The 72089-nt window shown below is 45.2% G+C and overlaps 1 long non-coding RNA gene across 1 annotated transcript; it reads right to left on the bottom strand.

Annotated features, from left to right (window-relative positions):
- Positions 1–22290: 22290 nt before the first annotated feature.
- LOC310698922 lies at positions 22291–63945 on the bottom strand. Its single transcript, XR_014521824.1, has 3 exons — positions 63874–63945; positions 28181–28288; positions 22291–22410 (listed from the first exon to the last, which is right to left on the bottom strand). It is a non-coding gene; the product is annotated as an uncharacterized lncRNA (long non-coding RNA).
- Between the last annotated feature and the right edge of the window lie 8144 nt (positions 63946–72089).

The raw sequence follows: 72089 nt of genomic DNA, 5'->3' as shown, positions 1-72089 counted from the left end.
AATTGTATTTTATAGGTCATTTCCACCCTACTTTAAAAGTATCCCCAAAATCAGCACACATAAAAGCAATAAATAAATATACACATTTGCAGGGTAATACAACTTCTCTATAAAATAACCTAATGGTGAATCAGATGGAAAAGCAGCAGGCTAAATGGGTCAGTGAAGGCCAGCTCATCCACACACCTCGTTCAGTGCTTAAACTCCAGTACTAGAGCATCCTCAGCGGATGGCTGACAACTTCAGGCAGGCAAAGACTTCTAGCCAGGGAGAGATCACTGCTCCTTCAGCTAATTGCCTCCACCTACAAATTACTCTTACCACAAAGTTTCTTGGCTGAAACATTCATCCAAAATTGACTCTCTTATAACTTAAACACAAAAGATCTAGTCGTGTTCTCTGACGCACCAAAGGACATGTATTTGCCCTCTTCTGTCTGACAGCCCTTCAGTTATTTGAAGACTACTGCCACATCCACATCCAAGTCTTTTGTTCTCTAAGCTAAACATAACCAGTTCAGTTTAGATCTCTTTATGGATGTCCCCTCTCAGCAGCTTGTGAACTTTAAACTGATGGAAAGGTCTTCCAGAATTGGAAAGTCTTATCTAGTGACAAAAGGGGGTAAAATTTACCTTAGGAGTGAATGTAGCTGCCAGGAACATTTTGTTCCATGACAGGGGTCCATGTTGAATGGGACTGAGAGACCCAAATAATCCCAGGAGCTGCAACTATTTGGCTAAACACAAGTATTTGGTTGCTTATTCTTACTTTATACCCATTTTTTGCTGTATAAAGTGAGGGGAGAGAGAGAGAGATGATTCAGAATGTCTTACAATCACACTTTCTATGGCTGCCTTCAAAACACCAGACTAGACTACCAGCATTGACCCCCTGGATGGGGCTACCCTTCTTTACTTTACAGAATCACAAGTTTAATTGCAGTAGAAGAAGATTAGAGCAGTGCTCCTGCACCTGCTCTGGCTTTGACCTATAAAGCACCCAATGCAATCCTATGCTTACTTCAGTGATACTAACTTCCAAGTAAATATACACCAGGCATCCTTACCTCTCAGACACCCATTCAGCCTGTGTAGCATAGTGGCTAAAGACTGAACCATGGAATCAGGAAGTCCATGGATCAAACCTTACCTCTGCCAGGAATTCCCACAATGGCCTTAAGCAAGCTGCTCTGTCTGACCCTCAGTCCTTCCCATCTGCAACATGGGAGGTAATAATACTGACTTGCACTGCAGGATTGTTGTAAAGGTTACAGTCAGGTAATATAGGTGAGCTTAATGCTTTGGGCAGCTGGACACACTATTCTAGTGCTAAGTATTATTATTCTCCTTTGTGTCCAGGTGAGAGCACCTGGGCACCAAATCAAGGCACAAACAGGCATCCTTTACTTTATGCCTCTGGAGCAAGCTTCTGTTGGAGCATTTTATTTCTATGAAAATGTGTTTTCTTTATCTAGGCTGGATTTCAAGTAGGTGTGGAGCAATACAGATGTATTGTAGGATTACCACCCCCTTTTAACAACGGGGAATATCAGATTCTGATTTTAATGTTGCTCCTCCATGCTGATACATTGAGATGGTGTTAGAAGACTATGGAAATCCATGGAGGATAAGTCTACCAATGGCTACTAACCATGGTGGCTATGTGCTGTCTCCAGTGTTGGAGGCAATCTGCCTCAGATGGCGCTTGCAGACATTACCATTAAGGCACCAGGTTGGCCACTGTGAGAACAGGTTGCTGGACTAAATGAGCCTTTGGCCTGACCCAGCAGCTAGCTGACTTTTTGCTTCCAAATTTCCAAACACATCGTATTCAGATGATGATGATTATCCTCCATTTGTTACAGTGGGTTGTATAACTCTTCCATGACTTGAGATCACTGCTTTTTATCCTTAATGCTGCCACCACACCCTCCCTTTCACGCATAGAGTTCATAGTGGCATTTGCTACAAGCCAGAAGTTGGCAGCAAGTGCTAAACCCATGAAATCCCTTGGGCTGCCACAGGATTTAAACCTAGTATGGATTATTCGTAAAGATAACATTTAGTTAGGAGTGCGCTCCTCCAGCTGAAACCACGTCCAGTCTTCAGGACGTTGTACGTATGCAGAATCCCTGTCGTCGCTGGACTCTGCTGAGGGCTATTGAAACAGGCAAGTGATATCTCAGGACCCTAACATCGGCTGGGAGCGAGTTCCGAGTTTCTCGAGAGTTCTAGTGGTAGTACGAATGGGCTCCCTTCGCGCACGCGGGTCATCAAGCGGTGAATGGGATCGTGTGAACCAGCCCTAAGCCAGTGCTTTCCTTGAAGCGGGGCGGTGGAAACAGTAGCTTAGTGAAAGCAGTTCATGCTTAGCATGTAGAAGGTCTCTAGGCAGGACTGGAAAGGACCTGAAGGGCCGCTTACTTTGAAACACACAATAGCGTCTGCCTTCAACAGTAGTAGTGGTGGTGGTAGCAGCAGCAGCAGAGATCTAGCTTTCCTGGGGTCCCAGGCGCCTGGGAGCTGTCCGCGGTTACTTAGAGAAAGAAAGGCACTTTGCACATCCGCAGAGGTACCGTTTTGGTATTACTTTCCTATGTGTCCCCTGCCTTCCCCACCCAGGCTCCCCAACCCCAAATCTTGCTTCTTCTGATTCTCTGTTAGGGAAGGATCAGTAAACCGAGTCTCGAAGGCGAAAAACGCTACTGGCTTGCTTGCGCGTAGGCGGCGAGGAACTGAGGCTACTGCTTCTGAATGACCTGTACACTATATTCAAATTTGAGTTCTGCGGTTGGTTTCAGTAAGGTTTATAGCGCCGAGATGAGCGGAGGGTGTGTGTTAGATTTTTGTTTTATTTCCCCCTCTTTCTTTCTCTTCCCGTTCTTCATCTTCTGTTCCTCTTTCTTTCTTTCTTTCTTTCTTTCTTTCTTTCTTTCTTTCTTTCTTTCTTTCCACTTTTCCCTTCCCCCTTTTCTTCCTTCTCTTCCTCTTTTCTTCTTTCCATTTTATTATTCTCCCTTCCTTTTCCTCTTCCTTTCTTTTTTCCTCCCTCCTCTTTCTTTCTTTCTTTCTTTCTTTCTTTCTTTCTTTCTTTCTTTTTTTCTTCTCTGCCTCTCACCTCTGGAAGGCAAAGACTCTGTGCTTTTATCCGCGGTGTGGCTGTCAGAAATTCAACAGGTGCAGCTCTCCCTCCTCCCCGCTTCCCTGCCTCTCTCTTATACAAGCCATGTTCTCTTTCCGATTTCCCACAACCGTATTTTGCCTATGTTAACATTTTAAATTGTAAGCCGCCTTTAAAATTGTGAGCGGTATATAAATCAAGGAAGCACAAAGACCGAAGTCAGCTGGTAAAGGCTCAATATCTCGCGAGAGGGAGGAGACATGACTTCCTGGAGGCCATCTATGAATGTCCTGAGGGTTTGTACGAATTCCTTAGGAGATGCAACTTTCACGACATTCCCCCCGTCATGTTAAACCTTTGTTGAGTTTGAGTGGAGTGAGACACGCAGTGACACACTTTTTTTGGTCTCCCATACCAAATTTAATTTTGTTTATTACATGTTATATGCCACCATTCTCCTCAATGAACTCGGTGCAATGCGCATGGTTTCCCCGTACCCGTGTTGTTCCCACAAGCACCCTGTGAGGTAGGATAGGCGGAGAGGCAATGACCTGTTAAGGTCACCCTGTGAGCTTCAAGGGCTAGGTGGGGATTCAAACCCTGGTCTTTCTTTCACCCTCTCGCTCCTCCCTCCCAATTGCATCTCCAGCTCAAACACTGAGAAAGACTCCCCGCTTTCCAACCATGGAAATGCCTCTCTCTGACGCTTGTATTTAGACAGGACAGCAGCTCACACCTCTGCCACCGACTCTTTATGTGGTCCTGGGCAAATTGCATTGACTGGAGAGAAAACCGTGATTTACACGCTTTTGCCAGTTCAGGGTGCCCTGGAAAGTATAACTAGATAACAGGTGAACGCAGGGCAGTTGCGTTTCACACTTGGGGTGGAGGGACACTCTCTAAAAGACAATAGACAGCGCCCTTGGGCGTTACCTTCCTCGTTAATCTAAAGTGGGAAGTGTCAAAGTAATCGCCTCTCCCCACCCGATCGGAATCTGCTACAGAAAGATCCCGCAGGATCGATAGAGGATCCAGTTTACCCCACCCGCGGAACTGGGAACGGGGGGGGGGAGAGAAGCAGACCACCACTACCCTTGCCAGTAAATCGATTGTTCTAAACTTCTGCAGTGGGATACTCAGAAAAGAGAAATATGGAAAAGAGAAAGATCATCAAAAGTATTAGCAGTTGATTTAACAGACACGCACACACACACTGCCGCTTGGAACAGGCACGTGCAAAAACAATAGAATCATAGAATCTGAAGAGTTGGAAAGGACCCAAGGGTCATCTAGTCCAACCCCCTGCAATGCAGGAATCTCAGCAAAAGCATCCATGACAGATGACCACCCAACCTCCGCTTAAAAACCTCCAAGGAAGGAGAGTCCACCACTTCTCGTGGGAACCTATTACACCGCGGAACAGCGCTTGCTGTCAGAAAGCTTTTCCGAATGTTTAGTTGGGATCTCCTTTCTTGTAACTTGATACAAACAAACTAAAATTCTGTAACAGTGAATGAGGACTAGTAGCTTACTGTACTCTTAAGACATAATGAAATGCAAAGTCATTTTGAATTTTTATCCCTTTAATTAACATTTCTTAACTATATCCTTAGAGCAGCAGATGGTGGGGTGAAAATTAAGGGTAGCGGGTTAGGAACATTATTCCCTTATAGCTAATATTATTTTCCGGGGGGTGAGAAGTTACTTCTTGAAGCTGCATGCTCTGTCGTCTTCTTTTTAACAGCGCAGTCCTATGTATGCTAACTCAGAAGTATGAATCCCAGTGATTTAAACGGGGCTCACCACAAAGGTTAGGGGGGGCGCCATTCGATAGCCCCTTCCGGGGTCTGTGAGAAGGAGGGGCGGTGGTTGAGATTTCTCAGGAGTAAGAGAGACAGGCTCTCTGCGCATCTGGCACTGAGAAAAGAGATCACGGTCCCTTTGGGAGAAGGAGCGTTGCTCAGTGGGTGGAGCATCTGCTTTGCGTGCAGAACGTAGCGGGTTTAGTCTTTTGCCGAGATCCCTGCATTGCAGGGGGTTGGACTAGATGACGCCGGGGTCCCTTCCAACTCTAATATTCTGTGTTTCTATGATAATCCCAGATACTGCTGGAAAAGACTCCTTTCTGAAACCACAGTATTGTCGGTGTATTGACAGTACTGAGCAAGGCGGACCAATGGTCTGGCTCGCCACAAGTCCTACACTCCTCTTTAAATCAGTCCTTAACTCAAAACCATGAGGACTGGAATCCTGCTAGTCTTCATGCCACAGCTGTAGAGCAAGTGTTTTGCAAGCAAAAGGTCTCTGTTCAATCCCTGGCATCTCCAGGTTCGGCTGGAAACGATTTCCTGCCTGAAATCCTAGACAGCCGCTGCCAGTCAGTGTAGGCAGTACGGAGCTGGATGGACCAATGGTGTGACTCGGTTAGAGGGCAGCTTTCTGTGCATGAAAAGTGAAAACCCGCTTCTCACTCAGAAAACCTAATGGTTCCTTGAGGCTAGGATGGGGTTATCTCTTTCGCCTCTGTCACCCTCCCCGGCTGGGCATCGGGAAGCCACAGACCAGTTCAACCACAGTATGTTCAGGAGTTCATGGCTACGTCGCTGCTTCTAGGACCAAAGGCAGCTTGCCGCAGAGATGGCTATTGTGCGCATACCCCGCTTGTATTGCACCTTGAGCGGAAAGGCGAATTAAAAATCCAGTAGCAGCAGCAGCAACTCCTTTTAGCAATTGGGGATGATTCACACATGCAGATAAATCACTTGATTTCTCATTGCACGGTCTCTCCTTACTCTAACTGTCTCCCTGAACGATGGGCATGGAAGTATTGCATTTCTGCTGACACTGGGTGACTCGGAAATACCTGCTTCTTCAGGGTGGCGAATCTGTGACGGCTCCTTCCTACACCTCCACCCTCCACGCTCGTGTGAACTGGCCGATAACCTTGTTGGTTTGGAACGAATGTACATTTCCAGGCTCTTTCCATCCTCTAGAAGCCTTTGAAGCAAGGATTTAGGCTTAACTGAGTCGTGGATCGGACTGTAGTCTTGGGTTCTCCCCGTCTCGCTTCCCGCCTTGGCAATCTCAACTATAAAACTGGCTTGCGTGTGTGTGTGTGTGTGTGTGTGTGTGTGTGTGCTGATTTTCGTCTGATGCATTATTTGTTGTAACACCGACATGAACATGACACAATATCACTCCACTCGTGTCTGCTCGAGCGTTTTTACCTCCAAGAACTAGGCTAAGAAAGCTTTAAGGAGGTGTGTACGTCTCTATCTCCACACACGAACACGAACACACAAACACACAGAGCCTTCCTGCTTTTCGATCAGTTTCCCTTGTGAAGTACCTGCAAAATAATTTAGCAACACCGCCCCCCTCAAGGAATTCAGCAAGGTTCTGGATGTCAGAGAGGAAACATTTGAAACAACATGTTGAAGATTTCAAGAATTAAAGAGAACTCACACAGTGCTTCATCTTTACTTCCTTTATAATTTATGCAGTTTTGGCTCATCCCAATCAAAAGCCGTCGCTCACTTAAAAGGAGACGTTAATTTTCTTTATCTCTCCCCCTGCCTCCCCTTCCCACAGTCGAAAGGATCTGTCGGAATATATATTTAATTAGTTCCAAAAAGCCCTGAGATTCAGCTACGTCATTGGGGGTTTTGGGGTTTTTTTTGGGGGGGTGAAGCAATATATACTTTTAGGGATCTTAGGGCGGGATGAGCAATCATCCTAGCAATCCAGATGTTTTTAAATGGAATGATGAAAATAAAAGGAGACCAAAACTCCAATGGAACCAACATTTTGTTTTCTTTCACATTTGAAGAATGAAGGTTGCATGCAATTGCAGATGTACTCTGAGCAGACCTACTGAAATTAATGGACCTTACTAATTTAAGCCTATTAATTTCAGTAGGTGTACTCTGCATAGAAGAGCACCTATTGTAATTTTTTTTACGGGGGTGCCGGATATTTTGAGCAGAGGAAAATTGAAAATGTGTGCAATATATCTCCCAAGATCAAAAATCAGGCCTGGGCACACGTTTTTCTTTTCCTTTCTTTCCTACACCAAAACCAGCTAAATAATTCTTTAAGTCTTGTGGTTGTTATTATTGTCATTACGTGGTTACAAAGGAAATCAACTTTCCAGTTTCCCCCCGTCAAAGGAGTGGGGGGGAGACACCTCCTGCATTGATAGTAGGTTGGAATTCTAAACAGACCCCTGCACACCTAGATGTAATTAATGATGGGGGGGGGGAGGGAAAGAAAGATCCAGGAAGACCCAGTTTGGCCTTCAGCAAAAGCAAAGTTTATTTGGGAAGCAGCAGAAATTAGCGCCCATTCTATGTCACAATTTGCCTGATGGTTTCCGTTGCCTTCCAACTCCACCGCCACCCCCCAAAAGGACCCTTTCCTCAACAGTTGTGCTGGCGAACCCCAGTCATTTCCCCTCTCTGCTAAAATGACTAAGACGATCCTAAGGTTTCGTGTGCCCGGAGACTAATTGTGGCGTTTTGCATTTCATTCGCACTTCCCTGAGACAAGCAGAGGGCTGGACAGACGGACGATCCCTCGCGTCTAAAATCGAATATTAACAAGAATGCTTTCTAGTGCTGTTCAACAGCGTTTTTAAAACGTTTGTGTGCCAAACCCGTTTGAAAAATCGGACTACTTATTTCATTCTCCTTAATCAGTAGCAAATATTTCACTCTTGGTTTGGGTGTCGGGGGCTGCTCGGGTTCTTTGCTTCCTTATATTTCTCTAACTTATTTATTTCTCTTTCTCCATCCTCCTCCTCTCCCTCCACATTCGTTCTTTTTCCTTCCTTCCTTCCTTCCTTCCTTCCTTCCTTCCTTCCTTCCTTCCTTCCTTCCTTCCTTCCTTCCTTCCTTCTTCCGACTCTTTCTCTCTCTCTTCCTTCCTCCTTTCTTCCCCTGTCTCCCCTTCTCTTCCTTCCCCTTTCTTTTCCTCCCTTACTCCTCTCACGTTATATTGGAATCATCCTTCCTCCAGGCTGGAGAAGCGCTGAGCTTTCACTTCCAGATCTCCCAGGGCACCCTTGTTTGCCCCACAACCTATTGTGATTTGGGGAGCGGCTTCTCCCTGCAGTAAAAGTAGTAGGACTTCTCCAAACCCAGAACCGTCGAGGTTTGAGAGCTGGACCAAAGGGGGTCATACGGATTTCGACTGGAGTCTGTGAGGCCAACGAATGCAGGAAAGGCCCGCCCTAACGTGAGGCCACAGAGAGACCAGGTCAGCGCTAGGTGGTAAATTTGAAGGTGCCATTAAACTGAGCAGGAGGAACTTCGGGTTTTCTGGTTCTAGCTAACCAGGTCCATCTTTGCAACACAGAGAACCTTCCTCTTCTACAAAGTGGGATACACAGCGCAAAATTTGATTGGCAGATAGGCAGGTAATAATAGTTGGTTAGAGCGTTGGTTAGATAACGCCAAGGTTGCAGGTTCGATCGCCTTAAGGGACAGGTGCATATTCCTGCATTGCAGGGTTGGAGACTAGATGATCCTCGGGGTCCCGTCCAACTCTACGATCCTAAGAGATAGGATAGGCAGACAGACAGATACTTTGTGAGTACTTTGGTGCTTTCAGAATCGCATTGGCACTTCAGTCAAAGGAGCAGGTGTGTATAGGCAGGGACTACGGTGCTGTGTAGTAAATGTAAATTGTGGTGCTTCTCATATACTGTATATACATATACATACACACACACACACACACACACACGTGTGTGTGTGTGTGTGTGTGTGTGTGTGTGTGTGATGAGATGCACCACAATTTACATATTACATATTACATATATGAATGAAATAAGTCTTCTGAAACCACCTCTCCCTGGAAAGGACTCCTGTGTAATCCGAAAGCTGCCTTCCAACGTTTTCTGGTCTTTGTGTGTGTGTGTGTGTGTGTGTGTGTGTGTGTGTGTGTGTGTTTAACTTGTTGCTCTCGTCGAAGCACGGTGTATTTTGCTTCGCTGCCATGAGGGTTAGTTTCTGGGTCTCAACCTTTACTTGCCCCTCTTCTTCCCAGTGCGATTTGAATTAATATATACTGTGAGGAAAGTGCTTGAAACTTTCCTTCACCTGATACTTTAAAATAACGGGGGAGAGACGGTGATGAGTTACAAAAATGAAAAGAAACAGGGACTTCTCTAACTTACTTACTTACTCTCTCGCACGCACGCGCGCGCGCGAGCGCGCCCCCCAAAACAACCACACAAAATAACATTCCAACATAGCAGGCTATTTATTATTCGGTGAGATACATCACAAAGATCAGCATAGTTCAAAACAGCTGTCGATTAAAAATAAACAAAATGAAAGTTTAGTTCCACATTAGTATAATATTACATCACATAATCGCGCGCTGGGGGCTGAGTTGGGTCAGGATCCTGGAGAGCAAACTTCCAGGTATCGCTTCCATCCTCATACACTGACCATTTACCCTTTAATAATTATATAGGGAAATAAATTTTGTGAAATAAATAAAAAATAAAAGCCAGGGGTGGTCTTGAAAGGGTTTTTGCGGAGTGTGTGGGGGGAATTTGATTTCAAAAAACCTTTCCCCGTCGGCCTAGATTCTGTGATTCTGTGTTATAAATAGTAAGCGCGCGCGCGCGCACACACACACACACGATAGAAGGACGAAAAGGAGAGGGTTGGGGCGGCGGCGGCGGCGGGAGTTGCTTTGCACTGAGGCAGGAATAGATACAGTAGTTGGATATAGATGTATCCCACAGCGCGCGCGCGCATACACGCGCACGGTCTCCTTGCACTTTTTCATTTGCTCCTTCCCGTCTCTTTCTATTGCAGCGCTCCAGAATCCGCATCTCACACACCCTCGCTCGCCAATCTTATTTATTTCTCTCTCTCCCCCCCCCCGCCTCCCCGCCTCTCTCACACACACTAAAGTTAAAGGCGTTGTCTCTCAGCCTAGGTAAACACAGTTGTTTTAATTAAAAGGTTTTGGCGCTGGAAGGGTGTCGAAGAGAGAGACGGGGAGAGGAGGAGACGTAAGCGGTAGATGGGCTCAGCAGACACTGGATAAAAGGCGACGGCTCAGAATAAACTAATTAAAACATTGTGTTTGGGCCACATCGGAGTTCTTTTTTTGATCTTCCTTATGTTTTAAAGAAATGTCAACGCACTAGAAAGCCGTCGCAGGGAAAGAAACTCACACTCACCCTCCCCAACCCCCCCAGCTCCTTTTCCTAGAAAGCGCGGCGCTTTTCAAAGGCAACGCCGGTAGATTTTCCGAAAGATGCCCCGCTGGGATAGCTGGCGTATCTCCTCTTTGCCAAAGTAAGCTGCTGTCCATCAACGGCTTCCGCAGCCAATCCGCGTCCTCCTCTCCTCCGAGCCACCCTTCCTGCTGTGCTTTTATGGAACACGCCTCAGCATGTTTAGAGGGAGAGAGAGAGGCTGTATTTCTCTTCTCTCCCCCCCCCCCCCCACTCCAGCCTGAAATCCCCCCTTCTTTCCCCGTTCTCTCTGCTACCCCTTTAAGGGGAGAGGGGCTCTGATGGGGAAGGCATGGCTAAAATACAGGGGACCCTCTTCCAAAATGCGCTCGTCTTTCTCTTCGTCCAGATAAACACGCGCACAAACTCGTGACTGTTCAGACTGGTCGGTTTTGTGGTTGCTCTGGAGGGCCGCATTGATTGTGGACCCCTGCTCTTACTGAATGAATGAATGAATGAATGGAACTGGGGCTAAATAATAATTAATTATACAGGATTGTGTGTCCATGGTAGCCCTACAACTGGCGTCCTTGAGCGGGGGCGGGGTGGGGGCAAAGATGAGTTGCCCCCTCCCCCGTGAACCATAATTCCCGGATTTATTTATTTCCTTTCCTTCTTTTTTAAAGTAAGTTTCTAGCATTAATAGAACCTGCGATATGAGCCTAAATGTGCAGGCGCAATTTCTCACTCTCTTTTGTAAAAAGCCAGCTTGCTCTCCGCCCTCCCCCTTTCCAGCATGTTGCCCCCCCCCGCGCGCACTGTCTTGTGGGGGGGGACCCCCTGCAGGTCTGGGGTTGCCAGTCCTCCAAGTCAGAATGGGGAAACTGCCACCTTTTTCATGGTGTGGTGATTGCAGCGGGTTGCGGGGCGGGGGGCGGGAGGGAAAGGGGCAGCTGTTTTTAAAAGTCGGAGTTCTCCCACACTGTAGCTCGCAGACCCTTCGGAACTGCAAGGAGGTGTCCGCATTTCCCTCGCCCACCCTTTGATCCTTCCCTCCCCTTCCCCGATCTTACTTGTTAGGACTGATCCAATCAGACAAGAACTCATCCAGGAAAAAATAAACAATAATCCCAGGGGCACCCCCCCCCTTCCCCCGCCCCCATTCTTAGCAAATAAAATAAAATTAAAACGTCTCGATTCGGTGATGAGATATGGTCCTCTATCTATCCTGACCTCGCCATGGCCTGGATTTAGTGCCTTGAAGTGCCTTGCGGGGCGGGGGGGGGGGGGAGATGCGCACTGGTCATCTGAGCCAGCTGGAACCAGGAGCTGGAGAAAGGGCTGTCTCGGTGAAGTGAACCATCAGCGTCCCAAAGGCCCTTCCAGAATGCAAAGGCGCGCGCGGCTGAAGGAAAACCCTGCTTTGGCACCTCTTAGAAGGGCGCCAGCAGCGCCGCCGGCACCACCTCGCTCAGGTCCTGGCACCACCCACAAGAAGATCGAGTCACCCTCAGTCTCCTTTGGACTGTCCAGCAAGGGTGCTCTTCGGGGGAAGAGGCTAGGAAACAGGCCACAACGTCACCACGGAACGCGACGCGGGAGAGCAGAGTGCCAGGGTGGCTCGAAGCGTTGCTCTGGTGGGGAGAAACCTTGCCAAGATAAGTGCATGCTGCTATGCCCCAGGGGCCAGAAGCCTTTCGCCTTTGCCCTACTCCTGGATGCCAGGGAGTTTCTGCCCGATCGGAAAAGTGGAGGATCCACCGCAGAATCCACACAGGTTAACTAGCGGCCAGCAGAAAAATCGATCTGTTTCTGGGTGAGTGCTTGGTTGTGCGTGGTGTGTGCGTGTGAGTGAATCTCAGTTACGTGCTCATACGCCGCTACACATACACGACATCTCTGCAGTCCTACACGTATCTATTATGAGTCTCTCTCTCTTTTTAAAGGTGTTTATTTCATAGATACATAAAGTCACATACATACCTATTTATCCATTTTTGTCAAGATCAACAACAAAACTATAACCCAAATATCTGAATATTCAGAAGTAAGTCTAGTTGCTTTTAATGAAGTTTGGTGCCAGAATTGCCCTCGAAACATACTCAAGTGGCAAAACCCATCAGTTTTCGTTTCCCTGGAGTAAAGCTGCAGTCCTTTCCACATTTACTTGGGAGCAAATGCCATTGGACTCAGTGGGATTTCAATTGTGAGTAAACACGCATAAGATCCGGTTGCATCGCATGTTTACGGATGATCGCCCAGATGTTATTCTTAACCTCAAACCGCAATATTATACTCACTTTTTTGGGAGAAAGTATCATTGAAATCAGTCGAGTAGACTGATATATGAGATATAAAAAGCAAAGGTAGCAGCGTTGTTCCAAGAAGGGTCCCCCCCCCAATTCACAGCTGAGCGATGCCTTTATTAGGACCAACGAAAACGCCACAAGATAGTGGCAAACTTTATAGAGTTCTCCAGAACTCTTCCTCAGAAAAGATGTTAGGCAAAGCAGAAGGGGTGAGGGAAGGAGAAGGAAATTTTAAAAAGAAATGTCAAAAGTACAGGAATTTGGCTGAATAAACGCAAGTTGTACCTTATAAAAACTATAATCAGCCAGCAAAACCACCATATAAGAGGCAATGTTATAGCTGGTTCTTTTTCATTTACACACCAAATGGATGGATATTCTACCTAGCAAATGTGTTGGGCGTGTGCGTGAGAGAAAGGGGTGGCGGCGCGGGGGGGCGGGGCGGAGAGCTTTACCTTTCTGACCTGGAAGGCTGGAATTAACCCCAACGGAAGAACTTGTTCCAATCCCAACACTATTTTTAAAAGCTCCCCCCTCCTCCCTTTTTCCAAACGGTTGCACCAAAACTTGCACTAGCAAGAGATCTCTGTATCCCTATCTAAGCTGCTGCTGCTTCTTCTTCTTCTTCTTCTTCTTCTTCTTCTTCTTCTTCTTCTTCTTCTTCTTCTTCTTCTTCTTCTACTGGCTTTGAATTATGGCTCACTGGACGGACAGATCCTGAAGCTGAGACTCCAATACTTTGGCCACCTCATGAGAAGAGAAGACTCCCTGGAAAAGTCCCTGTTGTTGGGAAAGATGGAGGGCACAAGGAGAAGGGGATGACAGAGGACGAGATGTTTGGGCAGTGTTCTCGAAGCTACCAGCATAAGTTTGACCAAACTGCGGGAGGCAGTGGAAGACAGGAGTGCCTGCCGTGCTCTGGTCCAGGGGGTCACGAAGAGTCGGACACGACTAAACGACTAAACAACAACATCCACGTTTTGTATGAAGAAGCCCCATTCGCTGCCACCCTCTCTCTCGCCTAAAATGTCTTCCTGCTTGTTTCTAGCAAAGGCCACGACTCACTACTCCTCAAGTGGGTTATTAGGAAGAATAGCAACGAAAATCTCCAAGACAGTGTTTACCACGCCCCACTTTCTAAGACTGCGCGGCTGCGACTTCAGCTGCGTCTCTTCCTCTTGAGAGGAAGATATGGGAAAGAGGCTGTAGACTACAATACAAAGGAGGCTGTCCTCTTCATCGCGCGCGTGTTTGTGTCTTCAAATGTCAGTTTCCGGCACATTGTAAAAAGACCCTGCAGTTCGTCCCCACCCGCCCCAGTCAATCAATACTACTCAAGTTAACCATTTTTTGTTTTTTAAAAAACATTCTCAAAACTCTCTTCAGAAGTCTTCAGAAGTGCGTGCGTTTCCTTCCTTTCCTATTTCCAATCTTAGCGTGTTTTGAGGATTTCCTAGTTGATTTACCGGTTTCAAAATATTTCTCCCCAAGCAATCAAACGCACACATTTAAAATGGGATGGAAATGGATCTCCTGCGATCCTTCCCAACCATTTCCCCTAGAAGCGTACCATTTATTGCCATCCATTTGTTTCTTACTGTTTTCTGAGTCTGTCACTTTTGAAGGAAACAAACAAACAAACAAACAAACAAACAAACAAACAAACAAACACCCTTCCAAAAACAATCTCAAAGTGGTTTAACAGTGGGGGGGGGGTTCCATCTCCTTCCCTGTGGCATTTTTGTTTCCATAGAAATAAGAACGAAGACTTTCCATAAAACATTGAAGAGTGTAAGTGACCACCAATGAATAAAGTTGCAGTCTTAAGCATGCTTACTAGGGTGGAAATCTGCAGGAACTGAGTGGGACTCACTTCCGGCTAATCAGAAATCGAGGAGTAATTACAGAAAGATTTCTACTCGTTCGAAGAATCATAGAATCTTAGAGTTGGAAGGGACCCCGAGGGTCATCTAGTCCAACCCCTGCAACGCAGGAATCTCAGCTAAAGCATCCATGACGAAGAGTTTAAAAATGAGATTTCCCCCCCCCCCACCCAGTTCTGATGGATGGACGGAAGGAAGGAAAGAAGGACATGTACATTATACATATGCACACACATATATATTGCAATCATACATACGCACACCTTGGGGGAAGTTGTCAACTTTTCTTGTTCTTAAAGGTAAAGGGACCCCTGACCATTAGGTCCAGTCCCGAATGACTCTGGGGTTGCGGTGCTCATCTCCCTTTACTGGTCGAGGGAGCCAGCGTTTGTCCGCAGACAGCTTCCGGGTCATGTGGCCAGCAGGACTAAGCCGCTTCTGGCGAACCAGAGCAGCGCACGGAAACGCTGTTTACCTTCCCGCCGGAGCGGTACCTATTTATCTACTTGCAGTGCTTTACAACTGCTAGGTTGGCAGGAGCAGGGACCGAGCAACGGGAGCTCACCCCTTCGCAGGGATTCGAACCGCCCACCTTCCTATTAGCAAACTTTAGGCACTGTGGTTTAGACCACAGAGCCACCCGCGTCCCTTTTCTTGTTCTTAGCACCCAAATAAAGGGAAGAGGGAAAGTTTACCCGTTACTGCATTCACGCGCATGCACCACCTTAAAACTATTTACAAGTCAGGTTCTGAAGAGCGAGGGAAAGGTTAAAAGGTTTAAGAGACTGTGTGAGAGGAGTTAGCTTCTCTGCCCTGCCAAAAAGAAAAAAAGAGCGCCTTTGATCTTAATCCGGATGTAGATCCGGGTTTTGATTTAGCGATGAATTGCTTGTTGCTTACCACACAGAAGTTGAAATTATCAGAGCCAGAGGAAGACAGGCAGAGCCGCGCGTAGGCGGCGCCGCAGCCTGGGGTTTGTGTGTCAGTGCCCACCACGCACAAGCGTAACTCGCGCGCATACAGGCACACTCATAGACTACCTGCCCTTGGGTGGAAGCGTTAATGAGAAACAAACCATTATTTGAGAAATCTAGCATATAAGAGAAAGGTCGTCCCATTTCCTCAGAAGTGCATCATGCTCCCTCTATGACTCCATGGGCGTAGCCAGGATTTATTTTAGAGGGGAGGATTTATGTTACGGGGAGGAAACGAGTTGTCTGCGATGCAACCTCATTTATTATGCGATGCAACCTCAATTATTTATTTACTTGATTTGGAGGTGGGGAAGCTGACCCCCCTGCACTCCCTGGCTACACCCATGATGCCTCCAGTATATTATTCTGAGACTGCCAGGGAGATGCGGGTGGTCGAGCCGAAGGTGGTTCCTCTGTTCCTGGCGTGAATCCGCTCCTTAAGGAGTTCGCGGAAGTTCGCCAAAAGCAGTAGCGAGAAGCAGACCCGGGTTAACTCCTGCGTCACGGCCTGTCTGGACGAAGCAGGGATCCCACACGCCCCACTCACAGCCAACTTCTCCAGCTGTCTGAAGGACCACAGCTCAGTACTAGAACACCTGCTTTGCATGCAGAAGGTTCTAAGTTCATTTTCCATCCATGTACGCATGAGAGAGACCCCATTCTGAAACCCTGGAGAGTCGCTGCTAGTCAGAGTAGACAATTCTGAGCTAAGTGGCAGCTTCCGTCGTTCCCAAGACCATGAGAAGATCTTCCAGGGGGAGGGGGAGTGCCCATCCCTGAGACTTCCTTATGCCGCATTCGCCAATCGAGGGGACGCAGACCTTCAGGCCTGGTCCAAATGAGAGTCAAAAGTCTCCCCGCCAGAACTTCACTTTCCCAAACCAGAATCATTGAGTTGTTTTGTTTTTCCCGGGAGGGAGGAGAGGGGTGTGTGCAAAGGCTAGACGGCATAGGAAGCACTCCGCCCTTCAACTTTCTGCCTCTGGTAAACGCAATTTGGTCGACGTTTCTGTGGCGCCTTAAACACCACACAGCTGCCTTTCCCGCTGGGGATTCTTTTCGGCGCAGGCGCGTTCTGGCATAAATCAGCCCGAGCCAGTTCCTTCATCACAAGCACACTTCGGTACTTCACTCCTATTAACTTTAGCTGAAATGGACATCCAGATGGCGGCATGCCTCTCCCAGTGTATTCAGCACATACCCATTCCTGTTCTCCAACGCACCCATTCTTAGCCACCTGTATCCGAGGGACGTGCCTCTCCTAGCCTGTGCGCTCCTGCACACCTGCTCGTACATCCCAGCTGCCAGGCTACCGATACATGGGAATTACCCCCATAGAACTCAGCGAGACTTGCTGCTGAGTAAAAATGAACAGTCGTTAAGAACGCAAGAGCCCTGCAGCTGCGTGAAACCAAAGTCCGATCCATTCTAGCATCCTGTTCTCATACTTTGCGGCCAAATGCCCCCATGGGAAGCCCACGAGCAGGACCTGGGAGCAAGAGCTCCTGCCACTGGTGATTCCCGGAGGCTGTTATTCAAAAGCTTACTGCCTCCGACAGTGGCAAGATAACAAAGCCAAGCCATCGTGGCTAATAGCTACGGATAGCCTTATCAGCCATTCACACGTTCATAACTTTGCGCTTTTTAGTAGTTGCGCGCCCTCATCCACCAAAAATACACACAGGCGAATTTTCTCTGGGTCTTCTGTCAACTCTTCTACTGGGACTCTTCCACCGTGTAATAATAATGACCACTGTTCTCTATCCTCCAGTAGCATCCAAACCGGTAAGTATGTCTTTATGTAATTCAGTTAACGTGGAGGAACTGGCTTTAACGAATCTGTGGCGGGTAGGGCAGGAGGTTTCCTGCCCCACAACCTTTCCAGTGAAAATCCCTTAAATTAAAAATAGCGGACATTTTGGATGTGTGCCCCAGAGAGAGAGAGAGAGACGAGATACCCCTCAATTCCACTCCGTATTTGAATTTGACCTGCTTTGTCTGAACCGAGGACAGCGCCTGGCAGAAACCGGAAGGTTTAAAACTCACAAAACCTCGAAATGTGTTTCAAACTGAGTGTGTCTTGGAGATAGGCTGATGGATTGGGCGGGGAGTAGTCGAAAATCTACGTTTCTGATTGTGGCAGATCATTCTGGTACAGAGATACAACCACTGTGGTTCCTTATGAATTAAATCCCCACCTACCTTCATGACATTTTTCTTTTTTGCAATGGGAGACTCTGAGAGTACACAATCTCTCTCACTGTTCCAGCCACTGTTGCAATTCGGAATTGCTTTCCCCTGTCTGCCTCAGGAGCTGGTACAGGAACACAGGAAGCTGCCTTATACAAAGTCAGATAATTGGTCTAACAAGCTTGGTGTCTACACTGACTGGCAGCAGCTCCCCCGGGGGTTTCTCACACAGCACCCTCTCCCAGTCCCAGCAGAAAATGCAGGGGACTAAAACTGTGACCTTCTGCATGCAAAGCAAATGCTCTACCAGTGAGCTATGGCCCAACGACTGTGTGTATGTTAATGTGTAACCTTTAGAAATATGTTTCATAAATACTATTTAGGTTGGCAATCAGTGCAAATGGGAGATGGGCAGGAGCATGGGCGTAGCCAGGGGGCAGGGAGGGGCAGCTGCCCCCTAAATCAATACAAATCAATAAAAACACATAAGAAACTGAGGTTCTAGCCCCCCCCCCTAACAAAAGGCCTGCCCTCACTAACAAAAATCCTGGCTACACCCATGGGCAGGAGGGTCATGTGCTCTAGTGTCTCAAGCCCAAAGGGGGTGTCAAATTAAACATTTGTTCATTTTTTTACATTCTCTAAGATTCACAATCTGGTTTTCATTTACAGCTGCAAATTCAAGCAAATAAGACATGTGGTTTGGTGCCTTATTTGTTTTCAGTGTGTCATCATTTTTAATTTTTCTAATGGCTTGGGACCTTGAAATCTAGAAATGGCCTGCAACTCCTGGACTTTGGAGAGGACCTGTTGGCAGCGATAACTGTCTAAAAACAACCCTTTGTGACATTAACACCATATACCTCTCTGACTAGCTGGTTAGGGAATTACACAATTTACACTTTCTTTCTTTCTTCCTTTAGTTAAGATGGGAGCTTTTTAATTGACTGGCTACATGTATTTCTATATCAACATCTTTGCACATAATTTTTTAAAATGTGTAATGGAATTCCTTTTCTATGGAGAAGCATTCAGTCATGTGATTCCCTGTTGCACACTGAAGTGGTACAGTCCAGACGCAAGATTTCCACTTCATCTCTTGTTTCTGGGAACTAGGACAATGATGTTCTTTAAAAAAAGGGGGGGAGGGACAAGGCTCACTCTCTATTTTTAAGAAGGCTCTTAAGAACTACATAAGAACATAAGAAGAGTCCTCTTGACCCGGTGAATGGTTCTCCATAGTCCAGCATCCTGTTCCTACAGAAGCCAACCAGATGTGTATGGGAAGTATGGGAAGGCCTCTCTAGCAGGATCAGTGCGCAAGGGCACAGTCCTTCCACCCGCCGTTTCCAGCAACGGGCATTCAGAAGCACTGCTGCTTTCAAATATGCACAAGAAGCAGCATGATGGAGAACTCAAGGTAACTGGGATCCCTGGTCAAATTTGTGTACAGACGCAGTCTGAAATATGGGTATGGACACCTTATAAATCTCCCAGGGAGAAAAAGCTTGATTGAAATTAGGAACCCGTTTCCTGCAGACAGGCTAGAGGATAGCCCACACCATCAGGACCCCAACTCATGATGTACATTCGTAGGGCAGCTTGTCAGGGATGATCAATGGTTGGCATGGCAACTAGCCTCCTTTCCCACAAGAACACAGTTCTTCTTATTAAATTTGGTTGGTTATTGATCAGTTCTGGATCCATGCATTAGAAACATGACAAATACTTAGCAGAAAACAAGCACGTTTTTTAAAAATGAAAAACAATATTATACTTGCACTCCTTCAGAGCTTACAACACAAGTGCAGTTATGCTATATATAATGCCCTGAATCTTTTGTATATTTCATCCATTCCTTAATCCTGACCACCAAAAGACTGACCACACACGGAGGTCTTATCCAGTTATCCAGTAACCAGAATGTGAACTAGTAAATTCATTTGTTATCATTCGCCTTCTTTTACTGAGTGTGCATGAATCATAACTCTTACACAATCTCATTTTCAGATCTTTTGGCTTCGGCATCTGATCTCGTCCCTCAGTAGCTCAGATCTATTTATTGATACATCTCTCCTCTGTTTGCTTTTAAGTTCGCATCAGAACTGATTGTGTTCCATGGGATTACACATAGAGAGAGGGTTTTTTTTTTCTTGTTGGCATTCCTGTCTCTTTTTCAAAGTGTGACCTTCTGCTTAGGTTTACAGAATCAGACCCATGCATCAGAATTGATTCACTGCAGGGCAAAGGAGACTGAAGTTTAGCATGTATTTTGAGAAGAGGGGGCATGGCTCAGTGGTGGAGCATCTGCTTTGCATGAAAAAGGTCCCAGACTCAATGCCTGGCAAGGGCTCCTTCCTAAAAGCCTGGACAGCTGCTGCCAGACAGTGCAGACAACATTGAGCTAGATGGGCCAAAGATCTGACTTGGTATATGTATTTGGCCATTGTTAGGTGGTGGAGTGGCTGCTTTGCTTACAGTCTCCTCCTTAAAAAGATCTGACACCAGGTGATGCAAAAGACCTCTGATGGACAGCCACTGCAAGCAACAGCAGGCTAGATGAACCAACAGCCTAATGTGGAATTAGTTTGTTGCAATGATTTATATCCCACCTTTGCACATATTTCCTACCAAACTGGCTCACAAACAATGCTCAATTACATTTTTAAAAACATCAATAATATAAAAAACACATGGGGATTCTTCCCACAGAGGACAGTGGATGGTAGATCAACCTGCCATTTCCCCCTGTTCACCCCCTTGCACCTTTTTCAAGCTAGGAGGTGATATCAGATTTGGGCACCAGAGGCCATTCCAGATTCACCACCCTCTCACTGTTGTATAGCAAGGCATCCCTGAACAGAGCTCTTTGGCCTGCATCCAGAAGAGCCTGCTCTTCCCTGGAGCATTGTAGAGCCACCCCCTTGAAAGAGAAAGGACCCTCCTCAGCAGTGCACATAAACTTACATCTTTGTTCCACAGTGCTCTCCTGGTCCTCCTCAACCAAGGAAAGCTGTGGAGAGCTCTTCCAATTACCTCATTGCCTAAGCAGCCTGAACAGAAGATCTTTCCGGTACATCCCAAAAAGGAGATAATCCAAAATGTCTTCCTGCTACTTCTTTGTACCTTCTGGGCATCAACTAAAGACATACCCTGCTCATATCCCTTCCAGAAATGCAGTTCCCAGAATGAAGAAGCTTCTTTGGTTTATTGGACCATGACCTATGCCAGGGGTAGGCAACCCAAGGCCCGTGGGCCAGATGCGGCCCAATCGCCTTCTCAATCCGGCCCGCAGACGGTCTGGGAATCAGCATGTTTTTACATGTGTAGAATGTGTCGGTAGACCAGCCTACGGCTGAAAAAGGTTGCTGACCCCTGACCACTGACCTATGCCTACTTCAATTTCACACCTGCCCCGGCCCCTCCCAGTAACCAGGGAAAAGGAATGTGTGCTTAGGTAGTGTGTTCACACTAGAGACAAATTGCTCATACTGGGGAACAGGCTTTGAATTCAGTTGCAGCTTTCTGGCTGACCCTTGCTGGAAAGAGGTGGAGCTTTTCTTATGCAGTAAGCCAGGATGGGGGATCTGTGGCCCTCCAGTTGTTGTTGGACTAGAGATCAGGGAGTCTGAGTTAGACAACCCAGGCAAGGGCCCGAGTGGACTGAGGTAGGCAAAACTGGGGCTTCAAGAGATGTTGAAGCTGGCAGAAGGGACCAGGGATCAAAGTAAATCAGGAGCTGGATCCTGCAGAAGATTCAAGCAGGTTGTCACAGTGTGGTGTCCTGCCCCTGTGATATCAGGCACCTCCAAAAGGACCATCACTGGTCCCTCCTGTCAGTAAGGAGAGGGGAAGCACCAGAGAGTAAGTTGGATGCTAAGGCAGCACCTCTGTTGCCAAGGACACAGAGACACCAGCACTGAAATGAACAACCCCACAGCCCTAGCCTAGTTGCAGTAGTTTCCATTTGTTTGCCCAGAGCTGAAACACCTCTCATTTGCCACACAAAGTTTTGTGCTCACCCTGATCTTCAGAACATGTAGCTGGTTGGAAGAATACCTCAGCTTGCACTTAGCCATGCCATTTACCTGCTGTGCCTTCCCTATGTATCACTCAGATATATGCATTAAATAATTTGACAGAAGCAGAAACTCAGGTTCCAGTTCTTCATCAGGCACTGAGAGTCAGAACAGCTCCCACCACCCCTGACTGCTGGGGCTGATGGGAATTTGGATCCAACAGTGTCTGCAAGGCTGCATGTTCTCAATCCCTGGTATAAAGTGAAACTCCTGATCTTTCCTTGGAAGGTACTCCACTTTTAGAATCAAACAACCAGAAAACAGATGCTCAAGAATGAGTTATGGATCACAAATAATTCTGAATAATTAATAGGGTTTTGAGAAAATCCTACTGTATTTACAGAGAAGCTGTGGACAAGACCAGAGGTGACATTGTCACGATGAATTATTCATTGTAATCTCTTTCATTCACTCGCACTCTCTCTACCTCTCAGTCTACAGACGAAAAAATGGCCAACTTGAAGATGAATTTGGGGGAATTAAAACTTATAGTGGGAAAGACTACAACCCAGCTCATTTTTTTCTTTTTTCTTTTTTTTAAATCACTTCTTGTCAATGTGTATCTAGGAGGGACTACCTCTGGCAATCATTGGGCTCTCAATCTGGTTGAAGAACTTGAACTTCTAATTTGACATCTGGTAATTACATCCTTATGACCTGAAGAAGAAATAAACTTGAGCTACAAACTAAGCAAAGGTAGGAACTAAGATCACCAAGAGAAAGACATGTTAATTTGGTGATAGTATTCAGCGAGTAAGATCAACACAAGTATGGATAATGGTGCCATCACCAACACAGGAACTGAGGAAGTTTCCCTAGACCAAGCAAGACCCTTGGTCAAGCTAGCACACTATTGTTCAGGCCAAATGACTGAGGTTCTCCAGGATTCCTAGCAGGTGTTACTCACATGACTACCTGGAAATGCAGCAGATTGAACCTGGGACCTTCTGCATGCAGAGCAGATGTTCTATCACTGAGCTGTGGTCCTTCTCCATTACTACACATTACTACATACTGCACTTTGCACAAGAACACAGATCCCTATGGAGCTTACAATGCTAAATTTGACAGCAGAGGAAGGATTTTTAAAAACTGAGGCAAGAGGGGTAGAATGACTGGAATGTATATATTTGCTTCCATGACGCACATAGCTCAGATGTAGTCAGGTCCAGGATGAAGGACTTAGATTTAGGGATATTTTGCATCTATTTTGCCAAACTGGTTGAAATCAGTATTAAAGGACTTAATTCATCAAGATCAGGCTGGATTTTTTACGGGCTGACAGTTGAAAGGCAATGTAAGGAATATAATGGATGTTATAGGATACTTAAAAGAAATGATAAACAAGTGGCATTGGTGTGAAACAGAACACCAAAGTTTCAGGGGGACTCCCGGTCCCCTGTGGGAGTCAATGGGTCCTGACTCCTAAGAACTACTATTTCTAAGTATTTTTGCCATTTACTGCCAGACATAAGTAGCTGGATTCAGCATGGTGAGGCAGAGAGGGGAGACTTATTCTTACCACCGTCAACCAGTTATGTTATGCTACCAGCTTCAGAGTTGCCTGCTCCTCCCTGGGGAGACAGGCTCTGCCTTCTCCTTACCATGACACCTTCTGAGGTTTAGAAGCCACCAGGAGAAAATAGAGATCTTGCAGCATCTCACTAACCCTACTGGGCTGCTTGCTAGTAAGCAGTTGATCTAGTGTAGGTGCAGCTAACTTCCAGCCCTCCAGATGTTGCTGGACTGCAGCTCCCATAAGACCCACCCAGCATAGCCCAATGGCCAGGGGTGATGGAAGTCATAAGCCATCAAGATCTGGAAAGCCACAGGTCATCCACCCCTCATCCAACAGCTTCTTCCTCCTGTTCCTCGCCCACAAACAAAAGTTTCACTATGTGTTCAGCCTCTTAAAACTGTGCAGAGGAGAGTGGCAGGGTGTGTGTGGCATCATATGTGGCAGAGTAGTGGTGGCTGGTGCCCATTGGGACTGGTAGGGCAAAAGATGGGGAGACCAATAGTAGGTGGAACCAGAGTGAATGGTAGGCACAGCTGCTCCCTCACTGGTTGTAAGTAAGGAAACAGGGAGGTAGGGTCTGAGAGGAGAGTCTGAGGTTAGTGGGGCAGTGCACCATTCTGCCTAATGAATCAACTGCCAGTTGTGGGATATTTAAATGCAGTCAAACCAACAATTCGTGTTTTGCCAGATAGGTGCATGTAGCTGTTGAGCCTCACAGTGTATTCCTGTAAATTTGCTAGAGAGAACTCTGTGAGAACACTCCCCGTATGTCCTAAGAGGAAAAGGGCTTAGCTATATATCCCTCCTGCCTGTCTGGGCAAACCCTCTTTCTCTTCTTCTTCACCATGCTTGCAACATGACAACATCTGCATGTCTGAGCTCCAAGTTCAGGCTCCATTTTTAAGCTAAACTTGAGTATGTCTTTGCAACTGAATTACTATTTTAAGCCTGCCTGAACAAAGCTGTGGTATCTGTTATTCTTCAAGAAACATAGCGAGTGAGTGAACATAATTTTTACCTTTTCTCAAAATTGTTTGTGAGTGGTTATTGTTTTAAGGGGGAGAAAAGGAGGGAAGTACCAGGAGAATCCAGACTGCCTTAAAGCATCCTGGATTACTTAAACTAAAAGGCTAAAACTAGCCTATATAAGCTTCCATTTTAAGCTGCAAAGGGATGGCACTCTGCTAAACTTACAGACATGAGGAAGGAAAATATCTAATAAATATATATTCTAGCATCTAATCACATCCCAACACCAGGGGTGCAAAAAGATGCAAAACTTTTGTACAACAAAGTGTTGCAATGGCAGAAATAAGTCTAAAGAAGTGCTTTAAAAATGACAAGGTAGGCTAAGGTAGGTGAAAGGATGGTTGCAATTTGGTTAAGTGCAAACAAGAAGACCTGGCAAATATAGGAGGATGTCAGTAAAGGAGAAAATAAGCCTTTGACAAAGGACAATGGATGCACAGGTTTAGGCAGAGAGGCAGAGAACTTTGCTTGCTTCCAACATGAGAATGAGTGGCAAGGGAGATATTAAATGACACCCAGTTCATACTGCAATAGACAAACAAGAAATTAAAACAGATGTAGACTGAAAGATCTGTGGGGTTAGCTGAGGTCCAGCTCAATATAATTATAAAAAGGGAAAGGAAGGACTAAACCTTTTGCAAATACATTTAAAACTTAATGTGCACATGAGGTTCCAGTGTTCTGAAAATGAGCAAATGTGACAGTTGTGTCTATGCATGGAAATGAATCTACAAGAGAAGTTCTCAGTAAGACAGTGGGAGCCTAGGAATCTCTGATGCAATTAACACAGAGGAATCTCAAGGTCCTGGCCATGTTCTCCAATCCATGAGACATCACTCAAACCACTCCAGTCAACAGCTGTTTTAATTTATGGGAGGCTGGTAATCTACATGGTAAAAACTTCAGCATGGGGCCAGTATAATCCCACCCATCCATGCCAAAAAAACATCTTCAACAGAAACTGTTCTGTAACAGTGGTAAGCTGAGGAACACCAAGAAGGCTGAGGTAGTCAGGGTGGTAAGCCTATGGCCCTCCAGGTTTTATCTCTCAAACTCCCATAAGCCCCAGCCAGCATATCCAATGGCCAGAATCTCAGGAGCTGTTGTTGTAGGCATCCATTTGTCTCAAGAGACAATAGAGTGCACCTCCAGTGGTGAAGTCAAGTCGTTGTGTTTGCAGCACCAAAGTTACCTCTCTGGGGCACATGGACATTGTGCATGGAGGTCCTGGGCTCCCCAGAAGACAAAACCTTGGCCTCACAGAGGAGGTTGAAAGGAAAGCAGAGTAACACCTTTGGCACTGACTTGGCTGCAGGAATTCAAGGTGCCATCCAAGCATCCTAAGGACTCCACTTCGGATTTCTGTAGGGTTGACTTTTCTACTCTCAAAGATACCCCACAAGGCTGCAGAGGTTTACAATAAGAGTTTTCCTCTGCCTAGATGGGCTCCCTTCCCCATGGTAGGGACCAAAGGTGGACAAACTGCCCCAGAAGGAGCACAATGTGCCTCAGCCAGAGGTACTAGCCCTTCCCTAATACCCCATACAACCCAATATTACAATGTTAGTGTAAACTGGTTTAAATGGCACATGCACAGCACAGTCCTAGACTACACATAGCTGTTGGCAAGTCCCATCTGCCCATCACTTTCCTCTACAGCATGTGCAGAACTGCCTTCTTGACCATTGAACCCACCATTGCTCTCATCAGCTCAATCCACCAGAGCCTGCTTTCACATGCGGGGGGGGGGGGAGTCCCTAACTCACAGAAGGTTTGAGATCCATTCACCTAGTTTAGCCAGCCAGCTGAAGTTGTTTCCCGGGGTGTGGCCTCTGTCACATTCTGACAACTTCTAGGATCCACAGGTGTTTCAGTCAAACAATATTTGGGGAGTTACAAGTGTCCAACCTCTAATGCTGCCTGGAAGCTGCTGGTGCAACAGTCTTCCTGGACCTGCTCCTAGTCTAGCAAACCTCCTGGACAGCTCCCTTATTGCTCAGTACTAGCCCCTGACGGAGCCTGCTGGACAGCTCCCCTGCCTTGCCCAGAAAGCCATACAGTTAAATTTATGGATTTCTCATTGTGCATTGGCACTGTCTCCTAGCACACAGTTTTGGAACCTACCAGAAGCCCTCCTGGTCTTTTGAACTACAACTCCCATCAGCTCCCAGTCAAGGTTGATGGGAGTTGTATAGCAAAACATCAGGAGGGCACCAGGTTGGGGAAATGCTGTTTTATGCCTAGTGTTCCTGAATCTTTACATATACTTTGAATGGTACCCCAGGAAGGAACGCATCACTGGCTTATTTATTGAGCTAACAAAGTCAGGACAATTTATGCGAGGGAGATTTCTTTACATCTTATCACAAATTTTGTTTTCCCCATTTGAGCAGAAGTCCCCAATAGGATAATTTCGCCTCATGATGATAATTTTGTTACATGCTTTTCATTAATCCAGTTATAACTCCCATAATATTATTTGGCAGCTTATTGAAGCCTTGAGGAACCATGGGGGTTCATATGCACATTGTCGGGTTATGTTTTAAAATAATAATAAAATAAAATGAGTCCAATTAAAAATTCTTTTAGTACTGTATGATATAAGAAATTCCCCAAAGAAAGAGATGAAGCATCACCATTCTGTCCACATCATTGCTTCTCTTTGAGAGACAGTGAGGAAAAAATATGCAAATGTTGATATCACATAAAAGTCTATCTATCTGACTACCTTATTTCCCTGAGATATTTGGCTAGTTGAAGAATTACGGTGGGGTTTTTTTGGGGGGGTTGATAGGGGTAGGACACATTTCTTTATGACTTAGGGGGGAATCTTTCTGTAGAACAGTTTCAACTCCCTCAAGCTTTTGCAAATATATTCAAATTATCATGGGTGGGAGGAGAGATAATTCACATATCACTGAAGATAAATAGCTGGAAAACTATAATATTTACCCTGACATATTAGGAAATAGTCTATTGGTGTGTGCTGATTTTGGTTTTTGGGAGGGTGTTATTTGTAGGCTGTGCACAGACCCCCCTGATCCACCCTCTGATTTGTGACCCCCAAATGGGGCCAGTTCACCCTCTTCCACCCCAGAGACCACCCACCTAATTGTGAATACTTTCCCCAAACAATGGGGGTAGCTAAGGGTGTTTTTTTAAGGGGTTCAAAACATATGGTTAAAATAGAGTTTTTAAAGGGTCTGGGTGTATTGGGATCATACAGGGTCAGATCCTGTAGGAATGCCACTTACATTCCAACCTGCACCTCACAGGATTAATGTCTCCACTCAACAGCTGCTGAGTGGAGTCATTGATCCTGCAAGGAAGCAGGAAGGAAGTAGAGTTGCAATGTTGAAGAAGAAGAAGAGGAGGAGGAGGAGGAGGAGGAGGAGGAGTTTGGATTTGATATCCTGCCTTTCACTCCCTTTAAGGAGTCTCAAAGTGGCTAACATTCTCCTTTCCCTTCCTCCCCCACAACAAACACTTTGTGAGGTGAGCAAGGCTGAGAGACTTCAGAGAAGTGTGACTAGCCCAAGGTCACCCAGCAGCTGCATGTGGAGGAGCGGAGACGCGAACCCGGTTCCCCAGATTACGAGACTACCGCTCTTAACCACTACACCACACTGGCTCTTCTTCTTCTTCTTCTTCTTCTTCTTCTTCTTCTTCTTCTTCTTCTTCTTCTTCTTCTTCTTCTACCTGATTGGGCCTATGTTGGGCCTACCTTCTCCTGGGAAGACACGGCCACCAGTCAGGTAGGTCTCTGCTTTTTTGTGGGGTTTCCCCATCCAGCCTGCCTCTCCGTCCTGCCTGATGCCCCATCCCTTGATAGCCATGGATTGTTCTGGGACAGTCCAGCCCAACTCACAACTTACTCACCTTTTCTCTGAATGGAAAAGCCCTAAATGTTATGGCCTTTCTTCAAATGGGAATTGTTCCATTCCCTTCTGTAGCCTCTTTTCTGAACCATATCCAGTTCTACCATATCTGGTGAGAGAGCCAGAATTATACTCAGTATTCCAAGTATGATCTCACCCTAGATTTGTAGAATGATGTTACGATGTGGGCAGTTCTGTTTTGGATGCTCAGGATAAAACTGCATTTGAATCAAGAAAATAGCAAATCCCACATTTAAATGTACACATATATTCAAGGCATCCCTTGCTCATTTGTAAGTTTTTGCCACTCTGGCAATTTATCCATACTTGAAGGCTCAGCTACCCATGCTTCACTGAAGGCATGAATTATTGCAGAGTGTGAACAAGGCAGAACATGGTAGTAATAAGCAAAGGAGCCCATGTTTTTCTTAATGGCTATATGTTCCCATTATTAACCGACACTGTGTGACGTGATGGAAAGCCTTGCCTCCCACCCTCTCTCCCTCCACCTTTGCATCTGTCACATCACAATAATTGTGAAACAATCCATTCTGAAAACACCATTGAGACTAATTGCCCTGGGACCTGCACAAGCCATTTTCAGATGTGTAGCAATCATGGAGTTATGATTATTATGAGACATGGATGTAATGAGTGGGTCCCTAGTGGAAAATGTAAATCAAGGTGGCATGAGGTCACCGTGCCCATCACAACTTTTTCAGCCTGCCTGCTTTCCTGACAAGGGAAATTTATGCAAATTGATTACCCTCAGAAGCTCCATTCATTATGATTTTGAGTTTGTTCTTTGGCTTTGTTTATGAATGCCGCTGTCTTTCTTTCACTCTCCCCAGCAGTGCTTTGGAATGGGAAATGATAGTGATAATATCATTGATTGGATCAAATTTATATCCTGCCCTTCCTCCTGAATGAGCCCAGGGTGGCAAACAGATACAGAATGTAAAAGCAAAAAGAAAGCAAAAACATTCTAAAACTGGCCAAAACATTCTAAAAACAATTACAATAATAATCTTTTTTAAAAAGACACCATTGAAAAGCAGTTTCAGTTAAAAACATCCTTGTATCATCTGATCTTGGGATTGCCAGGGACAGTATTCCACCACCACCAAATGCTCAGGTAAACAGAAATGTTTTCAAATTCCTCCTGAAAGTTACTAAATGATGGAGACAGGCGCACCTCACTAGGGAGGGCATCCCAGAACTGGGGAACCACCACTGTCCTGTTATGAGTCAGCACTGCCAGCAAGGCCTGACCTGCCAATCATAGGGTTGAGGCAGCTGGTACTGAGGATGATACTCTTTTAGATGCTTGGGTCCCACTAACAAGAGCACTATTAAAACTGGCAGCAACTAAGGGCCTTGTGCTAATGCTGGAGCCAGAGTCAATGCGTTACATATGAAGCAACTGCAATGTCTTCCTTGTATAAAATAGACCTTGTACAGAAGAGCATGCCATTGAACTCCATGGTGAGACCACTAGTCTATCTAGCCCAGCGACTGTCTATAAGAACTGGCAGAAACACTCCAAGGTTTCAGATGGGGATATTCCATGCCCAAGATGGAAATGCTGAGGATTGAACGTACCACCTTCTGTAGGAGAAGCATATACTCTACCACTGAGCTATGGCCCAGCACATCAGATGGCAATGCTAAAGTGGCCCATCTAGCATGTGTTGTCTGTACTTAATGGCAGCAGCTCTCCATTGATCAAACAGGGAAACTTTTCCAACCCTACCTAGAGATGTCAGGGATTGAACCTTGACCTTCTGCATGCAAACACTGTATGCTAAAATGGCACTATTGTCCCTGTCCCTGTCCTTAAAAATGGGTTTTAAGCTAGGAGTAGAGCAGTGTTTTCCATGCTTGGGTCTCCAGCTGTTTTTGGACTACAACTCCCATCGTCCCTAGCTAGCAGGACCAGCGGTCAGGGACTATGGGAAAAGTAGTCCAAAACCAGCTGGAAACACTGGCCCCAATATTGTCTGTTCTGACTAGATGTGGTTCTGCAGGGTTTCAAGCAGGGAAGGATCCTTCCCATCAATGTCTACCAGATGCTGTTAATAGGAGATGCCAGACACTGAGGATGGGGCCTTCTGTTGAGTAGCCAACATTGCACATTCCAGATGTTGTGCACTCCAACTGCCAGCAACCCCAACCAACATAGTCAATGGTCACTGAGCATGGAATCTGTAGGTCAATAACCTCTGGAGGACACCATGTTATCTGTCCCAATTCTGAATAAAGCATGAACTCTACACCAGTACTATCATTCCTCCCATGCTAATTAATCTGTAATAACTATCAGCCCCCTGAATGCTTACTATTAACAGCTAAGCTTAGTAATATTAATTAAGTACACATATCCTTTCTCCCATCATAAGAACAAAGAAAGAGCCTTCTAGAACCAACCAAATGGCCCATCTAGTCCAGCACCCTTTTCTCATAGTGGCCACCTAGATTGATTGATTGATTAATTGATTGATTGATTGATTGCATATGTATACTTCTCATAGTGGCCACCTAGATTGATTGATTGATTGATTGATTGATTGATTGCATATGTATACTGGCTTTCCACACCTAAGGTGGTTTACAGTTTTAAAGAAAACCAGATGCCTGTGGGAAGCCTGAAAGCAGGACCCAAGCAGAGATTTGCAACTTAGTGGTAGAGCATATGCTTTTCATGCAGAAAGGCCCAGGTTCAACCCCTAGCATCTCCAGGTAGGGCATGGTGAATTTTTCACCTGAAATATTCTTGAGCCGCCACCACCAGTCAATGTGGACAATGCTGAGCTAGAATGACCCATTGTCTGATGTGGTACAACCCTATGTTCCACAAGAGCACCCTACTCTCCTGTTATTTCTGGCATGGAGGCAGAACACAGCCGTCGATAGCCATACCTTCGATGAGTTTGTCTAATCCTCTTTTGAAGCCACCATGGGGAGCAAGGTGGCTCCTGATCAGGAAGGTTGCTTCACTGTGTGCCTTCAGAACCAACTGAGGATTTTGCATTTCTGTAACTTCAGAGTTACAGAACTTCAAAACACTCCACAAGCATAGGGTGGTATCCAATGCTAGGCCTACTCAGAGTAGACTCATTGATGTTAATGGCCACGACTAACTTAGGTTCATTCATTTCAAAGGGTCTACTCTGGGCAGAACTTAGTTGGATACAACTCATTTTCTTGTAGCCTGCACCACAATCCTAGCAGTATTGTCCCCAATTGCAGCTGGGGTGGAGGGTTCAAAGTGACTTGAGAACAGTCACATAGTGGGCCTTATTGCAGAGGCAAAATTACCAGTGCTGTTAGTCACTGTGCCAGTACCTGTAAACCAGCAAGTTCCTTCTTTCTTTCAAATCACAGGAAGCAGGGACACTAGGAGAACTAGAACATGCTACAATGTCAGTGCAACTACAAAAATGCTTTATTTGGAATAACTTCCATAAGGGGTAGTGAACATGTAGCACTCTAAGATGTTGCTGGACTACAGCTCCCCTTGTCCCTGACCATTAGCCATCCTACCTGAGGTTGATGGGAGATGTAGTCTGATAACCAATGCAGGGAAACAGGTTTCCAATGTCTGGCTTTAATGAAAGGCTTTTGGGGGAAAAACACACCCAAAATGCCTCAGCTGGAATGAATGCGAGTCATGCATAGACACTTGTGAGCAGCTGCGCACATTCAATGCAATGGCAATTGTGCAAGGAAAAGGTGAGAATGCCCTTTTGTTCTCTTTCACAAAGGCAGCAGAACAGTCTGCAAATCCAGATCTGGCTGATAAAATAAGGTCATGGTTTGTTGCTGCTTCTACAAGTAGTGATAGCAACACTGTAACTGATGACTTTTCAGTGCATTCAGCACGCAAACACAACACATTGCATCCTCAGAAAGTGTAATAGTTCACCTGCTGGGGCTAATTTTTTCAAAGAAGCAGACGAAGTAAGTAACATTGCCTTTTAGCCAAGCAAATTTATGGCTTTGGATTTTCAAACAGATTTTTTTTATAGACTAACATGCTTCCAGCACCGCTCAAGAGATGGGGCTACTGGGAGTTACAAGCAAGTGGCTGCATGAGCATGTCTGCATGATTTAGGAACAGTGTCTATTTCCACATCAAGCTGCACTTCCCTGGCTGAGCCACCTCTACCCCCACCTATCAAGCTTTAGAATTCCTGACACCTCCCTGTAGGCTAAAAGGGTTGGCTTGTGAATGAATCACACCTTTCAATCAACCCACATGGATCATCTCTGGAAGGAAGTGCATGCTTTAGGGATACCCAAGACATTGATTATCTATCAGCCCCTCTGCCCATGTTTCCATGTCATAGCACAAACTGCTCTTGCATGCCTCCCGTTTCAAAATTATTTACTGAATGAGTGGGACTTGCAACAAAACGTAACAGTGTGCTCCTGCTTAAAGTGGTCACAGTCAGTCATGCCCTTTCCTAAGCTACTCCATTTCCACTCCTCCAGTTTTCTATTCCCCTGCCACACACGACAGTCAGCATTTCATATCCACTCAGCATGCTTAGTCGTCCCCACTCCGGGTTTGTGTTTTGGTTGGGGCATTTATGCTCCACCACCTTTTTTGGTACTCCTACAAACTTTGGAGTTTTCCCAAGCTTCTTGATAGCTTCCTATTGTGCATGGAAGATGAGGTCTTGGCTAAAGCACAAAGGTTGCATGCTGAAAAGCCAGTGGAAATTCTTCTGAAGATCTTAAATATCCACTTGGTCTGTATGGGTTCAGAAAGCAGGCTTTGGAGCTCCGCAGGACTCTAATTGACTTTAATTGCTGCTCAGGAAAGTGATTTTTCTTTCTCCACTTTTAAACTTATAAATTCACTGAGAACTTATCAGCACTTCTTATCTATGTTATAAGAAACACTCTGGGGCAAGCACTGTGAGAAGCATCCTGGGCAGGCCGTTAGCTGCTAGCTGTTAATTGCCAGCTCCCTTTTACACTTTGTTTTTTGACTTCCTGGCAGTCAACACACAGAGAAGCTCTTCAACAGAATAGACTGCACACGTTTTCCCTTTCCTTTCCTGCTAAGGAATCCTCTCTTTGTTTACTCATCACCGCATTATGATGCCTGCTTGTAAATGCTACAGGATACAGAAGAGGCAGTCCTTTCACCAGCTCTCAATCAAAAATGGAGGACTGCTTTAACAAATCTGTTTTTACAGTTTCAACAAAAAGCCAGTTTTCTCCTGTTGAAGTTGATTGTGAAAGTGAGGAGAATATTCGGAGTGGGGGTGCAGAACTAGATTCAGCGATGGGGCAAGCTGACTCTCAGCTTCAAATAGAGGAAGAAATAACAAGTAGGGAGAGCACCCAATTAACTTTAATTGCAAGAATGGTTGAACACATCTTCCAACAAATTTGAGGTATTGCCTCCCAAATAACACAGTTATCCCAAGAGGTCCATAGATTATCTGTTAATAATAAGCAGGCACCAATAGACCACCAAAGCACCAAAGCGAAATGGCGTCAACAAGAGTAGACCCCTAAGCTCGACACAGAATGTATAGAGGTCCTTAAAATCAACTCTTCTCATCTAATCTTACAACCAAAAAAGATCTGCATGACAATCTGTCGAAGATCAGATCAAGCTCCTAATTGGAAAGGCGCCCAACGTGCCAAACGACATCTATCAGACTTACTTGGAATTGGACTTACAGAGATTGATCTAGTTGGGACTGAATCCCTGAATACCACAAACCAATTCCAAAAAATCATGTTAACTTTTTCCTCTACCAGACTGCCCTTACTGATCCACAAGTTGAAACCCAGATTGTCAAGCAGAGGAGTTTTTCCAACCCGGGTATTTCACAATTCTATTGTCGTGCCCTTATGCAAGATGAGGACTAGGGCTACAGAGCGACCCACAAAACCAAAGCCTGGATCCCCAATGGAAGTGATGACATCACAAACAAATTTGATAAGCCAGGAGGAAAAAGACATGCCCGAGTTGAATTCGCAGAATCATGCTCAACATCAGTATAACGAGGAGGGCCAAAAGGAACAGCCAATTTCTCTAGATAATCAACCCCAGGAATTTCAGTATGCCATAAATCCTTTGAAAGATGATTTCCTCAACTCCTTTAGGAACCTCTCTCAGGAAAAGCAACAAACAATTATCAAGAGGCTTGACCTTATGAGCCAGACATTGAAAGAGAACAAAGAATCGGAGGTAGAGACTGATAACAGACCCAGTGTCCATAACTGCTTGATATCTACATACCACTGGAGTTCTGGACAATGATGAGACATTTAGATGAGGAGGAGTTAGGAACTACGCTTAAGGAATCTCTGCTGGTGAATAATTTGCAAAGTAAAGGTCCAGTGAACACAAATGTGAGCACTTCATGCGCAATGACCGAAATTATTGAACATCTGGATCACACTACTAGTATAAATGATACCCTGTTGCCTCAAAAATTGGCAAACTCTAAAAGCACAATGACCAGCAATTTACTAAGAGGAAAACACTATAAAACAATCAAACTTCTATCATGGAATGTAACAGGGTGGCTGAACAAGATTCAAGACAGTGATTTCTGTTCCAACTTACAAACACATGATAACATTTTCCTGCAAGAAACCTGGGCAAAAGAAGGTACTATGGTTGAATTACAGGGTTTTACAAGTTACACCCAACCAGCACTTAAAACTGCAAAGCACGGAAGGCCTAGTGGGGGGCTGGGAGGGCTGGTGTCAACATCTCTTAATGTAACAATTCAACTGTGCCCCTTGCTGACCACCCCTAATTTTTTAGTATTATCCCTCTCTGATAGTCTTCTGAGAAATATTGTATTTGTGTGTATATTCCTCCAGTAAAGTCCTGTGGGGAACTGAGTTCATATTGGGAAAGACTTGACCAACTACTCGAAAGTATAGACTCTTTGTCGCCCAACCCTCGGTTTGCCTTGGGGGGGCGACTTCAATGCCCGGATTGGCCTTGTCTCCCCACAAAATACAATATTATCTGGACTAAACTTGGGGGATGAACCCGAAATCTGCCATAGGGCAGCAATGGACGCCACCTCTAATCACGCTGGGAAATACCTCTGTGAACTTATAATTAAGGACAATCTTTTGTTATGTAATGGGCACGGACAAGGAGATCAGGAGGAGTATTTTACTTTTATTTCCCCTAGTGGATTTACTAGCACCATACATTATATCCTAGCATCTAATAATGTGCCAGTTAATCGAGACACCCTTAGGATAATCCCCAGAGCTGAAAGCGACCACTTTCCACTTGAGTTATCTCTTGCACCATTTGTTTCTCCCACTTTCCCTAAAATATTGGATGAAACGGAATATCTGATACTTGGAGACAGACGGTTAAAATGGAATGCACAGGTCCAGGAAAAAATGATCCAGATCCTGGATTCTCATGAGTTTGCTTTATTAAAAGGGGAAATGTTGTTAGAAACAGGAAATGTAATCGGACTCTGTGAGAATATAATTAACTGAATGCGCCCCCTGATGACCACAACCAGTGTGATCAAAAATAAAAAGTTCAAAAGACAGACATGATTCGATAAGGAATGTCAGAATAGTAAAAAGTCTATCTAGGGAACTTAGAAAATCGAAGTTAAAGCACAATAAGCACAATCTTGCTCTACAAGCTGAGGTAGCTCAATTACGATACAGTTAAAAACTATTACTTAAAAGTAAGAAACAAATATATTATGAGCAACAGTGGAAAGCACCGGGAGATGCAGCACTTCAAAAGGACTCAGGGAAATTTTGGTATCTGGTTGCCCAAGGTACACTAAACTGTATGGTTCTCACTAAACTTTGTACATAATTGTCTATTGTATTATTTAATATTACTTTTAATATATTAGTGGCCCCGTGGTGATTTTAGCTTATAAATTTTATTATCTAATGTTTCAATTTGTATATTAAGGAGTTTCTATAGCTTTGTGCAGATTAGATCATGTTTTGACAATGCAAATATTTTATGTTTTTGTATCAAACTAGTATATATTTTATTGAATGACATTGTATACATTGCAGCACCCTTTGGCTATAAGCAATAAACTTGACTGACTGACTGATTTGGTCTGAACAGGGCAGTGTGTGCAGATCTGCCGGGTATTCCATAGGCATCTGATAGGACACTGTGAAAACAGGGTGCTGGACTAAATGGGCCACTGGTCTGATCCAGCAGCCTCTTATTCAAAGCACATGACCTCCCTCCAAGAATCCTGGGATTTTAAAAGGTGCTGGAATTGAGGCTCTGTGGGAGGTAAACTACAGTTCCCAGGGTTCTTTGGGGGAAATCAAGTGCTTTAAATGTGTTTTGGAGTCCCTAAGATAGTTGGATGGTGCCTTGTACTCCTCCTTCTGGCAACTCCTGAAGCCAAACTGATGCCAAACATATTGAAAGGATGAGACCAGCAGTAGGTCCAATGGTCCAATGATCAAGAAGGTGGTTTTTGCACAAGCTGTGGAGGGAAGTGAGGGACAGGTGGGGCTCCTCAACCTGGGAAGGTAGCCCATCAAGGAGAATGCTGATCCTAAACCTCCGCTACCTTGCTGGATAACTTTGGAAGAAGAAAAGGCTAAGGAGCAAACTCTACACAAATCCAGAGTGGAGTTCCTGGATGGCCTTGTATGCCTCCTTCTGGCAACTCCTGTAGCCAAGTTGGTGCTATTGCTCTTCTTTTCTTTGGACCACATCAGCAAGACTAAGAGTAGGGCCTTGTCATCTGGGCAGCCCAGGACCTCCATAAACACTGTCCAGGTTTGTGCCCTGGGGTCACTTTGGTAATGGTAAGGTAGCTGTTTGACCTCACCCCCAGAGCTGCACTTCATTGTCTTTCAAGACAGACATATGCCAACAACAAATGTGCTTCAGATGTATGTTATGTTAGCAGCCCATGAGTTTGCTACAAGAATATAGGATGGAACTACTTTAACTCCTGGCTTTTTGTCCATTGATTTCAGTCTAGTAGTTTCCTCATCACCTGAGATGCACCCAGCCACTTCTTTCTTCTCTAAGTTGCCGACACACTGCTTGTCTTTGCCCTTCACTTCAAGAGCTCCTCAGACACTGTTTTGAGCCCTGTTTGTTTAACCGACACTGACTTAGATTCGATATGATGCTTGCAACCTGGAGGTGAAAGGCTCTAGATCCCATTACACTACCCATGACCTCATTCTGTAGGGTGACCTACCAAAAACAGTTGATATCTATCTTGACATGTATTGTTATCTGATGCACCACCTCTTGAGGTGATCTTTCCATATTGCCAGGTCAGATAGGCTCATGCATGTCACCACCGAGAATGTTTTAAAGGACTGTTATCTACGTAGTTACAGCTATTTGGTCCAGAGAGGTCAAGTCCCATTGGAAAGGTCTGCTGGAGCAGTGGTGGCAGCTTAAGAGAATTTCAACAAGGTCATATAATTTCACATCTTTGTTCACCGAGTGCACTGACTGAGGGGGCCCCAGAAAATGTGACTCTTTGATTATGTAACAGAATCTGTATACTGCTTAACTGTATAAACCACACATGAATTAAAATGATCAACAAAAGTAAGTTGTTAAAAGCAAGCTGGCCAAACATACACACAAAAACAAAACCCCACAACCCAAAATACAAATTAGTTCAGCTGTTAAAATACATGCATTATATATGATAAATATGTTCAGTTTCTGTTAATTGGTTCTCGTGGGAAACTTGCAGATTCTAGCTTCACCAATTAACTCAAGCTGGTGTCAATTTACTCTTGGCAGAAAGCCCAGGTCTGCTTGACCTAGAAACTACTTACTCTGATTGGTTAACGACCAGCACTCAACTCTGTTATCAAGGGATTGTTAGCTCAGTTTGGTGTTGAGGTGTGTTAGGAGTTAGAAGTGCTGTGTATGGTTATGAGAGAGAGAGAGAAAGAAAGAGGATTTATTTTGCTTTTATTTGTATGCAGAAACTCTGCTGGTTTTATTTTCTCCTTTTAATAAATCCTGTAAATAGTTATTCTGAGTCTAGCTGACTAGTCATTACTGCCGCAACTAGCTTCTTCGCTGTGCAGGAAAACTCTGCTACGTTTGGGCTAAAGCCAGTAGGGCTATGCCTGACACTTCAAAGTTCCATGAGGTTATGGGCATTGTGCTGCCAGCCTGAGTTGCGGTGGTGTCAGCATCAACGGCGTTGGTTCCAGTAGTTCCAGAAGTTGTTGTTCTCTGGCTGGTTCCTGACTGTTGTGAGCTGGTGACGCAGTGGACACAAGGACAACAGCTGCAGCGTGTGAGTGCTGGGTGCTGTGGTTCCTGTTTTCTCTCTCGGTGGTCGTGAGTAGCTGGTTCCGGGTTCCAGGGACATCGCTCTCAAGATGGCCTCACAACCAGTTCAGATGGCTTTTGAGCGTCTGAATGACTCCAATTACTTGCTGTGGTCGGAACGCATGCAGGCAGTGCTGCAGAGGGATCGTCTCTGGCAAGTGGTGAGTAAGTTTCCTGCGAAGCCTGATGATGAAGACCTCGATAAAGACCAAAGAGCAAGGGCCACAATTGTCTTGGGGCTGGAAGATTCTCAGTTGCCGTATGTGAGGGGAATCAAGACAGCTAGAGGTGTGTGGCAAGCACTTAAAGAACTCCATGTGCGTGAGACAGCGGTTTCCAAGCTGTTCATTCGCAAGGCATTGTACAAGGCAATGTTGCAGCCTGGGGTTACAATGCAGGAACACCTACACAGTTTACAGTTAAAGTTTGCTGCGCTACAGGAAAGAGACTGTGCATTAGACCAGCAGGAGAAGGTGGCTATTATTTTGAGTTCTCTCCCGGAAAGCTGGGATAATTTAGTTTTGTCTCTAGAAGGCATGCAGGAGCGTGATTTATCAGTCAGTTACGTTACTGGGCGTTTGATTGAAGAATGGCAGAAGAGGCAAGAAAGGTCGGTGGCTGCAGAGGCTTCTACAGGTGGGCGGTTTGGAAGGAGTTCTCATGCCGTGCCAGAGGTGAAGCAAAAGCAGCGTACTGGTGAGGAGTCAGCGTTTGCTGTTAGGCGTTGTTTCCGATGTGGGTCTTCAGCGCATCTAAAACGACAATGTCCGGAGTTGGTCAAGTCTCAGTGGCCGGTGCAGGAGCAGAGACGAGATCAGCAGCAGCAGCAGCGTAAAAGGAAATTCTTCAAACGAAAACAGTCGGCTCAGCTGGTGACCGGCGAGGTCAAGATTGCTGATGAGAAACAAGCGGTCTGGGTGGTCGATTCGGGAGCATCTCGCCACATCGTGAATTCAGATGAATTGTTTGTTTCCAAGAACTCAGCACAGCGCAGCCAGGTGGCTCTAGCAGACGGAAGTACTTCCGAAGTGATTTCGGGGGGTGCAGTTTATGTTCCTTGTCTTCGTGAATGCCTGAAAAATGTACTTTGTGTGCCGTCATTAAGGAGCAATCTGATGTCTGTAGATTGTTTGCTAAAAGCTGGGTTTAAAGTGTATTTTGAAGGAGACAGTTGCATTATTAAGAAGGCTGGTGAGATTTTAGGCACTGCTAAGTCAGAAGGAGGCTTGTTTTGGCTTAAAGCAGGATCTCAAGTTGCAGCAGTAGTCAGTAAATCTCAGCCTGCAGTGAATAACAAAGCTATACATGACAACTGTGTGCACTTATTGCATAGGAAAATGGGGCATGCTTGCTGGAAAAGTGTACTAAAAATGTCTGAATTGGCTGATGGGGGTAATTTAAAGAGTTGTAACAAGTACCTTGATTGTAATGTCTGTAAAAAGGTTAAAACCCACAGAGTCTCTTACCCCAGAAGTGACAGAGTTAGTGAGTCACCGCTACAGCTGGTTCACATGGATGTAATTGGTCCATTTGCTGTAAGCAGGGGTGGATCGCGTTTTTCACTAACAATTGTGGATGACGCCACGCGTTACTCTTGGGTTTTTCCCATGAAAAATAAGGGTGACGTGTTCACTAAGTTTAAAGGCTGGGTGGCATCTGTGGAAAGATTTCTGTCCATTAAACTCAAAAGGATTCAGACGGACAGAGGTGGCGAATTTATGTCAAATGCCTTTAAAGATTGGTTACAAAAGCGTGGCATTGGGCATAGAAAAACGAACGTTTTTTCCCCAGAGGAGAATGGCGTTGCAGAGCGAAAAAACAGATCTTTACAAGATATGATGTTTGCCATGCTTGATGATGCTGATTTACCCATGTCTTATTGGGGGGAGAGCATGCTCACCGCGTGTTATCTCCAAAATAGGCTCTTTCATCAAACAATAGGTACAACCCCGTACTTTAAATTGTTTCAGAAAAAACCTAAAATTGACCACTTGCATGTGTTTGGATCAAAAGCCTGGGTATTAATTCCAAAACAAATGAGAAAGAAGGGAGATCCTAAGACCAAACAGTTAGTGTTTGTGGGTTACCAGGAGCTGGGAAAAGGTTTCCGTTTTGCTGAAGGGACAAATGGCATTGTGATCTCCAGGAATGCCAGTTTTTGTGAACATAGTGGCTGGGAGAGACTACATGCCAATACTGAGGTTTGGTTTGAACCTTCCCAGGAGCTTCATGACTCTGAAGGTAGACACAGAGAATCAGAGTCTGAGGGGGAGGAAAGTTCAGATAAGAGCTCTCAAGAAAGTGGAGTTAGCCAGAGACCAGTTGCTAAGCAACAAAAGAGAGGTCGTAGTTCTGAGGAGGAAAGTGGGTCAGAAGAAAAATTTTCTCCCAGAAGATCTAAAAGACAAAACAAAGGAGTGCCTCCAGTGCGTTTTTCTCCTGATACTGCAAATGTGTTTAGTGTAATTGCAGAGCCCAAGAGTTTTCAGGAGGTGTTAAAGTTACCAAAAGAGGAGGCAGAGCGCTGGAAACAGGCAATGGAGGAAGAGATGTCCTCTCTGAATGAGCACAAGGTTTTTACACCAGTAGCAGCGCCTGAGGGGGCAAAGATTGTAGGCTGCAGGTGGGTGTACAAACTTAAACCTCTGGTGACAGGAGAGTACAAATACAAAGCTCGTTTAGTGGCTCAAGGATATTCTCAGAGGCCTGGAAAAGATTATGACGAGACTTTTTCCCCTACTGCTAAGGGGGACAGTGTAAGGCTGATCCTAACGCTTGGAGCAAAGAGAAAACTCCTGTTAAACCATTTTGACATTCAGACTGCATATTTACATGCATCAATATCAGAAGACCTGTATCTAGCTGAACCGCCTGGTTATGAGACAGGTTCCAATAGAGTGTTGAAATTAAACAAAGCTCTATATGGTCTCAAACAGGCTGCAAGATCTTGGAACAAATGTTTCCATGAGGCCTTAGTGTCATTTGGTTTCAAGCAGAGTACAGCTGACAATTGTGTTTATGTACGTGGTACAGGCAGTGATCAAGAGTTTTGTCTGATTTATGTAGATGATGTATTGTATGCCTGTAAAACAGATAAACAAACTAAAAGATTTGCCAAGCAATTGTCCAGTAAGTTCAAAGTGAAGGACTTAGGCCCGGTTAGGACATATCTAGGGTTGGAAGTGTGCTGGGCCCAAGATGGCAGCTGCCTAATTAGTCAGCAGAACAAAGTTAAACAACTACTGACTACATACAGGATGCAGGATTGCAAAGGGGCAGCGGTGCCTATGGATCCAGGTTTCATAAAAACACTTCACATAGATGAGAGTCCTGAATTTGAACATCCTGATGTATATCACTCTGTAATTGGAAGCACAGTGGTCCAGACCTGATATTAGCTACGCAGTAGGCATATTAAGTAGATTGGTCTCAAAACCCACACTAAATGCCTGGAAAGGGGTAAAACAAGTTCTGAGATATCTCAAACAGACAATTGGCTATATGTTACAATTAAATTCTTCCGAGGATGAAATGTTGAGTTGCTACTGTGATAGTGATTGGGGAAATTTGCCGGATAGAAAATCTGTCACAGGACTAGTCATAATGGTCGGTGGAGCTTTAATCAGCTGGCGGTCACGCAAGCAAGACGTTGTAAGTGTGTCATCAACGGAATCAGAGTACGCCGCATTGAGTGAATTGTGCAACGAGGTGATTTATTTCAAGCATTTGTTGGCAGATTTAAATGTAAATTGTGGAGAACCAGTACAAGTTTACATTGATAATCAAGCTTGTATAACCTTAAGTAAAACAGAGGGTTTCAAATCGCGTTCCAAACATATCTCTGTAAAATACCAAAATGTACGTTGCTGTGTACAAGACAATGTAATCACCTGTACTTATGTATCAAGTGAAGAAAATGTAGCAGATGTGTTAACTAAACCATTGGCGAAGATAAAGAACAAGCGAATGTGCAAGGGTTTAGGTTTGCTGGAAAAATAATCTCCTACATAGGTGTATTTGATGTTAATTGTTCAGCAGAATCTGTGAGGGGGTGTTCAGTTTCTGTTAATTGGTTCTCGTGGGAAACTTGCAGATTCTAGCTTCACCAATTAACTCAAGCTGGTGTCAATTTACTCTTGGCAGAAAGCCCAGGTCTGCTTGACCTAGAAACTACTTACTCTGATTGGTTAACGACCAGCACTCAACTCTGTTATCAAGGGATTGTTAGCTCAGTTTGGTGTTGAGGTGTGTTAGGAGTTAGAAGTGCTGTGTATGGTTATGAGAGAGAGAGAGAAAGAAAGAGGATTTATTTTGCTTTTATTTGTATGCAGAAACTCTGCTGGTTTTATTTTCTCCTTTTAATAAATCCTGTAAATAGTTATTCTGAGTCTAGCTGACTAGTCATTACTGCCGCAACTAGCTTCTTCGCTGTGCAGGAAAACTCTGCTACGTTTGGGCTAAAGCCAGTAGGGCTATGCCTGACACTTCAAAGTTCCATGAAAATACATATTTAAATGCATGCCAATACATATTAAGATGCATGCCAAATACATATTAAAATGTACATGTCTGCTTAGCCTGGCTTATACCAAAAGGTTTTTAGAAGACACAGAAAACAGTGCCATGTAAGAGCTCCAGAGGAGCTGCCACACTGGAAGATCAGTTCATTCCAAGTGTGGAAATCACGTGTAAAATAAAGGTAAAAGGACCCCTGACCGTTAGGTCCAGTCACAGACGACTCTGGGGTTGCAGCGCTCATTTCGCTTTACTGGCCGAGGGAGCCGGCATACAGCTTCCGGGTCGTGTGGCCAGCATGACTAAGCCGCTTCTGGCGAACCAGAGCAGCACACGGAAACGCTGTTTACCTTCCCGCCAGAGTAGTACCTATTTATCTACTTGCACTTTGTGCTTTCGAACTGCTAGGCTGGCAGGAGCAGGGACCGAGCAACGGGAGCTCACCCCATCGTGGGGATTCGAACAGCCAACCTTCTGATCAGCAAGTCCTATGCTCTGTGGTTTAACCCACAGTGCCACCCGCATCCCGGAAAGCATGTGTATTAGCACAAAATGCTGTGGCCTGGCTGGTCACAGGGGCAAACAGTTGCCATCATATTGTACAGGGCCAGGGCAGAAATTGGGTAGGGTGAGGCTGCTGCCTCAGACAGCAGAAGCCCTTGAGGGGTTGTCCCCATGGGCGCCTCCACTGGCGGAGGTAAAGGCATGCGGGGGAGCACACCACCCCCGGCAGTGCAATCCCGGTGGGGTGCCATCGCTGCTGCCATGTCCCTGGGACGCGTGCCAGCCCTGCCCCTGCCCCTGCCTGCTCTCTGCCCCCCCAGTGCCAGAGCCTGAAGCTCCACCACTGGGAGCCTCATCTGCCCAGCAGCATCTGCAGAGAAGTGATGCTGGCATCGATGGCAATTTCCAGTGAGATGTTGCTAATTTCCAGCAAGAACTGTGAGAATGATAAGGAACATATCAGAGAGTAAACCCTTTTAAACTCAGTGGGATTTAATTCTGAGTAAAAATGCTTAGGATTGCAGTGTAAGGCTGCGCAGTCTTTACCCAGTTACCTGGGAGTAAGCTCCATTGAATTCAGTGGGACTAACTTCTAAGGAGACATGTAAAGGCTTGCAGTGTAAGGATCAATTTACAATAAAGGAATAAACACTCCACACGTTTCCTTAAAAAAATTGCTGGCTGCTGGAGCATTGCAATTAAATAATTTAAAGTGGATTGGTTACACTTTCCTTCAAAATTACAGGAAGTGCTTCACCATTTCCTTGATTTTTGCACGCACATGCACACAAACACACACACACACCCCTTTTAATTGTTCTCCAAGACATGGAGGGGAAGGAAATAGGAAAACTGGAACATTCCAGGGTCAAATCAGAAACTGGGATGGCTTCTGTAATTCTGGGACGGTCCTGGAAAAATCGGGACACTTAGAAGCTTTGCAATTTGATTCAGACTCCAGCCAAATCCGGTGCACAGCCCTGGTTTCCAGACACCTCACCTTCTCTGGGCATGCTCTGGTTTGTCAACTAAAAGCAATTAGTTGCTCTGGAGCACTTGTGCTGCTATTTTAGGTTTTGTTAAAGAAAAACATGCGCAAGCACCCCAAGGCCACAGAGGCGCAAAATCAATTTCTGCTGTTTTCTATTTGGACTCCCACCTGTCAGAAAATAGGGTGAAAGCAATAATAATTCCTTATAGATTGGAACACTTGAGAGGATGATCAAGAAAGTAGCCTAAATACAGTCTCAAATGCAAATTAAAATTAGGGTGTTCTTTCACATTTGGCCCAGCAGCTGAGCCTTGCTGATTGTCAGCTGCATGTCTCTGGTTCTGGATATGTGATTTGTGTGCCTAGAGTGAATGGTTGCAGAGTAAATGCCCACTCTGCTGACTCCATATTTAATCATGAGAAACAATGTCAGATGATTGCACTGTGCTCCTAGTAAGCCCTTTGATGTCCTACTTGTTTTGCTCCATTGAAGCAGCAGGTGGCTAGATTATTCTGAGAACACCAGAATGCAGGAATTGCCTTGTGAGATGGGACTGAAAGCCCACCTAGTCCACTGCGTTGTTGCCAACTGCAGCAGCCAGGAACTCGCAAGCAAACCATGAAGGTGATGCCCTTTCCTTAATGTTTGTCTGGTAACCAGAGGCATACTGCCTCTGAACATGCCAGTTCCATTTTTCAAGGGCATAGTGCTTGAAACAGGAACTATTCTTCAACGGCAGACAGGAGGAAGGCTATTTCTGCCATCCTGGTTAAACCAGTAATGGGAAACATTTTTCAGCCCGAGGGCCACATTCCCTTCTTGGCAACCTTCTGGGGGCCACATGCCAGTAGGAGACATGTCCAGAGGTAAAAGTGGGCAGAACAACAATGCATTCCACCCCCTCCTCTGTACAGTAATTTATTTTCCACACACACACCCTCTCTCCATTGTCCACCCAGTCAAATAAGAGGCATTATCAGAGTCTGAGGGCAAATTGCAGCCAGGCAAAAACACTAAGAAGGTGCAAAGCAAGGTTGGATGTGTCTGAGTCTAAAGAGGGTTGTGACCTAGAGAAAGTCCTGACTGCCAGTTAGAGAGATCTGGAGGGCCACATTTGGCCTCTGGGCCTCAGGTTCCTCACCTCTGAGATGAAGTGACCATTTAGCACAGTGTTCTCCAAACTTGGGTCTCCAGCTGCTTTTGGACTACAACTCCCACCATCCCTAGCTAGCAGGACAAGTGGTCAGGAAGAATGGGAATTGTAGTCCCACAACAGCTGGAGGGCCAAGTTTGAGAAATGCTGGTTTAGCATATGACGAGCAGAACCTTTGCCCAAGAACTTGGAGAACTACCACCAGTTAGAGTATGCAACACTGAGCTGGATGAACAAATAATCTGGCATATTGTTAAACCATTCAGCTATAATGGCTAGCAGCCTTTGGCTAGGGTGACACTTACATGTTCTTAAAGCCATCAAACTTTATTGACTTGTACAATCGCCTTACCCCATATATGCCTACTCATCCACTTCTGTATGTGGAACTGGCAGGGTTATAGGTGTGATATCATACTCATTCAGCACTTGTAGGAAATCGATCTCTTATTGTAGCAGCTCTTACCCTTTGGAACTCCTTGCCTATTGACGATAGGCAGACGCTTTCACTGTACTCTTTTCTGCACCTGCTTAAAACATGTTTGTTTAGTCAAGCCTACCAAGATATGTAGACTATCAACATCTGTTTAATCTCTTTTTCCTTGCTGTTGATTTTTAATCCTCTTTTGAATAAATACCTGCTTTTAATCCTCTTTTGAACAAATACCTGCTTTTAACTGTATTTGAATGGTAATTTCAATGCTGTTGCGGTTTTTTTGTAACTGACTTAAGAGTTTTTATTATTTAATCAAGCAGTGTATAAATCCTGATACATAAAAATAAACATGGGGGTGGAAAATTCCATAATTAGGCATGGTGTGGGGTGCCCCCTTCAGGTGCAGCATCAAGGTGTGGCATGGCTGGGCATCTATCTGGGGCCCATGCCCTAGCACAGGCTCCACAGGCAGGAAGCCCCCTGGGTCTTGCAGCAGGGAGAAGGGAGATTCAATGAGGGAGGGGGGATCTATGGAGTGTCTTTCCTGGGGGTGGGGGAGGCGTCTCTTGAAAACCTAGAGCCAACATTGCCTCCATCTTGGATCAGCCCAAAATCTTTGCCACCTGAGACTTCTAACACAGCAAGGCAGAAGTGCTTCTCTTTGTTGCCTCTCTCCTAATTTTATAAACTCCTGTATTTTCTCCCTTCACCTTTTGAGTTTCAAGCTTTAGCCTTTCCTTGATGCACCCTTGATATTCTGAGTTGTTCTTTTCTGTATCTTTCCCGGCACTATGATAAGCCTTTTCCCCCCTTCAGATTTTCCAGGTTAAAAGGTAGCAACCTCTAGCAAAATACAGTTGCTTTCAACTGTGCAAACTGTCTGTCTGTCTTTCTGTCTTGCAGTGTGCAAAGAATTAATTGATCCCTTACTTCAGTTTTCCCTTCCTGCATTAGTCAGGAGGCCCCTTTCCTTCCATTTGCACTGCAAAGCGTTTCCATTTCTGAACATTTCCGACTAATCACAGTAGGAGAAACCACCATTTTGTTTCCTTACCCCACAATTCTGGGTAAAATGGTGGCATGAAGATGAAATGCTGCCAGATCAAATACGCGCCTCGTCTGTCTTTCATCACCTCCTACAGCTCTTCCCTGTCTGAGACGTCAATCTGAATTCTTAATCATGTTAATATTTGATTTGTTGGAAGTTAAAAACAACACCAAACAGTAGTGTTTACATTGCAGTCAAGCTCTGGTGAGAAGCAGGGGGGTTATTTCTCATTTCCCCCTTTGCAAATCAAATCGTTTACCCAAAACAGTTTATTAGAAGGGTTGATTCAAATTTTGAAATATGATAACTGTACCTGGGGATAGAGGGGCATCCAATGAAAACAACAACAACCCACATCAAATTATACATTTTCTGGTCTCAGTCCCAGATGCTTGAGGAATTTCTTCTTTACACACTCCAATGCAAGCAGATATAAACCACCACTCCTGGATTAATGTGTGGGTTGGAATGCATTTAACCTTCGGATTTCACCATGCTCTGAATTTTGCATTGTAGCTCTTGGCTTAAACAAAAAAAAACCACCCTTATATAATGATGTGTATCTTAGGATAAAATAGGTTTAGAGAGATGAACTTTAAGAGAAGTGTGTCTTTTTGGAGAAAATAAGAATACACAAACTTATTTAAATACTGTACACTGATTTATTTATTTTTTAAAGTCAGAAATTAATATGAGAACAAGATAGGATTTACTTATAAATGACCTGCATATAGAACTGAAACAGACTGGAAATATTAGGCTGAGATTTTTCTGTGTCCCTGGTAAACCACTCTCCCTGTGGTTCTCTATTTCTCTCTTTTGGATATGTAAAGTTAATATTTAGATTGTGAATTCCTGGAGTGGATCTTCTTCAGGATTCATCTCCCCATAGAACAGAGGCTGTGAGTGGCAAGGTGGTGCCAAGGTCAGCATGGTGCAAACACACCAGTGAAGCCAATCTGGCAATCCTGCTGGCATGTCATCAGGAGATTATCAGAGCTTGCAGGGCAGCAGCTGAAGGAGGAGCAAAAGAGTTTTCTTGTGTGTGTGTTTCTTTGTGGCTGATCAGCTGCTTTCCCTGTGCAAAGGTCAGAGGGGGCAGGGTTTCTGTTGAGTCAGGTGATTAGCTGTGGGAGGAGCTTATCAGAGCTAGCAGGGCAGCAGTTGAAGAAGGAGCAAAAGAGTTTTCGTGTGTGTGTGTGTGTGTGTGTGTGTGTTTCTTTGTGGCTGATTAGCTGCTCTCCCTGTGCAAAGGTCAGAGGGGGCAGGGTTTCTGTTGAGGCAGGGGATTAGCTGTGGGAGGAGCTTATCGGAACTTGCAGGGCAGCGGCGCGTGCCTAGTGGCGCGCACAGTTTGACCCATCTTTTAGATTTAGGGGAGCTAGTCTCAAACGTTTGTTGGGGGAGACCTTGGTTTTTTTGGGAGGGGGTATTTGTCCTGTCTTCACACTTTTTAAGATGGAGGACCACAGTAGCCACCCCCAACAACACGTTTTCAAGATGGAAGGTGAGGGAACAGCTGCAGTCGCCTGCGGTTCCTGCACAATGTTTGCCATCTTGCCAAAGGTTGCAGGCAGCTTTACCTGCAGCAATTGTATGTTGATTGCCCTCTTAGAAGACAAAGTCCAGCAACTGGAGGAACGTGTAGCTACACTCCAAAGAATTAAGAGAGCTGGAGCTCTTCTTGGAAGCAACAGAGAACACCATCTCTACCAAGGAGGAGTGTGATGGCCTGGGATTCCGAGTCTGAGAGTGAACCGGAGGAATCCCAGCCGGCACAGGAGTCCCCGCCTCCAGGGCTGGCTGAACTGGGGCAAGGCCTAGATGCTGAGGAGCCTGCACCTGTGCCAGATCCTCAGGGGCAGGCACCAGGTGAAACCATTCTGGCCCCAGAGGTGCTGGAGGACTCAGTGTCTACAGGTGAGCCTCCCCCGGGGCCCAGTAACCCTTCGGCCTCTCCTGAACTGCAGAGGCTTAGGGCAGAGAGGCGAAGGGAACTGGTCTCTCCCAGGAGGAGTGCTCGCCTTAAGGCCAGGAGAGGCGGGGCTCCTGGGGGCCGGGACCGCCCCCAGCCTTAGAAGAAGATAAAGGTCAGGCAGCCCGGTCCCAGGTTGCGGGAGCAATGTCGTTGTTGGAGTACCTGCTTTTACCCAGACCTAGATCTGCACTCCCAGTGTGCCTGTTCCTCGCCCGGCTTCCTGCTTCTGACTCTCCGGTGTTCCTGTTTCCCCGCCCGGCTCCTTGTTTCGGACCTCGCGTCTCATCTAGTGATCGTCTACCCTGCTAGTGACTCTGGACTGAACTTCGGCTACGGTATTAGTACCTTCCCCCCCCCAGGACCAGCACAAGGAGACAGGGGACACCCCTGAGAAGGAGGCTAGTTCACCAACACAGGTGCCAGATATATGGAGAAACGTGACTCAAAGAAGTAGGAGGCCCAGGGTTCACTCTGATTGTTTAGAAATACACAATCGCTTTTAAATCCTCTCCCCTAGCATGGAAGACGAAGAACAGACTCCATTTGAGGATCTCTCCCTCATTACAGTCAATCAGGTATATGAAGACGAGCAGCAAAGTCAGTCCTCAGGGAATGTGCAGGCGACCTTGGAACGGACAGCTCACAGAAGAACCCCGACCAAACCTAAGAGGAGGCGTGTAGTGGTGATAGGGGATTCCCTACTGAGGGGAACAGAAGCAGTGATCTGTGGGCCTGACAGGATGTCTCGGGAGGTGTGCTGTCTCCCCGGGGCTAAGATCCTAGATGTAACTGAACGACTGCAAGGAATCATAAAACCCACTGACAAATACCCCTTCCTCTTGGTTCATGTGGGAACCAATGACACTGCAAGCAATAGCCTCCAGAAGATCAAAAGAGACTACGAGGCTCTTGGCAGGAAATTGAAGTAACTAAATGCACAAATTGTCATCTCATCTGTCCTCCCAGTTGAACGACGTGGCCCAGGGAGAGAGGGGAAAATACTGGAAGTGAACAGCTGGCTTCGCAAATGGTGTAAACAGGAATGATTTGGATTCTTAGATCACGGACTGCAGTTTCTTGAAGATGGACTTCTGGCAAGCGATGGGCTGCACCTCACAACGGTTGGGAGGAATGTTTTTGCCAAAAATCTCAGAAACCTCATCAGGAGGGCTTTAAACTGACTAATGTGGGGGAGGGAGACAGTGCTCCTGAAGGTAGGAGTCTATCAATTGATGAAGATGATCATCCAAATGTCATAGACCAAATGGAGCAAACAGCACGCAGACCTAGTGGTGGGAGGAAAAAATCCTTAAATAAGAGACACGGGGGAATGATTAATGGACTTCAATGTCTGTACACTAATGCGCAAAGCATGGGAAATAAACAAGATGAGCTTGAGCTCTTGGTACAGCAAACTAAATATGACATAATAGGCATCACTGAAACCTGGTGGGATAAGTCCCACGATTGGAATGTAATAATGGAGGGATACAATCTATTTCAGAGAAACAGACCAGACAAGAAAGGAGGAGGAGTGGGGTTATATGTCAGGGATGTGTATACCTGTGAAGAGATCCAAGATTTAGAACCTCAAAGCCAAAGTGAGAGCATTTAGGTCAAAATTAAGGGAGAGAAGAATAACAGAGACCTCATTGTGGGAGTTTACTATAGATCCCCAAGCCAAACGGAGGACATAGATGATGCCTTCCTGGAACAGATGACCAAGCATGCAAAAGGAAGGGAGATAGTAGTAATGGGGGACTTCAATTACCCGGATATTTGTTGGATGTCAAACTCAACCAAGAGCATAAGGTCAAACAGATTCCTCACTGGCCTTGCAGACAACTTCATTGTCCAGAAAGTGGGTGAAGCAACAAGAGGAACAGCCATTTTAGATCTGGTCCTAACCAATGTTGATGACCTGGTTAGTGGGGTAGAAGTGGAAGGATCATTAGGCGCAAGTGATCATGCTCTTCTGAAGTTTACTATACAGCGGAAAGGAGCAGCCAAGCATACTAGGACTCAATTTCTTGACTTTAAGAAAGCCGACTTCATAAAACTTAGGGAAGTGCTGGGTGAGATCCCATGGACAGTAATACTAAAAGGAAAGGGAGTTCATGATGGCTGGGAGTTTGTTAAGAGGGAGATAGTAAAAGCACAACTTCAGGCAATACCAATGAGATGGAAACATGGAAGGTGCCTAAAGAAGCCAGGGTGGCTATCCAAAGAACTTTTAACTGAGTTAAGATTTAAAAAGGATATGTACAAAAAATGGAAAAGGGGGGAAACCACCAAAGAGGAATTCAAACAAATAGCCAGCACGTGTAGACACAAAGTCAGAAAAGCTAAAGCACAGAATGAACTCAGGCTTGCTAGAGAGGTTAAAAGCAACAAAAAAGGCTTTTATGGGTATGTCCGTAGCAAAAGGAAGAACAAAGAAACAGTGGGGTCACTCAGAGGAGAAGATGGTGAAATGCAAACAGTTGACACAGAAAGGGCTGAACTCCTCAATGCCTTCTTTGCCTCAGCCTTCTCCGATAAAGAAAACAATGCCCGACCTGAAGAATTTGGAGCAAATGATTCAGCAGAGGAAACACAGCCCAGAATAACTAAGGAGATAGTACAAGAATACTTGGCTAGTTTAGATGTATTCAAGTCTCCAGGGCCAGATGAACTGCATCCAAGAGTATTAAAAGAACTGGCAGATGTGATCTCACAACCACTGGCAGTCATCTTTGAGAATTCCTGGAGAACAGGCGAAGTCTCGGCAGACTGGAGGAGGGCAAATGTTGTCCCTATTTTCAAAAAGGGCAGAAGAGAGGACCCAAACAATTATCGCCCAGTCAGTCTGACATCAATACCAGGGAAGATTCTGGAGCAGATCATTAAGCAAACAGTCTGTGAGCACCTAGAAAGGAATGCTGTGGTCACCAATAGTCAGCATGGATTTCTGAAAAATAAGTCATGTCAGACTAACCTGATCTCGTTTTTTGACAGAATTACAAGCCTGGTAGATGAAGGGAACGCAGTGGATGTAGCCTACCTTGATTTCAGCAAGGCATTTGACAAGGTGCCCCATGATATTCTTGTAAAGCTGGTAAAATGCGGTCTTGACTATGCTACCACTCAGTGGATTTGTAACTGGCTGACTGACCGAACCCAAAGGGTGCTCATCAATGGTTCCTCTTCATCCTGGAGAAGAGTGACTAGTGGGGTGCCACAGGGTTCTGTCTTGGGCCCGGTCTTATTCAACATCTTTATCAACGACTTGGATGATGGACTCAAGGGCATCCTGATCAAATTTGCAGATGACACCAAACTGGGAGGGGTGGCTAACACCCCAGAGGACAGGATCACACTTCAAAACGACCTTGACAGATTAGAGAACTGGGCCAAAACAAACAGGATGAACTTTAACAGGGAGAAATGTAAAGTATTGCACTTGGGCAAAAAAAATGAGAGGCACAAATACAAGATGGGTGACACCTGGCTTGAGAGCAGTACATGTGAAAAGGATCTAGTAGTCTTGGTTGACCACAAACTTGACATGAGCCAACAGTGTGACGCGGCAGCTAAAAAAGCCAATGCAATTCTGGGCTGCATCAATAGGAGTATAGCATCTAGATCAAGGGAAGTAATAGTGCCACTGTATTCTGCTCTGGTCAGACCTCACCTGGAGTACTGTGTCCAGTTCTGGGCACCACAGTTCAAGAAGGACGCTGACAAACTGGAACGTGTCCAGAGGAGGGCAACCAAAATGGTCAAAGGCCTGGAAACGATGCCTTATGAGGAACAGCTAAGGGAGCTGGGCATGTTTAGCCTGGAGAAGAGGAGGTTAAGGGGTGATATGATAGCCATGTTCAAATATATAAAAGGATGTCATATAGAGGAGGGAGAAAGGTTGTTTTCTGCTGCTCCAGAGAAGCGGACACGGAGCAATGGATCCAAACTACAAGAAAGAAGATTCCACCTAAACATTAGGAAGAACTTCCTGACAGTAAGAGCTGTTCGACAGTGGAATTTGCTGCCCAGGAGTGTGGTGGAGTCTCCTACTTTGGAGGTCTTTAAGCAGAGGCTTGACAACCATATGTCAGGAGTGCTCTGATGGTGTTTCCTGCTTGGCAGGGGGTTGGACTCGATGGCCCTTGTGGTCTCTTCCAACTCTATGATTCTATGATTCTATGTTTGCACCTTACCCATCCTTCCATCCTGGTATGCAGCAGCAACTCAACCAGAAGGAGACCAGGTGAGTGGTGCAGACCCACCACGGCACCTGATACTTCTGTAGAAAAATAAAACATCTCATTTGGTGATGGGTGGATCTTAAGCCCAGTGTACATAAATGTATCAACATCAATATGTCATTTTATCTGCTGCTAAACCTCATTTCAAATAATGTGTAAATGAACACAGCACATAACAGAGTAGATCTTCCACTATAATCAGGCTGCAGCAATGGGAAAGATAGCACTGCCGGGTCTGCCGTATGTGTTGAGAGACCAGTTCCATCATGCTCCTCCTTCAGCTGTCATCTGCAGCAGCCATTCCATCTGGCTACATGAAATGGGAGGGAGTCAGGGTTGAAGGGCCTCTCCAGCACCTCAGTTGAGAGACCTGCAACTTTTGGTTCCTCCTTTAACTCCTTCCATTCAAATTGATCATTATGGCGTGTTCAGACCCAGAGACCTCCCCCCCTAAATAAATTCACACCTGACTCAAATTTTTGTTTTGGTTTTTGGCAGAATTTAGGCCACAACTTTATTGATTACAGAAAGTGACTGGTTGCATAGGCTCTGGTTCGACTAGCTCCCTGCCATACAGGTAGCGCTGACCCAGGGTTCCAGCATAGGTCAGCCAAGGGAGAACACCTGGATAAGCGGAAAGCCGGGAACGGGCTATCTCCACCACCCAGATGCCCCCCCTGGACTCAGGCACGGGCACAACCCCCACTCAGGGGTTGACCAAACCAGCTGAGTCCCTGGATTCCTTTAACAGAATACCCTTCACATAGGGATGGAGAGACCGCAAATCATTCCCAGTTACAGACAGATGAACCCCATCAAGCCTGTAACGGGACACATCACGGAAGGTAATGCCCGGGTGACGGATCACCCAAGGCCAGAACCTTCTTGGCCACTGCACTCTGGACGCACTTCCTGGCCCTCTCGGTAGCAGCTGGGCATTGGCTACCACGCCACACATGTCACTGCAACAGCTGCGACCAAAAATCGTTGGGCGAACGGCAAATCGTTCTCACCCAGCTGCCTTGTTCTCTGAATGACAATGGCACCCACCTGAGAGGTACCAGTACTGAGTTCTGGCGAGTTCCCACTGAAAAAAAGCCCTGCCCTTTTGTGTCATGTCATTTAGCTTGTAAGCTTGAAGGCTGGGCCTGTCTTAGTACCAATATTTGTAAGCTGCTCTGGGATTCCTCCACCTCCCCCTGTAATATGTAATGGGATGGAAACAGCAATCGGACAGTACAGTATAGCATAATATAAGCAGGTTTGTAGGTTCAACCCTGGAAGGTGTGGTTAAACCTCTAAACATATTATTGCAAGCAATCTGAAGCTGGCGGAAGGGATCCAACACCTTGCCAAGCTTATTATCAATTTTCCCTTTAATATTATTTTATAGCCTGTCTTGGGTTAAATCCAAGCAATTGTACCTAAATGGCTTGCGGATTGAGCTTACATTCCAAGTATGCTTCTTCCACAGTGAAATAAAACTGTGGCGGGAGGGGGACAAAAACAGAGCAATTTTTAAATATGCACAAACCCATGTTTAGACAGTTCTGACTTTGTATTTTTCTTTTGTGCTGGTGAATATTTCATGCACTGATTTTTATTTTATGGCAGGATCATAGTTCCAGCAATGTAATTGCAAGCAAGGGAACAGTTATGCTTTCTACAGTACAGAAATGAAAGTCTTTACCTTTAAACTAAGACCAGCTCCACAGAATCAAATGCCTACAGGGACTCAGGAACAAGGGCAGGGGGGGTATAGGACTGAAGATAGCCTTTTAATGGGTTCACATGGGTCCCCCCCCCAAATAATATATGAATGTGGCCATTGTTTCTCTCTGCTTCATTTTGCTTTCAAACCTAGCTTAACAGTACAACCAGAATTTTTCCGCCAGTTGTAAATGACGGCTTGACAAAATAATCTGAAATGAGGCTGTGCTGAGTGTAATTACAACCCATGTTTCCAAAATTGAAACTCCTGAAGGGGTTAGCCTTGGTTAAATTTTTAATTCAGTTATTTAAAGTGTCTGACTTACTGATCAGAACATTGTTTTAAAAGAGTGCCAGTTTAACACAGCACAGAGTAGATTTCCTCGTTCTGTAAGTAGTGCCTCCTCTAATTTTTGAAGTTGGCAGAGGTTCAAAGTCAAAATATTGTATTCCCAATAACATCTCTCTCTTGCAAGCATTTCCCTTGCAAAACACTGATCCTTTAAAAAAGATTCTAAAAAATGCTATTTGTGTGCATTATTTTGTTTGAAAACGTCCAGCTATTCTTATATTTTTGCTGATTTATTTTGGTCAAATAGCTGAGTTGGTTAGAGCATGGTGCTGATAATGCCAAGGTTGCAGGTTTGATCCCCATATGGGACAACGGACTATTCCTGCCTTGCAAGCGGTTGGCCTAGATGATCCTCAGGGTCCCTTCCAACTGTGTGATTCTATGAATTCTATCCCATCATTATTCCATCATGGGACCCAATATGGAGGTCATATGAATGGGAACCACTCATCCTAGAACTGACCAGACCCAGATGTGGTTAGCAGCAGCAAAATAGTAGGCTCCTGTGCCTTCAGACCATACGCTGAACCATTGCTATAAAGCAACCTCAAAGAGGAAAGGTCCATTGTTGTGTATCAGCCATGACTGCTGAATAGAAACTCAGAACTCAGCAACCATGGAGACTTTCATGCTTTGTGAGTTTCTCAGAGGGATCCAACTGTCCAACATTGGGTTATGGATGATGATGGGCTATATCAGGGGTTGGGAACCTTCAGCCCATGTGCCTAATTAAGTACAGCATAGGCCTCAATTTGGCCCAATAGGCAGTTTCCTTCAAACCACACCCATTTGCCCAACACCTGCCACCATATGTGATGTCAGATGGCAGGAAAGGGAATATGCAGCTGCCAGTGTCCAAACAGGAGCCTTAAACTGCGCTCCTAATTGCACATTGGCCAGGGAGCCTTTCTGTCACCAGTCTTTGAAACAAGCCTATCAGGGAACAAAAGAGGAAGTGAGAGAGGAAATGCAATAATTGGTTTGCCAAGCAGTGTGATGTTTGTTTAATGGGCTAAAAAGATGTTAAACTCTTTTTGCAGTCTCCAGATACCATGGTGAGATGATATAAATTTTCATTATTAAGAAGGATAAATATATATTTATATGGTGCTTCCTTTGCTTCAAACCCTTCTAATTAAATGCTTAGTTTTCTTTTTACAACTGAAATTTGCCAGGGACAAAGCTGATTGCCTTAATTGATTAAACAGATTCACTCCAGTGCGACCGCGCTTGATTGCCGAGTTCTTTTTATCAAGACAGTTCACGAGGGAAACAAAATGGGGGTATCCTTAGTCAAGTCAAATGAATGGCAAATATATGTTTTTAAAATGGCTGGAGATGAACTTCTTCAACATTGTCACACACATAAACAGGGGATGTGTTTCAAAATAATAAGGCTTTGAATAGTGTTTTTTTTCTTTTTAGTTTATATTTCATATAAGAGGAGATGAAGCAAGGGGGACCAGCAACTAAAGGTTGCAGTGCAGAGTGCTCCTGTTTGCGGTGCCCGGCAGCCCCATTTTTCCCCATTACCCATTTTCTTCCACTCAGCAAACATTCAGCATTCCATGGCCACTGAGCATGCTCAGTCCCCCTTACATTTCCCCCCTAACTTTATCCTTTCGCAAACCTTGTGGAACATCATCAGCTCTCACACCCAGGCAGTGCCATTGCATAAGGATCAACACTGGGGGGTAAATTCACTAATCTTTTATATATTTTTGGAAGTAGCTTATTCACTAAGCATATGGACACTTCTGAAGATAGCATGGCTGCATTTTGCATGATGGTCCCTGAAATCAAGAAGCAAGTTTTGCCTATGTTTGGATACAACTGGAAGCCACTTTGAAGCAAAATGGTGGACTGAACTTTCAAAATTGCATTGATTTTAATCACTAATTTCCAAATGTCACTAAGTTTCTTTTTGTTTGTTTCTTTTCATTCCCAAGCACTGACAAATGTGAAGTTTCAAGTACAGGAGACTCCCCACTTACACAGGAGTTAAGTTCTGGGGCCCTGCACTCATAAGGGAAATGAGCACATGTGGGGCGCACCCTTATTGAAGTAGGGAGTCCTTGTGGCTCATGAAGAGACCCTCCCCAGAGCCTATTTGGGCTCTGGAGAGGGTCTCCTTGTGAGCCAGAATGGCAGCGGTGCTTTGTTGAAGCTGTTCAGCATCTTCACTTAAGAGCTGACATGTGGGATATTGCAGCAGCCACTGCTGCTTCCCTGCACATCAGCTGAGCAGCCCCAACAAAGCCCCGCTGCCCCTCTGGCTCACAAGGAGACCCACCCCAGAGCCAGAAATGGAAGTCCTCTTCAGGCTCTGTGGAGGGTCTCCTCGTGAGCCACAAGGACTCTCCAGGGTGCTCCCCACTTCTGGGTTCCCAGTGCCGCACATGTGCATGGTTGCACACAAGTGGGGAGCTGCCTGTAACATAAAGAGCCCAATTCAAAGTGCTGGTTTTGACATATAAAGCCTAGTATATATTGGTTCATGAACCCCAACATATTTCAGAGCACCTTGAGACAATTGCATAGAAGGCAATTGATTAATGATAACAAATAACAGCAGCAACAATTTATGCTCTTAAAATGTTTTAAGTAGACAAATGAATAAAAGACTAAGAAGAAGACAAAGACAATGAAGAAATTTCACAAACATGCCATTTTAACCAGCCACTTCTGCTCATACTCTTGCTGCAAACCTCCTGGGCAGGGAGGGCCAGCTAATGTCATTCTGTATGACTTCAAGAACAGGCCACATTCACACCATACATTTAAAGCACTATGATGCCACTTTAAAGACTCATGACTTCCCCCAAAGAATTCTGGGAGCTGTAGTTTATGGGTCCCGAGAGGAGGCATCATAGAGTTACAAATTCAGAGTACCTTGTGAAAAGGGATTGATTTTTAAACCACTCTAGAAATTGTAGCTCTGGGAGCAGAACAGAGGTTTCCTTACAACTCCCAGCAGCCTTAGCAAACTTCAGCTCCCAGAATTCTTTCGGGGAAACCACAACTCTTTTAAGTGGTACCACAGACCTTCAAAGTGTCCCTATTTTCCAGGGACACCCCTGATTTAGAGAAGCCGTTCCAGTTTCTGATTTAATCCTGGAATGCCCCACTTCTCCTTGGGACGTCCCTATTTTCATTGGAGAAATGTTGGAAGATATGGAATTATCTGACCCCTGAGCCGTCTGAATACAATCCTGTATGGGGAAGTTTTTTTGTTTTGTTTTTTAAAGTTCAGCGTTTAATTATGTTTTTATGTTTTAGAATGTTATGTACTAAGCTTGGATCCTAGAACAATAGGCAGGTAGGATCCTAGAATGCAACAACCTGATTGGCCTGCAGGAGAAGACCAATCAGGCTCCAGGAGGAAGTTAATCAGCCTATTAGGCCAGTAGGATACTAGGCTGCAGCAACTGATTGGCCTGCAGCAGCAACAACGCCTCTAATGTTGTTAGAAGGACCTAACATTCCAGGTTGCTTTGGAGGAGGCCCTGGCAACTGAAGCTGCCGAGAGGTCTGCGCAAGATTTCCAGCCCAGCCGAGCTGGTCGCCCAATCCAAGGTTCCACCACGAGGACCTCACCGACGATTCTGAATCCAACAGGGAGGACGTGACCAAGTGCAGTGACACACACAAGCCACACGGCCACCACATCTGCCTCAGCCAGAAGAGGGGAACTGCACAAGCTGTGGGGAGAGCCACGACCAGAGGACTTGCCGTTGTCACAATGCAGAATGCCGACAATGCAGAAAAGCAGGATACATTGCCCAGGTGTGCCGTGCCCGGCCCACCCGCCGCCCTGCTGCAGATGGCCAACCCAAGAGTCCCAGGCCCCACAGCCCAACACACCAAGGCAACTTGATGGAAATCACAGACTGTCAGGTATACCAGTTGCCCTATTCCAATGCAGGGGGAAATTGCATTGAGGTACAGATAGAGAGGGCCCCATGCCGCATGGAGCTCAACACAGGCTCAACCCTGTTCATAATCTTAGTACGGACATTAAGAAAGTTGTGCCCAAACGGGGGGCCCAAGCTCAGGCCGGCCCCATTCATTCTCTGGGACTTCCAGAAATGTAAGGTCCCCATGATGGGGGTGGGAACCTTCAATGTAAAATATCAAGGGCGGAAGCAGCGTTTAGACTTGATCGTGGTCAAGGGGATTAGCTTACTGGGATTGGTGTGGTTTGGGCCACTGGGGTAGCCATCACTGGGGTGAACCGCACCATTTCCACGTGGATGAGGACGCCATATGTAAAGAATGTCTGGAGGTTTTCAATGGGGCGTTGGGACAATATACTGTCCCCCCCCCATCAGCCTACAACTAGACCCTTCAGTACGACTCATCAGGCTCAAGGCCCACCGGGTCCTGTTCGCCCTGAAACCCCACATAGACAAGGAATTGGACCAGCTTGTGGAGCAAGGAGTGCTCGAGCAGGCACCCAGCATCCCCTGGGAAACCCCAATTGTCACACCCATCAAGCCCAACAGCTTAGTTCGCATCTGCACAGACTACAAATGTACCATAAACAAGGCCCTTACGGCCCATGCATACCCAGTGCCAGTGGTTAGCCAGGTCCTCGTCACTGTGGCAGGGTCTAAGATTTTTGGCAAGCTAGACTTGGCCCAGGCCTACCAGCAGTTGCCAATTGACGAGGCCACCGCCGAGGCACAGACGATTGTAACACACAGGGGCGCATTCCAGTTCAACAGCTGCAATTCGGCGCCAGGCATATTCCAAAATCTAATGGACTCTCTCCTCAAAGGAATTCCTGGTGTCACCCCCTTCTTTGATGATGTGTTGATCGCCGGGGCCATGCCAGGGGAGTTCAGTGACCAACTCCACACCATCCTGCACCATTTCCAGACGGCCAGCCTCAAGGTGAAGCGGGAAAAGTGTCTGCTAGGAGTGCAACAAGTGGATTTTCTGGGATTTACAGTGGATGCAGATGAGGGTCCACCCAACCGGGCACAAAGTGCGGGCTATTTGTGACCCCCTGGCACCTAAGGGTAAGGCCGAACTCCAGGCCTTCCTGGGACTATTGAACTTTACCACGCCTTCTTACCTCATAAGGCAGTGGTAGCAGAGCCCCTAGACAGACTGTTAGACAAGTGGGCCCCATGGGTGTGGGGGCAGCGGCAGGTGGCAGCATTCCAAGCAGTCAAAGACTTGCTCGTCTCAAACTCGCCTGGCACACTTTGACGAGAGGCTACCAGTGGTGCTGGCATGTGATGCCTCACACTACAGCATTTGTGCCATCCTGGGGCACCAACTTCCGGATGGGAGAGACATGCTGGGAGCATACTTTTCCCAGACCGTCTCCACAACCAAGAGGAACTACTCGCAAACAGACAAAGAGGGCCTGGCAATTGTGAAGGGAGTCAAGAAATTCCACAATTTTTTGTATGGATGGACCTTTACCATGGTGACTGACCACAAGCCGCTGCTCGGCCTGTTTGCCCCCCAGAAGCAGACCCCTCAACTACTGTCACCCCACATCCTCAGATGGTTGGTTTTCCTTGCCAGATACCAGTATACACTTGTCCACTGACCCACAAAGACAATGGGCCATGCGGACGCCCTCAGCAAGCTGCCACTACCAGAGACCGGCCCTGACCCAGCACCCACACAAAAGGTCATGAGCCTAGAACAGCTTCCCGACTGACCCATTCAGGCACCGGAAGTAGTGTACCACTCCACAAAGGATAGGGTCATCTCCCGGGTCCTGGACTGGGTGTGGCGGGGATGGCCCAACAGCAACCCCAGGCTGGAATTCGCAGACAACAACACATACGTAGGCGACCAGCATACCTTGATGACTATGAATGCTAACCTTCCAGGCACAACAGGAACTTAGAGGGGAAGGGTTTTATGTACTAAGCTTGGGTCCCAGAACAATAGGCAGGTAGGATCCTAGAATGCAACAACCTGATTGGCCTGCAGGAACAGCCCAGTCAGGCTCCGGGACCCAATCAGTCGGACAGTACTCATTGTGTAAATAATGTATATAAAGCCTGAGGTTTGGGGGGGGAATTCAATCACTGTTCCTATGAGCTGAAATAAAGAACATGAAATTACTACTCGACTCTGAGTATATTTCACAGAAGCTTCCCAGAGTGGCTGGGGCAACCCAGTTAGATGTGTGGGGTATAAATAGTAAAATTCTCATTATGGAATGGGACGTCCCTATTTTCATTGGAGAAATGTTGGACAGTATGGTGCCATAGTGCTTTAAGTGTGTGTGTGTGTGTGTGTGTGTGTGTGTGTGTGTGTGTGTGGCGTTCTCCACACAGAGCTGTTCCAGGCCCTTCGTACAGCAATCACAATTGTTTGTGGATTACTTGAGGTCTTCCACAAAGATGAATTGTGTGGATGCTGATGCGCCCAAAAGGAGAACGGGGTTGGGGGAGAGAGAGACCTGAGGAAATTAGGATTTCCAATATGGAATCACGGCTGACACGGCTCTCCGAGCAGTTACCATGGGGTGTTAATTGCATGTTCTCTGTGTTGCCATGGAGATCTGCACCACGGGGGCTTCCAGGTCACAGCGTTCGTCAGGGCAGTCTCTCTCCTTTGCCCCAAAGAACCACACAGATCCCGATTGCCACTTTGCACCTGTGAGAAGGTACTGCAGTGGACACGTCAACTGTTTGGCCTGAGGCTTCAGAACAGAGTGTGAGGAGGTGGCACTCCAAATGCATGGCTGCCCAGTAGACGCCACACTGAGGTTGTCAGTTATCTTCAACTACAGAGGCAAAAGGCAAGCTGTTTAAAGAGGGTTTTTTTTACTGTGCAGTGGTAGGAAACAGAAGGAAGGCCAAAATGGCACTGGCCATAATGGGAATACTATAGAAAGTGGTAGCCCACAAATCTAGGCCATATCTGCACCTTACATAATAAAGCACTGTCGATACCACTTTAAACACTTATGGCTTTACCCAAAGAATCCTGAGATTCTTGATTCTGTGATCCTGCTCCCGGTGGATCACGTTTAATCAAAACTCTCCGCTATGACCTGTCCGTCTTGGGTGGCCCTGCACGGCATAGCTCATAGCTTCACTGAGTTATTCAAGCCCCTTCGCCACGGCAAGGCAGTGATCCATGAAGGAGAATCAAATGGTACTGCAGCCAATAAGGCAGTTACTTGCCACTTTGGTTGTAGTACTGTTTGATTCAAATGAAGAAGGCCAAGACATTTATAACATTAATATCCCTATTGCGTTAGTCACTGTGATATACACACATTTTGATACACAGACACCACATATGAGTGGTTAGATGTGTGATGTCTGTGTGTTATATACACAAACACATGTCCTCTCACTTCTGACTTGAGGGGCACCCTTTTCCATTGAGTAAAAGTTTTAAAATTGATTGATCTAACTGAGCCATCAGTTAAACACTTGACCCCTATAGTCCATATAGTCTATATGGAACTTGCCGAACTGACCGGGAGACTCCGAGACCAGAGAGAAGAGACGGTGGAAGAAGTTTAAGGAATATTTGAAAAAAAATATGTTAATATTTAAACCTTAGAATAGCTTTGGAAGTGGATATAGGCTGTAGGGTTAGAAGTAGAAGATAGGGTATTTAAAATGGTATTATTTGTAAGTGATAAAATGTGAAGTTATTTTAAGTGTGATTAAAAAAAAAAGATGGTTAGAAATTATGATATATGTAAACTGCTAAAGATGAAGTAAAATGAAAATCAGATAGGTGGGACTTGGGGAAGCCCGCGTAACAATGTTTAGAAAAATAAGAATATGACAAGAATTTGTTTGTATTGTTTGTCTTTTCTGTTTGTGTTTATTATTTGTGTTATAAAATGAATAAAAAAATGGGGGGGGGGAATGACAATTAAATACTCAACCTCTATTCCACAATCTGTTGGTGTTATGTAGTGTAGTTTCACCCTGGGCCAACAGGGGGATACTGTATATAGTTTTCACTCAGGTCTGTAGATAGTTTTCACTCAGGTCCGCGTCTGTTGTTTTAGGCGGGAACTCTGGGCTGTTGTGGTTACAATGTTGACAGCCGGCTGCCTATAAATACAGGCCGGCTGAGCTGTTTGCAGTCAGTTCTTTTCCAGCTTACCATAATAAAGAGCTACTTGAAGAAATCGCTGTGCCGGCTGCTATGTCAACCCACGACTTAACAGTTGTGTGTGAACCAGTCAGTTTTTTGTGACTGGTAGCTGAACTTGTGAACTGATCATCTGTGGTGCTATATCTGGGGATGCCCATTCACATATGCAAGTCCCCACTGGTTGTTGCAGGTAGACATACAAGTATAATCCAGTCCCATGGACAAGCTTGAAGGCAGGGAAACTCTTTCATGGGGCTGGTCTCTGATGGACATGGGGAGGTTGGACTAGAGTGCCTGACTAAGGACAGAAATTGGCAAGGATAATTGAAGTAGAGTCATACCTTGGATTCTGAACGCCTTGGAACTCGAACGTTTTGCCTCCTGAACGCTGCAAACCAGGAAGTGAGTGTTCTGGTTTGCAAACATTCTTTGGAACCTGAACGTCCAATGGGGCTTCCACAGCTTCCTGCAGCCAATCAGAAGTCGTGCTTTGGTTTCCGAATGTTTTGGCAGTTAAACGGACTTCCAGAACAGATTCCGTTCGACTTCCAAGGTACAACTGTATGTAAAGCTAGGTTTACTCTAGGCATGATGGCAGAGTCTGGTCCCCAGTGCCTCTGCCACTATTCACTCCAGCTTTTATTTAATAAACAGCTACAGATTAAGTCCACGTTTGAAAAGACAGAACAGAGATGGCATCCAAGATCACAGGCGGCAAGCTCAAGGCCTCAGCAACAATAGCTGTCAAGTTTCTAAATGTGTAGAGTATTGATGTCCTTGCACAAACAGGGATGGGACATGAAAGGAAAGTTTGTTTGAGTTGCACCTTTGTAGAAAATTAATTCAGGGTATGTGCTCAGAGTTTTTTTGGCAAGATAAAATACTTGCCTGGCTCCATCTATCAACTCCCCTGTCTTCTCTCTGCTGGCTGAACAGGAAGGTGGGAGTCAATGTTATCTACCGGCAAAGGTACACCAATGGAACAAGGCTGAGGCAGAGGGAGGGATCTTCTCTCCACAAAGAACCTCACGTTACTCCTTCCTTCAACTGATTCCTAAGTTAACAACTATCCTGAAGCTTCAGTTGTGTAATGCTGCTAGCCTATTATTATTATTATTATTATTATTATTAATTATTTCAACATATTTGTTGCCTTCCACAAAACCTCAAGGTGACATGCAATAGTGTGGTTATACTACCCTGCAGCTGAAGGATTCATATATTATATAGCCATCAAGTTCTTGCTTGGTCATGAAATGCAATAGGCTGATTCTTTGTCAACAGGGCTCTCTCAGCCATACTGATCTGGCAAGGATAAGATGGCATAATATTCATGTACAACACCTTCCTTGGAGCAAGACCAGGAATGAACCTGATAAAACAGGGGTGTTGCCCCTCCTGGTGCCATTGGGAATCTCCCATCAGTTGCAGCAACCAGCATGGCCAAAAGTCAGAGGTTATAGCAGTTGTAGTGTAGCAACTTCTGGCTGGTTTGCAAACTTGAGTAAAATATTGGGGGGAGGGCCAGGTAAAGCCCCGCCCCATATAATTGGGGATCACATGACACCGCATGTGCACGCATGCACACACGCACACACACACTGTTTGAATGGCAATGCCCATCAACTTTGCAGGCGCTCAGCCCTCTCAAATATTGGGGGGGGGGGCTGAAGGAACCTCAGCCCCTGGGATTTGGCTGCTATGACTTTGGAGAACATCAGGTCCACAATCCCTGTAATTAAAAAAAAAAAAGCTTTTTGAGAATGATTTCTTTCTAGGGCTGTTACCTGATTAAAGTAATTACAGTTGATTAACCACATGGGGTTAATCCATTAAATCCACTTAATGTATATTCTGGTTGAGTTGTGTTGTCTTGGTTTTAACTAATGTTGGGGGTTTTGAGTTTATGATTAATCTGTTCTTATTTGCTGTTTGATATAGTTTTTTATTATAGTTTTTTAAAAGGGTTTTGCTGTACTTATTGCAATCTTGCCTTTGTTACTTTATTGGACACTGCCCTCAGATTACAATGTGATGAAGGTTTTTTTTATATAAAACTGGTCAGTAAATGACAAATAAATAAACCTCTGCAATAAAAAGTAGAGCAATAAATAAAGCAACAATTCCGGAGGGGAACACATATTTTATGTTATTTTTTCAAAACTACTGTGCACATTTATTGCAGCCACAATTGGAAAAGGCATTCCCTTCCGCATGTGAGATGTGAGGGCCGCTTCCAAAATTTGTAATTTTACATTATCATTATCATCATCATCAATGCATTATAGCGTCACTGATATAAATGGCACCCTACAGAATATAAACAGGACAGGTCTCTGCCTCTATGAGCTTGCAGTCTGAACCAGCAGAGGCAAAATAGGAGAGGCAAGAGACTAGGGTCTAGGAGCGCAGGGTTCAAATCCCAACTCAGCCATGATCCTCACAGGGTTGTTGTGAGGATATTAACAGCTACCATACGAACATGCATGCACCAGAGCTAGGGTAGTATAGTGGTTAGATTGTTGGAACTAAGACCTGGGAGGCCAGGTTTCAAATCCCTACTTAGCCATGAAGCTTGCTTGGTGGTTTTTGGCCAGGCACTGGCTCTCAGCCTAACCTATGTCGTCAGGTTGTTGTACAGATAAAACACAGGAGAGAACTGTCTACTTTGAGTTCCTTGGAAGAAAAATAGACAATAAATTGAATAGAAAGCTGTTTTGGTGTATGTACTACAGAATTGTCTACAATGACTAGCAGTAGCTCTCCAGAACTCCAAAAAGGGTTCTCTCCCAGCCATACCTGGAGATGAGAGGGATTGAAACTGGGACCTTCTGCATAGGTGCTCAGCACTGAGATACAGCCCTTCCCAAGAAAATGCTTTGCAAGTATTTTATGAGTACTTCTATAAAAATAATTCTAAAAAAGAAGAACCTACCTGTGTGTGGGAGAGAGTTTATAGATTTAGTTCTTATTCTTATTCATCGCTGAGGATGGCAGAATTCATTCTGTACTTTCTCCCACACACATTATAAGCCCACAACTGTTTTAACCAGCTCTCCCGCCACCAACCAAGTTCAACTGCTAGACTTCCTCCCAGCGAGACTTTTCAAGAGTTTGGTGTTCAATCTTATATGACATTGTGAAAATGAACTTTGTGAAGGTCCAGTCAACCTGAAAGTGCCTCATACGTGAGACCCAGGATGACTTAACTACAAATATTTGTTCCATTATTTTCACCTTCATCACTCCTTTTCTGCGACCCTAATACTCCCCTCCCCCAAGATTCTTATTTTTATTTCACTTCCATTAGCCCTTAACTAGGGACAAGACACACTTAGAGACAAGGGTGAAAATCAAAGCAGGGAAGACTTTATTCCCAGTTAATCTAGAATGCTTTTGTCTCTGGCTCCTTCCACTGCTATCATGTGGCCCCTGACAGATTTCCTACATGGGAATGTGGTCCCTCACAGGGAAAAATGGTTGCCCATCTCTGTGCTAGTTACACAGACACACACACACACACATTTTGGGAAAGCATTCTAGTGATTTCCCAGGACAGGTAATTAAATACATGGACTATTCCTTGGAGCATTTGGACAAGGAGGTGTCATTACTGGAAGCCTTAAGCCGCTGGTCCTGGTATGTAGTGTGTTTAAAGAGAGAGGCTTAAAAATAAGGTTGGATTCTGAAAAATGGACCAGATTTGAATGTACGTACATGGTGATGACTATTTTGGTGTGAACCATCTCTTTCCTACTTTACTATTTGCAGTACTTGGCTTTGATCTTGCAGGCATGAGATCATTCTCTGTCCACCCGAAGCCTTCTAGGTGTTAGGATCATTCATCAGTAGAAAAAACACGCACAAATCCCTCTAAATCTTTGACAAACTTGCAGTAAAAGCAAACAGCAGAGTTATCTAGGATTACAGTAGTTAAAGTTTAATGTGTTCCCTGGTTTTACAGCAATTCTCAGGCTGGAAGGATCTTCAGTTTGGGCCATAAATCAGTCTTCAAGATGTATAATAAAGCAGACCCTTGGTTGTGTGTACTCTAATAAAGATAATAAACATTCTTCTCCCCTCAAAAAAGCAGAAAAGTAATTGCATGAATTGTGTATTTTGCATCTATTGTACAATTTACATCTTCCACAGAAGATCAGAGCTAATCAAAGCTCATTTCCACTGAATCTGTTTAAAAATAAACAAATCTTGTATGTGGAAAGCTAGCATGCCAATAAGAAGATTGTGAGTCTACAGGAAAAGTCTGGCTCTTTCTCTTTCTGTATATTTGAAGGGATTTTGGAGGGAGAAAGAGAAATTCTAAGGGCTCTAATCTTTCTCCATTACTACTACATACATGGCTTAATACAAAAATAGTATCTAGGTGACTTCAAACAGAGTAAAAATGCAGAGTTTAAAACACAGCAATTGAGAGCGGGGTCTTGTCACCTGGGCAGCCTAGGACCTCCATTCACACTGCCCAGGTCTGGACTGTATCAGCAACTGCTAGAGACCAAAAGGGACTGCTTCCCACCTCCCATATCAAAATAACTAAAATTAATACATTTGTACGCAGTGGTCGAGGGACCCAGGTGGAGCTGTGGGTTAAACCACAGAGCCTAGGACTTGCCGATCAGAAGGTCGGCGGTTTTAATCCCCGCAACGGGGTGAGCTCCCATTGCTCAGTCCCTGCTCCTGCCAACCTAGCAGTTCGAAAGCACGTCAAAGTGCAAGTAGATAAATAGGTACCACTCCAGTGGAAAGGTAAACTGTGTTTCCATGCGCTGCTCTGGTTCACCAGAAGCAGCTTAGTCATACTGGCCACATGACCTGGAAGCTGTACACCGGCTCCCTCGGCTAATAAAGCGAGATGAGTGCCGCAACCCCAGAGTCGGCCACGACTGGACCTAATGGTCAGGGGTCCCTTTACCCTTTACCTGCAGTGGTCAGGATGCTGGACCAGGAATGCAGAGACCCAGATTCAAATCCTCACTCAGCCCTGCAGCTCCCTGGGAAACCATGAGCCAAGAAATGCCTACAACTGGTTTCTCCTGCTAAGGATACATGCCCAAGCATTTCCCCATCATCTCAGACGACTATCCATTGATGGAGGCTTGATTTTGTCCCCTGTAAGTTCTATTAACTGACAGTGCAATTGCTAGGCTGGACACTTACATAACCCTGAAAAAGGCTTTGCCTAAATTGCTTTGATCTATAAAACCTTATGCAGCTCAGGGCCCCAATACTTAAAGGCTGCCTCTCCCCACATGAACTAGTCTTCACCCTATGTTCACCATCTGAGATCCTGCTCAGTGTGCCATCTCCAAGGGAGGCAAAGAGGGAATGGCAAAATGAGAATGGGCCTTATGGAATGCTGTCTTGAGGGAACTGCATCTGGCACAATCACTGGCTAGTGTTAGGCACCAAGCAAAAACATTTTCCAGCCAGCCTTTGGCCTTGAACTTGGAGAATTTTAGATACTGTGGCCTCCTTTAGTAGGTGGGGTGTGTTAGGCCGCCTTTCATATGTGTATGGATGTTTCTAGCTTTTATTTTGCTTTAGTTTTACACTGGTTTTAATTTTTAAATATATTGTAAGTTGCTTTGAGGTTACTTTTCGTTAAAATAAAGTGACTAGCCAGTGTGAACAACAACATCATAATATGCTAGTTTGGAACTAATGACCCTGGTTTAAATAAAAATACAATACATCTCACCATAGTGAGTGATTTGAGTCCAAGATACCTCAGCAGCTGCCTGATGCCTAATATGCCTGCTCAATCTCTAAGATGGGAGTCATTGCTAGGGGTCTCCCATGGTTCGGATGCATGCCTCATGTCCAGATGGAGACATGCATTCAGTACTGTGGGTCCAGTTTTTTGGAACTCCCTTCCAGTTCAGGTCAGAAAAGTCCCCTCCCTGTTGAACTTCTGGTGCTTAATGAATATTTCTTTTATTCAATCAGACTTCTTAACTGAATTCTGATTTTATAGTTTTAACTCATACTTTACTGTTATTCTTGTGGGTTTCTTGTACACCACTTAGAGAGATGACTGTGGTTAAGCGGCATACAAATCGTTGAAATAAAATGAGCAATGTAACAAGGAATTTGCTTCTGGATTTCTCAGAAACAAGGACCAGAAAAGAGGAACAGATGGAAGGCATTGTCTCACAAGGATGAATGTGTTTTCTGGATTATTTCTCCATGCCAGGTAAACAGTAAAAATGACAGATGCCTGAAGGTAAACCAATAATATATTCTAGGGATATTTAGGATTAGCTCTAAAAACAAGTGTAATTGGGCAAGGGCTCTTCTTTCTTTCTTTTTTAAAAAAGAATTCCTTGAAAGAGGATACACTATTAGAATCATAGACTTATAGAATTGCAGAGTTGGAAGGGACCGTCTAGCCCAGTCCCCTGCAATGGATGAATATGTAGCTGGCCCACACAGGGATTAAACCCACAACCTTGGTCCTATCAGCACCATGTCCTAACCAACTGGGCTGGTATCTGAAGAAGTGTGCATGCACACAAAAGCTTATACCAAGAACAAACTTAGCTGGTCTCTAAGGTGCTACTGGACAATTGTTTTATTTTTTTATATATTTTGACTGTGTCAGACCAACACGGCTACCCACCTGAATCTACAACTGAGCTAAACAATTGAATAGCACTGCTAGATAATAATAAAAAAATGTTATCATCGAGGTTAAGTTCATGGGATGTTAGGGTTGTGAATATATCTATCCAGGAGTTTTCTCATCCTTCTAATATACCGGGATTTTATGATTGTTGCATGGGGGCTGGGGATCTCCAACGCATAAAACATGTGGTCATCAGGACCATAATTTGTTGGTCTGTCTAGCTCAGAGTTATCTGCACTGACTGGCAGCAACTACCCAGGGCTTCGGACAGTAGACTTCTCAACCATACCTGGAGATACTGTGAGTTCGGCCTGGAACCTCCTGCATGCAAACTATGCTGTCTACTGCAGAGCTATGTCCCACTCCCAATTTCTTCATCAAGATTTCTGATTTATGGTTTCTAAGGTGTGTATGAAGGTCTGTCATTGTTCCCCCCTCCCCCAATGAATTGGAGGTGGCATTTGTGGTATCAGCATTTAGCAACATATATCTAGTGAGAACACTAGTTTTTCCATGGTCACACTTGTTTCTGACCCTTTGGGGGGGCACGTTATCTTCACAACACAGCAGTTTCTCCCTTCCCACCCACAATGGGCTCAATGGGGAGCCTATTACCCAACCATTTCCAGAAGTTTCATATGAACTTCATTAAGTCAATTACAGAGTGAACACATCACCGTTTCGCTGCAATTAGTATCAAAATGCTTCACTTTCCCTAATATAAAGGAGCAGATGCAGACACAGACGGAGCACCGTGTTTTCGTGAAATATATCTCGGCTCACATATTAAATCTCGCAGCCAAGCTTGGGGGGGGGGGAGCCTCTCCAGACCCTGCAAATGTTGGAACAGATGTAGACTGATGATACCCATTTAAGCAGGTTGGATGATGCTCTGCAAGTATTTAAGGAAAGGTGCCCTAATTATAAGTAAAGTCCACCCAATGAGTGGGTAAGAAAGGGACAGCTTTGCCATTAGTTGGATGGGGTAGTGAAACCATATTGTGCTGCCATTTTGCAGTAGGAAAGGTGAGCATTGGGGAGAGACCATGGTTCAGTGGTGGCCAAAAACAGGCTTTGCTCATGGAAAGTCTCCAGTTAATAACATAACAGCATAAGAGTCTTGACAAATAAGGTCAAATGCTGATCAAGCCAAGCATTCCCATAGATGGATGCCTATGGGAAGGAGGCAATCAGGGTGTGAATTCAACAGCACTCTCTCCAGTTGAGATTCCCAACAGACCAAGAACATAAGAAGATTGTGTCTGCTGGCTCTGGCCAATGCCCACCTAGTCCAGCATCCTGTTCTTACAGTGGCCATCCACATGCCCCAAAGGGAAGCCCACAAACAGAATTTGAGGGCAACAGCAACCCTTCCCAGTTGTGATTCCCATCAACGGATATTCAGCGGCATATTGCCTCCAATAATGGAGAGAGAGCATAGCCTTAGGAGACAATGAAATATCGAAACTGTAGGTGTTTTGTATTAAATGCATTACATCAAATGTGTCAAACTATTTAATAAGCAGCTTTCAATTAATTGGTTGTATTTAAGGTCTTTGGTGTTGACTAATGATGGCTGCCATGTCTTGTTTTCATCTTGCAAGATTTCCAGATATTGGGCTGGATAGAGTTACCCCCAGTAAGCAAAACAGCTATTGAGAATTTTTTTTTTTTACCAGCACTGAAACCTACTAATGCAAATTGCTGGTAAACAGTGATTGCATCATGAATACTGCAATCATCTGTAACCTAGCAGAATGGATGGTTTAATAAGAATATACCCATAAGGAAGTGTTTTTCTTGCTAGACTGAGAGGAACCTGTTTAAAGACCAAAGCCAAATGTGTGTGTGCGTGTGTGTGTGTGTGTGTGTGTGTGTGTGTGTGTGTGTGTGTAATCTGATAAAGGAGAAAAA

The sequence above is a fragment of the Podarcis liolepis genome (genome assembly GCF_965112155.1).
Source record: "Podarcis liolepis genome assembly, chromosome: Z".
In the NCBI taxonomy this organism is placed as follows: Eukaryota; Metazoa; Chordata; class Lepidosauria; order Squamata; family Lacertidae; genus Podarcis; species Podarcis liolepis.
The sequence above is the reverse complement of the archived record's forward strand: the minus strand, read 5'-3'. Positions and strand labels throughout refer to the sequence as shown.